Here is a 72,089-nt window from a genome sequence, read left to right as displayed (position 1 = left end):
TATGACTGACAGCCCACTGGGTTGGTAAATCGCCTACAGCAGCAGGAACAACAGCATCTAACAAACAACACCAGATCTTTCAGAGGCAGGCTACTCTGTGTATCATCTGCTTCACTAAGAGGCATACCGCTGACAACCTGTTTGTGGGCAGCATGGTGGCTTAGTGGTTAACACTTCTGCCTCACAGCACTGGGGTCATGAGTTGGATTCTCAACCATGGCCTTATCTATGTGGAGTTTGTATGTTCTCCCCGTGTTTGCGTGGGTTTCCTCCAGGTGCTCCGGTTTCCTCCCACACTCCAAAAACATACTGATAGGTTAATTGGCTGCTTTTAAATTGCCCTTAGTCTCTCTCGATCTGTGTGTGTATGTGTATGTTAGGGGATTTAGATAGTAAGCTCCAATTGGGCAGGGACTGATGTGAATGAGTTCTCTGTACAGCACTGCGGAATTAGTGGCGCTATATAAATAAATAGATGATGAAAAACTAAGGGATGTCATTGCAACGTGGCTAATCCTGCTTGGACTCTCCTGAGGATATGTGATTTCTGATAACGCCACCAATATTGTTAGAGCATTACAGCAGGAGGAATTCCATCACATACCCTGTTTTGCTCACACAATCAACTTGGTGGTACAGAACTTTTTAAAAAATGACAGTGACATTCAGGAAATGCTGTCTGTCTCCGGAAATGTTTCGGTTCATTTTCGGTATTCTGAAACAGCATGTAGGAGAATGCAGCAGCTGCAAGAAGAATAGAATTTGAGGGGGAATGTACTTTAGTCCAGCGAAGTAGTCACCTGTGAAGAGAGTGCAGACACTGTTAGCTTGAGTCAAGTGATTCCCCTAATTAGACTTTTTGAGAAGCAGCTAGAGAAATTGAAGGAGGAAATGAAACAAAGTAAATCCGCTAACTATATTGGAATTGTAGATTAAGTATTAAGATTCTCTTTGCCAGGATCCAAGAGTTATCAACATCTTGAAATCGGATCACTTAATTTTGGCAACTGTGCTTGATCCTAGGTTTAAGAGCTATGTCTTGTCTTTCTTTCCAACTGACCCAGATCTCATGAGATGCAATGAGCTCCTGGTCAGCAGGCTAACAGCTCAAGTGGTACATGACACAACAACGTCTCCTTCAGTTTCTCTGGCAACTGCTTCTAGGAAAAAAACTACGCTTTCCCAAGACACCCAGTGGTGATGCAGATGAGTAAGCACAACATTTTGACATCTGGGGCTATATTTACTAAGCTGCGGGTTTGAAAAAGTGGGGATGTTGCCTATAGCAACCAATCAGATTCTAGCTTTCATTTATTTAGTACCTTCTACAAAATGACAGCTAGAATCTGATTGGTGTAAATCTAGCCCCTGGTCTGGTCTAAAAGAATTGCCCAAAGTATCATCATGACTGAGACTGGAGAGTGACAAGAACAGTGCCACCCATCCTGTTTCTGTATGAGCTATGGCACAGTAGAATGTCACTGGAGACTTTTAAGAACATTGACAGCCCTATTATTACAATTTCTGTTTCAGCACTGAACCCTGCCACCTCTCCTGTTTCTGAGTGAGCTATGGTACAGAAAAATGTAACTTCAGATTTAGACCAAGCCTGCCAGCTCCATTATTTCTATTCCAGAAATGACAATTAGCAATGGAGCTCTCCTCTTTGTGTGTAAAAATAAAGGTAAACTTCACAATAAATCTTGCATTCATGAGTCATTAACTCTTTGAAACCGAGAAAACCACATTCAACCTGAAACAGAGGGCAAAACTGATTGTCATCTTTTGGCTAAGTGACCATTCTTATTTTTCCTTTAACTAGATAATATTTCAGTAATAAATACATTGGTAAAATACTGTATATAGTAGTTTGAATATGTATATAGTTGTTGTTATTATTATTATTTGTCTACATCTAATTAAGTGTACGACCAGGAGACCTTTGGACTACCAGAGTGAATTATCGTGACGGCTCACCCTTGAGTTAAAACAACCCCTAGGGTTGCACATAGCACTTTTCCAGTTGTTCTAACTCACCCCAAAACCTGTCCTTGTATTATTATGCATGCTACTTGTGCTCATACACATAATGTCTAACAGGGATTACTACACATATATTATATCCAACAATGTCCCTGCACATTATGCTCAGGAGTGTCCACACCAAGCATGGAAGCCAAGAAGTTAAATCATGGTCAGACCATAGAATTTTTCTGCACTGCATAGAGTTCATGTGTGTTTTTTTCCAAAATGATTGTCTTTTTGTCTGGTGTGACTTGAAGGTATTTCCTACTTTTTTTAAATTATTTAGGTTGCTTCATTTCTTACAGGATCGTCTGGACAGCAACTTTTGAGACTAAGTTCCTTAAAGCTTTCAGTTCTATCATTCTTTCAGAGAAAACTGGTACTGGTCCCAGAGGTACAACTTTTTTTGCAGGGAGTTATGTCCAACCTCCATATATTCCTTCTGTTGTTCCATGGAATCTTAACTTTGTCTCGACTTCTTTAGAGCAATCTCCATTTGAATTTTTGGAATTTAAGTTTCTAACTTGGAAGACATTTTTTTACTTGGCTATATCCACAGTGAGAAGAGCCTCAAAGTTAGGGACTATCTCTTACAGATTTCCATATATAATTTTTCATAATGCACAAAAGAGAGGTTGGCCTGCGAACAAGCAGAATATTGCTATATTGATTGCCTCTAATTCAGCAGGTATATATTGGAGCATAAAAACATTTTCCTAAATGCATGAGACCACATTTCAGCATGTCAGTGAGTGCCTCTTGGATGGAGCAGTGTGAGTCCTGTAGAATCCTCTCTGAAAAATGAAAGACTGTCCATTGCGATCAATGTGGTCCCAACACACAAAGAGATTTAATTGCAGAATAAAGCAAAGTATAACCAATACATACGCTGCACACTGGATCCAGTAACAGTCATAAATCCTGTAGTCTGTGTATAGAAAGAGAGACTGATACTGTGTCCAGTGGCCTGTTTTATACAGTTTGAGTTGTAAAAAAAAGCAGTGATGATGTCACAATGTACACAAAGATAACCCTAAGACCGCTGTGTATGTGTCTTGCCTCAGGTAACCGCTAAAAATCCAGTTTAAACTAACCTATAAACATATTCAGTACAGAGTATTTTTGACTGTTAATATCAAACTAACCATAACTAGCGATCGCACATTGCAATCGCTTATCTGATGATACAGGATTCCTGCTGGTGAAATGTGGATTAATATAAAACCAACCACTATACATTTCTTATGACCTGAACCCTAAATATCTTTAAAGTAGCATTACCATAGTGTAAAAAAATCTCTAAGGGGTATATTTACTAAACTGCAGGTTTGAAAAAGTGGAGATGTTGCCTATAGCAACCAATCAGATTCTAGCTTTCAATTTTTTAGTGCATTCTGCAAAATGACAGCTAGAATCTGATTGGTTGCTATAGGCAACATCTCCACTTTTTCAAACTCACAGTTTAGTAAATATACCCCAAGTCTAAATAATTAAAGAATGGAAGTTGAAAAGTCCATTAAAAGTGAACTATTTACAAATGTAAGTGTGAATGCAAGTGTATTTACTGTGTTTTCCTATGTGATTGCATAATTAACCTTTGTACGCTGTTGTGTACTAATCACATAGAAAACTATAACAACTGGTATTTATTCATTTAAAATGACTTCACTCAATTATTTGACTTCAACTGACCCACCCTTTGATAGTGCACAAAACTATAACCTAATTACATTTTCTATCGCAGGACTGTAATATCATTTTCTGTGGTACCTGTACCTCTCACAATGTTATTTTCTGTGGTCACCTCAGTCGAATGTTTACCACACTTCAACACAGTTGGAACAGATCTGATACATAAGCCAATTACTATAAAGGCACCAACTATAAGGATAAGGAGTTTACCTATAAGAGCAATCAGTTTTTGTACCCATTCCCCTAAACCTGAGAACCATTTTACTGGGTTCAACCATGTAAACCGTCCTACTCCTTTCTCTCCTATTTCATTTAAAGAGGAATTGTGGACCTTATGAAATTTCCATTTTAACTGTAGGATCTCATCCATTTTGTGGTCAATTACTTCTTTAGTGTCATCTGTATGTATGTAAGTGCAACACTTAACACCAAATTGGGTAGCTATTGTCACTAGAGATGAGTGCACTCGGATTTTTTGAAATCCGAGCCCACCCGAACGTTGCAGATCCGAGACAGATCTGGGTATTCCCGCCAATTGCAAAACTGAAACCGAGGCTCTGAGTCATAATCCCGCTGTCGGATCTTGCGATACTTGGATCCTATAAATTCCCCACTAGTCGCCGCCATCTTCACTCGGGCATTGATCAGGGTAGAGGGAGGGTGTGTTAGGTGGTCCTCTGTCCTGCTATATCTCGTGCTGTTCAGTTCTGTGCTGTGCTGTGCTCTGTTCAGTCCAGTGGTGCTGTGTCCTGTGCTCTGTCCTTCTGAGTTCAGTGGTGCTGCTGGGTCCTGTTCTGTGTCCTGTTCAGTCCAGTGGTGCTGTGTCCTGTGCTCTGTCCTTCTGAGTTCAGTGGTGCTGCTGGGTCCTGTGCTGTGTCCTGTTCAGTCCAGTGGTGCTGTGTCCTGTGCTCTGTCCTTCTAAGTGCATTGTTATTTCCCCATTATTCCCAAATTCTAAAAAATTTCAAAAAAAGTTATAAAAAAATTACAAAAAAAGTAATTATAAAAAAAAAAAAATATCCCAAAACAATCCTGCAGTATAAGTCCATTGGTATTGCTATATTACAAAGTTCACTGATTCAGCAGTATAAGTCTAGTGGTACTGCTATATTACAAAGTTCACTGATTTTGCAGTATAAGTCCATTGGTACTGCAATATTACAAAGTTCACTCATTCTGCAGTATAAGTCCAGTGGTACTGCAATATTACAAAGTTCACTCATTCTGCAGTATAAGTCCATTGTTGTTACTGCCATATTACAAATTTCACTGATTCTGCAGTATAAGTCCAGTGGTACTGCTGTATAACTCCAGTCCAGTGGTACTCTCCTGTGCCGCATATAATTTTTAAAGGCTTTGCCGAGTGTGTGTGGCTTCGGGGTACACTCTCTTGTGCTACATATAATGCAGAACATAAATTTGGAGGATAAAGTAGGGAAAGATCAAGACCCACTTGCTCCTAATGCTGAAGCTGCTGCCACTAGTCATGACATAGACGATGAAATGCCATCAAAGTCGTCTGCAAGCCCAATGCCCAATCTCCTAGTACAGGGCATGTAAAATCCAAAAAGCTCAAGTTCAGTAAAAGTAGCAAAAAGAGAAACTTAAAATCATCTGAGGAGAAACGTAAAGTTGCCAATATGCCATTTACGACACGCAGTGGCAAGGAACGGATTAGGCCCTGGCCCGTGTTCATGACTAGTGGTTCAGCTTCACCCAAGGAACTAAGCCCTCCTCCACCCCCCTACAAAAAAATTTAAGAGAGGTTATGCTGTCAGCAACAACACAGCAACCAACTCTGCCTTCTAAAGAGAAATTATCACAAATCCCCAAGGCGAGTCCAAGGGTGTTGGTGGTTGCGAAGCCTGACCTTCCCATCACTGTACGGGAAGAGGTGGCTCCTTCCACCATTTGCAGCACGCCCTCTGCATATGCTGGAAGGATCACCCACAGTCATTGCCATTTACGACACGGAGTGGCAAGGAACGGCTTAGGCCCTGGCCCGTGTTCATGACTAGTGGTTCAGCTTCACCCACGGATCTTAGCCCTCCTCCTCCCCCCCCTACAAAAAATTTAAGAGAGTTATGCTGTCAGCAACAACAACAAAACAGCAAAGAACTCTGCCTTCTAAACAGATGACATCACAAATCCCCAAGGCGAGTCCAAGGGTGTTGTTGGTTGTGAACCCTGACCTTCCCATCACTGTACGAGAAGAGGTGACTCCATCCAGCATTTGCAGCACGCCCTCTGCATATGCTGGAAGGATCACCCCCGGTCCAGTTACAGATTTGGCAAATGAAGGTGTGAATGTTGTACACCGGGAGGAGGATATTGATGTAGCTGGCGCTGAGGAGGATGTTGATGATTATGATGCAGACAGATACCAAATTGCCTTTCTCAATTTCTATTTATATTCTAGATTATATAACGGCTGAATAGTTTTCTATTTTACTCCTAGTGGAGAGGGGATCTGATGCAGACAGATACCAAACTGCCTTTGTCCATTTCTTTGTATATTTGAATTTCTAGTTCTACAGTCTATGCAGGCTGCTTTTTTAATATTCAACTACAAGTGTAGGGGGGGGGGGGCATAGATAGCCACCAAAGTAACGTGGTCCATTTAATTTCACTTTCTAGCTCCACAGTCTGTGCAGCCTGCTTTTTTTTATCTTCAAAGTATTTACAAGCCTTGCAATCTAAATTAACAAGAGGTAGTGACGTGCTAGAACTCCACCCTCTATATGCTGCAGAGGATGGAGGAGCATCAAAAGGCCATTCAAGCCTACACAGCCACCTACGACATAGGAAAAGGAGTGGGGATGCGCCTGAGTCAAGCGCACTGGAGAATGATTTCCGTGTTGTGCAAGGTTCTGCAGCCATTTGAACTTGCCACACGAGAAGTCAGTTCCGACACTGCCAGCTTGAGTCAGGTGATTCCCTTGATCAGGCTTTTGCAGAAGCAGCTGGAGAAAGTGAGGGAGGAGCTGGTACACCATTGCGATTCCACCAAGCATGTAGCTCTTGTGGATGAAGCCCTTCGTACGCTTTGCCAGGATCCGAGGGTGGTCAGTCTTTTAAAGTCAGAGGAATACATTCTGGCCACCGTTCTCGATCCTCGGTTTTAAGCGTAGGTTGTGTCTCTGTTTCCGGCAGACACAAGTCTACAGCGGTGCAAAGACCTGCTGGTCAGGAGATTGTCCTCTGAAGAGGACCGTGACATGCCACCAGCTCCACCTTCATTTTCATCACTGTTTGTGCAGTTCCAAAAAAGAGGAACTGCCATATCTATTGCTACCTTCTTTCTTTCTGTATTTCCTGTGTCCTGTGGTCTGTTCTGCTAAGGGCATTGTTATTTCCACGTTATCCAAAAGTTCTAAAAAAACAAATTTAAATGTATAAAAATTTTTATAAAAAATTAATTTAAAAATTAAATAAAAAAATAAAATAAAAAAATTTCCCAAAATAATTGGAAAAAAATATTACAAAATTTTAAAAAATCTAGCTTGTACTGCTATTTAAAAGTCTAACTACAATCATTCACTGTTGCTGTACCCAAAAATAATAGGTACTGCTATTAAAGTACAGTCCAGTGGTACTCTCCTGTGCCGCAGATAATTTGTAAAAGCTTTGCCGAGTGTGTGTAGTTATGTATCACAGGTTTTAAGAAGAGGCACAACACTGACAATCTGTTAGAGAAACTGAGGGAAATAATCTCTCTGTGGCTCACCCCACTTAGACTCTCCTGGGGATTCGAATAACTGTCATTTCTATTACTACCTTCTTTCTTTCTCTATTTAAAAAAAAACAAAAAAAAAAACTGTCATTCCTATTACTACGTTAATTGTTTGTGCAGTCACAAAAAGAGGAACTGCGCCCTTAACTGCTATGTTGGTTTTAGACGTCCATCCGGTGTCCGCCATCTGTGCACTGGAATTCAGACCAGTTGAGGGTTTTATTATTATATTGTGGCCCCGGTACCAAATTGGGTACCGGGGCCACTCCACTACGCAGTCCAGATACTTGTTTGGTGGAATTCAGAACAATTGTTTTTTTTTATTATATTGTGGGGACCATTCCACTATGCAGTCCAGATACTTGTTTGGTGGAATTCAGACCAGTTGAGGGATTTTTTATTATATTGTGGGGACCACTCCACTACGCAGTCCAGATACTTTTTTGGTGGAATTCAGACCAGTTGAGGGATTTTTTATTATATTGTGGGGACCACTTCACTACGCAGTCCAGATACTTGTTTGGTGGAATTCAGAACAATTACGGTTTTTTTATTATATTGTGGCCCCGGTATCAAATTGGGTACCGGGGCCACTCCACTAAGCAGTCCAGATACTTGTTTGGTGGAATTCAGAACAATTGTTTTTTTTTTATTATATTGTGGGGACCACTCCACTACGCAGTCCAGATACTTTTTTGGTGGAATTCAGACCAGTTGAGGGTTTTTTTATTATATTGTGGGGACCACTCCACTACGCAGTCCAGATACTTTTTTGGTGGAATTCAGAACAATTAAGGTTTTTTTTATTATATTGTGGGGACCACTCCACTACGCAGTCCAGATACTTGTTTGGTGGAATTCAGAACAATTAAGTTTTTTTTATTATATTGTGGCCCCGGTATCAAATTGGGTACCGGGGCCACTCCACTACGCAGTCCAGATACTTGTTTGGTGGAATTCAGAACAATTGTTTTTTTTTTATTATATTGTGGGGACCACTCCACTACGCAGTCCAGATACTTGTTTGGTGGAATTCAGAACAATTGGTTTTTTTTTTATTATATTGTGGGGACCACTCCACTCCACTACGCAGTCCAGTGTCAAAGTCGTATAATTGGATGAACGAAAGTATATTGGTTTAATACTGGTTTGCCGTGCGTATTGCGAAGCGTATGCCACGTGTTACGTGACGTGGTGCGTTCGCACGGTAAAATACGCACGCACACACTCACATTACAACAGTTAGTTATTTATATAATTTCATATTGGTTCTGTTACACTGTAATTCAGGAGCAGATAGTATTCGGTTTATTATTAGTCTATATATAATATATATATATATATATATATATATATATATATATATATATATATATATGTTGATTATATGTACATTGTAGTGTTATTAAAGGTTTAGGTAATAGGAAAGGTGTCATGCCTGATATCATATTGAAGCCCTAATCATCAGCAGCTGTCCGGTGCAGTCGGCGAAGAGCTCGCACATTGCATACTTTAGTTATTGATATTAGAGAGTAAACCTTTGTATGATACTGGCTATGAAAAGGAGCAGACCCCCTGGAGAGAAGACCCCAACCTTTGGATTCCTTAGATTGAATTAACCTATTACCTGTCTGGCCTGGACCCACCCAACGTCTGGACCTATAGAAACAATCTACGTCATCTCTATTGTTCACAATGAAACACTGACTGTATATATATTAGCTGCATCTCACTGGGGCCTCAGTCAACTCTGACACAATATTCTATACAGAATATTGTCCATCGGGTCCCGTGGGTGCGCAGCGAGCGCATGCGATTGCAGCGGTATGTATGTATTTATCTTTTGGTATTGGCTGTGCTGTACTGTACTTTATCATTATATAATAATGTATTAAATTGTTGACTATTTACATCTGCTAAAATAAATTACTTTGTGCTTTGGACACACATACAATTGATTGGGCAATGCTTATTTTAAAACGATAGAATTACTTTAATACCAGATACTTTTTTGGTGGAATTCAGACCAGTTGAGGGATTTTTTATTATATTGTGGGGACCACTCCACTACGCAGTCCAGATACTTGTTTGGTGGAATTCAGAACAATTGAGGTTTTTTTTATTATATTGTGGGGACCACTCCACTACGCAGTCCAGATACTTTTTTGGTGGAATTCAGACCAGTTGAGGGATTTTTTATTATATTGTGGGGACCACTCCACTACGCAGTCCAGATACTTGTTTGGTGGAATTCAGAACAATTGTTTTTTTTTTATTATATTGTGGGGACCACTCCACTACGCAGTCCAGATACTTTTTTGGTGGAATTCAGACCAGTTGAGGGATTTTTTATTATATTGTGGGGACCACTCCACTACGCAGTCCAGATACTTTTTTGGTGGAATTCAGACCAGTTGAATGTGTTTTTATATTGTGTGGACCACTCCACTACGCAGTCCAGATACTTTTTTGGTGGAATTGAGACCAGTTGAGGGTGATATATTGTGGCCCCGGTCAGGGCCTGATTAAGGGTTCTGGCCGCCCTAGGCTAATACGGCCGCAGCGCCCCCCCCCCCCCCTCCTCCTCCGAATATATAGGTGTATAGGAACACTCCTGAATATGAATGTTCAGGTGTATTCTCCAGCATTCAAATTTAGACAGATTGTGCCATTGTCTCTTACCTGTTCTTGCTCTTCTCTCTTGCAACTTTGTTATCCTCTCACTGGCTTCTGGAAAGTTGGCGTCCTGTTTTGAAAATGCAAAAATGTATTATAATGCAAACCCTGAATGATTAGGCCCTTTAGTTAAAACACTCCATTATGGCCAGCTAAAAGTACCCCATTGGACAGGCATATATAAGCAATATCTGAATATTTGTTGTCAATCAAATACAAACCTCTACCAGCCCCATCTCACTAATATTTAGTATTCTAGTGAGTGCTGAGACCACCCATGTGACCACCACACAATCATGAGATTCTGCCCCCCAAAGCTGCTCTATTTTTTTAAATACCCCCTGCAGCCATTTTCCTTAACCACAACTCCCCCCCCCACACAGCCATTTTCTTTACCTCCCACCCTGCATCAATCCCCCTTGCAGCTATTTTCCTTACCTCCACTCTGTAGCTATCCCCCCCGTCACATCAAAACTCACCCATTCATATATATCAGCCCCCCTCCTCTGCCCTCCCTTATACATATCAACCTCTTTCCCTCCCTATAGATTTTCATGGCAGCCCCCCCTCCCACCCTATAGATTTGTATGACAGTCCCCCTCTCCCTCCCTATACATATGCATGACAGTCCCCCCTCTCCCTCCCTATAAATATGCAGGGTAGTCCCCCCCCCCTCCCTATAGATATGCAGGGTAGTTCCCTCCCTCCCTATAGATATGCAGGGCAGTTCCCCCCTTCACCTACCTGTAGTTGTGCCAGCATCGCTGCTCTCCTCAGATCAGCAGATAGGAAGTGAAGACGTCCTGCTTCCTGTCTGCTGCACAGCAACAGGCAGCCTGGCGATAGGCTGTGTGTTGCTAACCACTGACCACCAATGCTTTTGATCGTCGAGCCCTCCACCCCCCCGCAGCGACCCCCCCTCCCCCACCTCGAAAAAAAAAATGAATGAAGAAAAATAAATATAAATAAATAAATACCCGCAGCGCCGCGCCCCCCGGGACCCAGCGCCCCATACTGCAGCCTGGTCAGCCTAGTGGTTGATCAGGCCCTGGCCCCGGTACCAAATTGGGTACCGGGACCACTCCACTATGCAGTCCAGAAAGCTACCTCGGTGAAACGTTTTGGACTAAAAACAATATTGTGAGGTGTGAGGGTGTTCAGAATAGACTGGAAATTAGTGGAAATGATTGTTATTGAAGTTAATAATAGCGTAGGAGTGAAAATAAGCCCAAAAGCTTGATTTTGGAACTTTTTATGCTTTTTTCAAAATAAATCCAAATCCAAAACCTTAAATCCGAACCAAAACCTTTCGACGGGTGTTTTGCAAAACAAATCCGAACCCAAAACACAAAACACGAGACACCAAAAGTGGCCGGTGCACATCCCTAATTGTCACACAATATCCACCAGTAATTGCTGTGAGATAATTTAGCTCCAACCTATGCTCAACTAATTCCTTTTTATAAGCCTGTAGCTCCTTACCCGTATACCTGAATGTGTCATTTTACATCTTTGTATTGTCAATTAATTTTGCTAGATCTTCTATATATTTATAATTTAGGGTTCCCTGAGTAATTTTGGTGGGTTCTAATGTGACCATAATCTCGAACCCTGTGGATTCGGTAATTTTGCAGCTACAGGTTCTTAACCTGGAATCATATTTCTTTTGTCACAGTGTTCATACTGTGTGTGTACATATGGAGGTGACGTTGTTCTGTGGATGTCAGTCATAATCTCAGAAATCTCCCTACATAGAAAACACAAAACTTTTTTTTAACTCAGAGTTTGATCATTTGTATGTCCTTCGCCCGTGTATATAGTACACATCAACTTGAAGGATAAAAGGCGCAGTACGATTTGTTATAGTGTTGCACAATATCTTCATAAAGTTCCCCATGCCTAGCTTCTCAATTTGTTCAAAACAAGTCTCGGCTTGTATAACATTTAAACAGTAACCTAGAGAAACTTTACCAATCAATACTATTTTATGTCTGTTAGCATGACCTCGTTTATTTTACCCTTCAGCCTTTTTGGTTAATTGTACTCTACCGAGTCTTTCATCAGCACTTGTGGGGTGGGCTAATGTCTGAGCATTATGTTCAGCTTCCCATGTGAAAAGTTCAGGCATAGTAGTGACTGGTATTGGGGAAATTTCAAACTAGGGGACTTAGTAATATTATATCTCTCTTCTATTGGTCCCCACCCCCCTGTAATTCAAAATACCCAGGGATATTTAGCGGGATCACTACTACATTAATTTGTGCCTGAGGCATGTGAGAACATACCCAGCAATCAGTTTGATTTAATACCTTACCCACCAATGAATGTTAATCATCTTATAGATGCCCGCCCAAGTTCAAATTATTACTGGACTGGCATCGCTGGATGCACTTCTATTCAACTATGGGGTCACAGTACTTACAGACACAATATTCTTCAGACAGTAGCCCCTCACACTGTATTTGAGCAGATCTTTTTTTTTACCCCTGGATTGAATAATGTGTTAGGTCAGTGTTGGCTAACCTGTGACACTCCACGTGTTGTGAAACTACAAGTCCCAGCATGCTTTGCCAATATATAGCAGCTTATTGCTGGAAGGGTATGCTGGGACTTGTAGTTTCACAACACCTGGAGTGTCACAGGTTAGCTAACACTTAGTCAGATTCTCTTAAAGTTAAAGAATGCTTGCTCTGACTCTTCGGTTATATAAAGTATAACCAATGCATTATTATTATTATTATTAATATTTATTTATAAGGCACCACAAGACATCCGCAGCGCCGTACAGAGACAAACAAAATCACAATACAATGGGAAACAGCACAGTACAGAAAACACAGCAACTCAGTACGCTCAATGCACAGCTAGAGAGGGCGGGGAAGGGGGAGGGAGGATCCGCAAACGACGGGGCCCAAGAAGGAGGGCGCGGAAGACAGGGAGACCCCCAGGGGGGAGGAGGGAGCGAGAGTGGACGTGGGGTGGAGGACCCTCGAGGAGGAGGGCTAAGTAGCTGGAGAGCAGAGTTAGAAGTGGTGGAAACAGGAGGAGAGATGGCCCTGCTCAGAGGAGCGTACAATCTAAGGGGAGGGGTGGACAGACAGAGAGACGCAGGGGAGAGAGGGAGAGTAGGGGGACAGAGGCAGAAGATAAGGTAGGAAGTTAAGTGGGAGACAGAAAGGCTTTAAGAAAAGAAAAGCATACGCTGAGCATTGAATCCAGTAACAATCATCAAGCCTGAAGTCTGTGTAGAGAGTGAGACTGATATTGTGTCCAGTGGCCTGTTTTATACAGTTTGAGTTGTAAAAAAAAAGTGATGATGTCACAATGTACACAAAGATAACACCAAGATCATTCTTCATTGGCTCCAGAGAGTTCAGTACAATGGTCAATGGTCAGTTCAAATGATGCTTCTCCAAAGGTGGGGGAAACTCACTCCAACAACTGTGTTTATGCCTTGCCTCAGGGAACCGTCAAAAATTCAGTTTAAACCAACCTATTAACATATTCATGACTAGCGATCACAATGTGCGATCGCTAAGCCGCTGATATTGGATTCCTGCTGCTGAAATGTGGATTAATATAAGACCAAATACATTTCTTAGCCCTGGAACCATAAATATCTTTAATGTCGGTTTAATAGATCTCTAAGTCTTTTTTATATTAATAAAAGAATAAAGTTGAAAAGGCCATTAAAAGTGAACTATTTACAAATGTAAGTGTAAACGTATTTGTATATGTATTCACAGTGTTTTCCTATGCAATTGCGTCATTTACCTTTGTACCTCGTGTGCTAATCGCAATCGCACAGAAAACTATAACAACTGGTATTTATTAATTTAAAACGTCTTCATCCAATTCATCACCGGGCGGCCATCTAGTCATCCGTCCATATATTCACAAAATTCTAGAAGTTCAACGTTTTTTGCATCCAAAGATGCTCATTTTGGACAGAAGGTTTTGCCCACAGCAACCTCAGAGTATGCCCTCCAATAGGGCAGCTTTGGGAAGTCCCTGTGGTTCCCCCAATGGATGCAAGAGAAAAAAGGGATTTTGTACTTGTATTAAATCCTCTTCTTGGAGTCCACTAGACACCAACCCATTGTACACTTTGTCCTCCAACAACAAATAAAAAACTTAACAACAGGACCAAAGTGTTTGTTTGTTTGTTCGTCTCCCTCTCCTCTATACTGCAGCTTAAAAACCAAAAGTGACATTCTGCTGGCTAGACGAAAAGCTTAGAGTGAGATTTTGTTAAAGTGCTGAACCTCCTGCAGTCCATACCCTATGGTTTCAGCATCACCTTTGAGAAAAGGATTTCATGCAAGTACAAAAATCCCTTTATAATATGTAAGGTTCGCCCAGAGTTTTGCCAAGCTATACATGGGCAAGTTCTGCCCCTACTTGCATTTTTTTATTTTATTTTTATTAACACACATACAATGCCAGTGACTAACAGGCCAGTCAGAGTTGCCATAAGCCTTTTGGGGGGCCTCCATAGCATGTGCTCTTTTTGCACAGATGCTCACTTTTGTAAGACAGACTATTACAGACAAATTTATAATATGCACCTGACAGTATTCCTGAAGGATATTAAAAGTCTTTGAAATCTTTAATTGTACACAAGTGGACGCCAATCAATTCATTTTGTGACTCCTAAGGAACATGGATTGCACATGAGCAGAGGACCCAAGATACAGAATACACTTGCAGTTTCAATATTGATTTATTCAGGAAATATACAGAATAAGCAGGTATAGAAAATAAAAGGAATAGTTGTATATTAGCAAAAGAGATGAATACTTGTGTAACTGTCTGTTTTTAATTTGTAATTGAGGGCCATTTTATTTTTCTGCTTCATGTCATTATCATTTATTTGTATCATAGTCACTTTAATATACAGCACTACGTCATATGTTGGTGCTTTAGAAATACATGCTAATAATCAAAACTTACAAACATTACATAGTATTTTGTATTGATCAGTGGTACAGATTCCCAAATAAATACATCTTGATTCATAATGTAAGAAATTAAACTTTGAAATATGACAAAGATATTGAACACTTTTTATAGTCACTATAGTAATAACGTACTGCAGCCATCCAACCCGGTGGAGTATTCATTAGATACTCCCCCATGACTTTGTTTAACTCTTTCCATGCCTCCAGTCTCAAAGGTCTCTGGTTGTAACATTACGCTAATGACAGGGGTCCCATAGCGGTACTTTCATATGGGGAACACCATATAGAGGGGCGCTATGTACAATATTATTAACCCATATGATTGTATGTAAGTATAAGGAGGTTAACACTCATCACTTAATCTGACATTCACCTTTCAACAAAGCTGTAAAAATTATTGGACTCACACTTAAAATAGTGCACACGCTCTACCTGTTGCTTCTACTATCAAGAGTTAATTCTAAAGTTGTCAACCTGTATGTTTGAAACATAGCTGAAAGAAAGCTGTAAGTTGGGAATTGGAAAATGCAATTTTATTATGGATGTAACATTTATATGTTGTCTCTATATTTTATGTGTGCTAAAGATAACTTGATATATTTTATTCCAATGCCTGCTAGCTTGAATTCTTTGAAGAAGTTAAAGCGAGATGAATTTAAACTCAAAGAACAAGACTTTATTTGCCACAGTAACATTACAAACATATTTCTGTATTCATGTTGCAGATTTCCAGAATAACTTGTGCATTGCTAATTTAAGCTTTCATGTACAATATGATTAGATCAGTGCAGAGCCTTTTCAGAATGTTTAAATTGACATTTAAAAAAAACAACAACATGAGGATCATTTGTACTTTAAAATCTAGTATAACTTTATCAGCAGCAAAGGGGGCCCAGGATACATAATAAAACATCAGTTTGTCACATTGATTTATTCAGTAAATATACAGATTAAGCAACTACAGACAATAAAACTAATGTATACATTGTTCATATAACATCCAGATGGCTATAAGTGGTGATTGTGCTTTGGAACGGAGAAGGTTTATCCCAGGTTGCTATTTCATTTTAGTCACACACGGTACCTATCTATTTGTCAGCATCACAGGATTACTTTCTCTCTTTAATGCACTTGTTGGATCACAAAAAAAGCTGACCTAGGTTCTAACCTCAAGCAGAAAAAAATGCTTTCCAGTGAAGGTGGCAATATGTGTGATATGTTATACGTCCTACACTTTGAGCCGTATGTGAAATTTACAAAAAAACTGTTTTGTCAGTAAGTATAGTGCAAATAGCCTTTCAAATTTGGACTTAAGCCTGCATTCCAGACAAAACCACATTGCGTGGTACAGTTAAGCTGACCAGCCACAAAAGTTCCAGTTTCCAGTAGTAGCTCGGCCTCCATTTGCACCTATTTTGCATTCAGTTTACATCTTATTTAGTAAACAAAAAATAAATCAGTTTTCCATGTTCAGTTTGCATCACAAATGGGTGAAATCTTTATGCCAAACAGGGGCAAAGGTACTTACTGCTGAAAACATTTGGTCTTTGATATGGCAAACTAGAATGGCAGAGGCTGATTTGAACCTTAGATTAAAAACTAAGTGAGAACCAAACATGCTATGTTGAAATATATGCTACATTATTTAGGGTTAACAAACCTTGCATTTATTTAAATCATTACAGTTTAAATTTATACATTTAATTGCATCATTTGTTATTTAGATTAGTGTGATTCAGTATGTTTACAGTCCAAATGTAAATAAACTCAACAGAAAATACCATACCAAATACTAACCCATGACTTAAAGCTGCATTAACATCTAAAACAATATGGCTGCAGAATGGGATGTGAGCGGGAGGACCAATTAGAAACTGCTTCTGATTGGCTTTCCCTCACACACCCATACACAATGTCACACAGTCTGGCTTTAAGCCGGGGCTGTGACATGAACCACAGAGCCCTAGGAAAAATAGCTGATTGGAGCAGCCACTGTGGATTCTGGGAAGAGGGACTAATTAGCTTGAGATGGTAATGCAACTTTAAAATAGGTGAAGAGTCACATTTAATTAAAAAAATCATAGAAGTCACTCTGGGTGACAAAGTTGGAAGACTCTGACAGGCCTCAAATCACTTGTTTGATATTCCTGATTTAGGGCACCACGGTGAATGTCTACACATATTTCTTTCCTTTTTTACCCTTGGGTAATAGATTGTATAGAAAAACATCATATGATATAGGGCAACAAGTAGTATTTAATAGTTAAAAAAGTGAGAGCAAAGCTAATGTATTTATTCTCAGCAACATTAGTTGGTCAATGGCATTTCAGTGGCACTGAAGCAACACAGTCATTATTGAAAACAAATGTGACTGTTCAGTCCATACAATTTTCATATTGAAATAGAAAAATTGAGTGGCACATTCATTTATTCATATTTATTTTAAGTTTTTAGCTATATATGACTAGGCTATTTTTAACCCCTTCAATTATTGGGCTACCATTGGGCTATTTATATACAACCATTCTGGAGATCCCATTTCTTTGAATGTACGATTGTAAATACCATTATTGGGGAGACTAACTGGAGTCCTTTGTCATTCCTGGAGGTCTTGCTTGGTTACAACAGAAATAAACTAGTATAGATAGTATCACTCTACTTGGTAAAACGAGATAATGAAATATTGTCATAAATTGAGATTGGGCTGTTTTCATGAGCACAACCTTTGTGGTAATCTCAAAAAAGTGCTTGATTTTCCTGTTTTTGTCTACATTTTTTTTTAAAAGTTATTCATTCTGTTATGCTAAGAAAAGTTAACCCTGTTTATTTGGAAAAAATATATAAAATTAACTTAAGTGGAGTGAAAAATGTTATTTCTATGTAACCCACAGGCTTTCAGGTACATTGAAATTAGTCTGCTCATTGTATTCATGAAGATGATTACTAGTTATTATTTTAATTAAATTAGGGCTGCATAGTGTAACTTCTATCTAACAACAATAACTGTATATCATAGCTTTGGTTCCTATATTATTCACTTAATCATAACATCCAAATTTAAAGGAGAATGGCATGTGCTTGATTGGAAAGCTGCTGCTGTTTAATGGAGTAATGTTAGAAAAGTAATTACGGAGTTAAAGGTTATTGGAACAAACATTCAGAAGATATATTTAGATAGACAGATAAACTATTTCTAATAAACCGATGATAAGCAAAAAGGACAGCAGCTGTGTTTTATATGAAATGTATTCGGTTGATAACAATAGAAAACGTGACATCAAAATTATAGTCTGCGAACCTTTTCTAAATGTAATCATTTCAATAAGACATTAACAATGGGAGCATTTTTAACCTTGTTTTTTGTTTGCAATATATTCTTTTTCAATTATTAATTATATTAAGTCGTTTAGTATATTAAATATGGTTTGCAAAATCAAACTTACTACCAAAAAATAATAATACTACGATCGTATTCATCAGGATGTAGTTAAATCTACAGAGAAAATAGCTTGTACGAGATATGTCAGAGCCACCCTATTATGTCTTTTAGCAGGCGTTCATTTAAGGACAAGAAGGTAAGTGGTCCATCCAGCCACCAAAAGAGCCCCGATCAGTACCGTGTAACTGATGAGCACGAACGCCAGCATCTCTTTCAGCACCGTCAGAAAGTGGACAGCGAAGGAGTCCCTGGGTGCCATACAGACTGTAGAGCTGATGAAATGCAAACCCCTCGTCGTCCTAAACAAACAAACCAGAGTCACTATAGGAAGCTCTGCACCTTCACTGGCTCTTTTCAACAACATCCAAAAGTAATGATTACACGAAGTTTAACTAAAGTTACCCTCCGCACTGTAAGTAAAATTATGGGAAAAGTAAGTACAATGATAAGGATATCAAACAGTGCAATCTGTCACTGACATCAATGTAACATCCATAGTGAGTTACTTAAATATAAATATATATAAATATATATATATATATATATATATATATATATATATATATATATATATATATATATATATGCGCACACATACATACTATATTTGCATTACGATAGAACGATGTAAATTAATTATTTCTTGATCCTAGGGTGGAGTGCTAGCAATCACTAAGGAACGGAAAAGTACACAGCCGTTTTAAGGCAATGTTCTTTGTTGTAGACTAGTGGAGGTTTTTATTGACATCAGCAAGCAGTGAACACGAAATGAAGGGCGCGGGTATTAATATTTAATGTTATAATTGCTTATAATGTACTTGCTGGACAGTAATCGTAAAATGCTGCATGAAGTTCAATAATTCTTATTCTGAATTGTACTACTATATATTCTTCCAAAATACAAGTTTGTTACTCATATTCTACTAGTTTCTGCATAATTTTTTTACAGAACACCAAACAAATAAATTACTGTCATTTTTTATTTTTCAATTGTATGAAATGTCATTAACAGTAATATAGAATGCATGGGTAGAAAATGCAGGGACTTATACTGGCAAATCCGGTATAATCCTTATCTTATTTAAAAATAAAAGTGTCAGTAGGTCCACCGACACTTCTTACTACTGTAGTTTGTGTACGTGTGTAACACAGTAACGGTCACCGGCATGTCAGACGTTTCTGAAACTGCAAGTTAATTCGAACACTCCTTGTTACGTACAGAACAAATGTTTCTTACCTTGCACTGTGCTTTTGACTGTAACGTTTGTCTATCGGATTGATCTGCTCGTCTTTATTTTTTCTAGCTGCTTTTGTGTCCTGTAAAACTCTGTAATGCAGTCAGATGCTCTTCCTGCCTGTTACTCTCCAGATCCCATAGTAATGATCTTGTATTCGGTCTGTACAATTACTAATGGACTAGGTGTGGTCAGAGACCAAACATTAAAAGATGACATAGGCAGTTCTATCTTTGAAGCTTTCAAGAAAGCCATGCGTGTCTATTTTTTAAAAATAGATTACATTTTAATTATTTTCTTTTAAATTATGCATATGATATTTGTATACTACACATTAATTAATACATTAGGACAAATATGCATCTTTTATTATAGGTACTGAATATACCTGTACATTCCTTTTATCCAGAGCCTCACAATTTTTCCTTAGAACACACTTTTTACACTTACAATTTGCAGATTATTTGTGTACTAAACTTTGTAGACATCTGTAAAACATTGGCATGATGTTTTAATTATGCTGTGACCAATAATTTTATATTAGTACAACTCTTAGAATCCCATTTATATCAGGAGACCAATACTGAACAGTGTTGCCCTAGGCACAAACCTAATTGGTCTATATAATAAATGCAATGCCCTCTGAATATCATTATTAAAAAAATTGAAAAGTCACATCCAGTTTTTAGAAGCAGAATTTAACATATTTGGAGGTACATTAATACCACTTTCATACTGCCGCCCCGGCAATATCCCGGGTTGTTAAATATTGCCGGGGCACAGGGCAGTATAGATAAGAAGATTCCAAGGTCGGGCGGGTTCATACTGCACCTGCCCGACCCGGGTTTTAGAAAAAAAAAAGTGTAAAAAAAGATTTAAAAAAACAACAAAAAACATAACAAATGTTTACTTAACTTATTTTCAGCCAGCGGTGTCTCCGGTGCGTTGCCGGCTGTCAGGGGGACCTCTGGGTACTAAAATGACGTCATTTCTAGTCCATTAGAAATGACGTCATTTTAGTACCCAGAGGTCCCCCTGACAGCTGGCAACGCACCGGAGACACCGCTGGCTGAAAATAAGTTAAGTAAACATTTGTTATGTATTTTTTATTAATTAAAATATTTTTTTTTTACTTCCCCATTTATTTATTTTTACAGTATGAATGGTGAGACCCGGGAATTACACGGGTTGCACCATTATTACTCCAACCCGGGAATTACCCCTCGCAAAATCCCGGGTCTAAGTCCCAGAATTTTAGACCCGGGATTTTGTGGTTGGACTATTCATACTGCACCAAGACCCGGGTTTTTCAGCGTGCCTCTGCAAAAACCCGGGTTTTTGGTGCAGTATGAATGGGGTATTACTAAACTGCGGGTTTGAAAAAGTGGAGATGTTGCCTATAGTTATCATTTATTTAGTACATTCTACAAAATGATAGCTAGAAGCTGATTGGTTGCTATAGACAACATCTCCACTTTTTCAAACCCGCAGTTTCTATAATATAAATGTCTAGTGGCGTGTGTTAGTCTGTCTGTGTGTGTGTGGAAAAAATAAAACCAAGCTGCAGCGCCACCTGCTGGGCAGAGTTATACACTGACCTACTAAATTCTTAGTGTGTGTGGAAAAAAAATCAGAAAAGGGCTGAAATTTGGTATACTAAGATGTTCTTAATTTGTTAATTTAATTTGTTAATTGTTAAAAGTGTTTATAAAGATTTAAAAAATATATATATATATATTTCTTTAAGGAGAAGTGACAGTTGGGAGTGGTTGGTGGTTGCCGGGGGTGACAGTGGGGAGTGGTTGGTGGTTGAGGCCTGGGCTATGGCCAAATGCATGACAAGAACCTTTTTAACACCTTAAGTAGCTTGATTTGACTAGAATGCATGAGTATCATGCACGGGTTAACTTGTAGTAAATATACTCCTTGGTCTTTTAATATCTGAGACATTGCTAAAGTTGATACCATGTGCCCAGTCACCAAGCCTTGAACAGAATACTCTTTAAAAAAAAAATACATATTCTTTTTTATTTTAAAATTTGTTAATAGCAACATTTCTGGAATTCTTAAAGTAACTTCAGTATAGTTATATAAAATGTCTACTTTTACAGGTGTTGGTTGTCATTGTATGCTGACAGAGAGTGGTGAGAGCAAATATGAATATGCTGATCCTGGTTGTGCTCCTGTGTCTCTGAAATATTCATTAACAGCTTTATACCAGCTTATGTGGCCATAGGTAACAGCCTCATGTCATTTCATTTGATCCTGCATCCTGACACTGACTAATGTGGTTCAGCAGTTCTGCATTTACATATAAAGAGCTGAGAATAGAACAGAGCCAACTTTCCGCAACATAATTAAACACTCCTGTCCATTGGCAGAAATCCTACCAACATGATGTGTGGTACACTAGTTTCTTGCTCCCTACATATGCACTGCGTTACATTAAATAAAATGGAGTATTACAATCACTTGCTGTCCGCCTGTGGCCAAGCAGCAGAGAGTTCTGTTCAAGGTTCCCTCTAAGTTTCGGTAAAACCAGACAGCCTCTTGGAGCACATTGGTATTGGGAGTCAAACATTATACTTTCCAGATTACCAAAAGAAACAAGCCCTTCATTTAGTTGCAAGCAATCTGCACCAACCAATCCTTTTATAAAGAAAAACAAAACAACAACAACAACAACAACAACGTCTTCTGCATGGTGAAGGGACTGTTTCTAAAGACATACGGCTAGATTTACTAAACTGTGGTTTTGAGGAAGTGGAGATGTTGCCTATAGCATAATCAGATTCTAACTTTCATTTTGTAGAATGCAGTAAATAAATGATAGCTAGAATATGATTGGTTGCTATAGGCAACATCTCCACTTTTTCAAACCCGCCGTTTAGTAAATATACCCCATAGTAGCTATATGAGCTGGAGCTTACTTTTATCAGCTTAGATTCATTGTTCCAAAAATAATAATGACCTGTTAGTCAGTAAAAAATATGGCCAAATGTGTGAAAAATGTTTCTGTTATTTTTTTAAACATATTGTGCATGTGATCACCTTTAAAGTAACTAGAAGGACGGTTTCTAAACAGGTGAGAATAGTGCAATAACACTAAGCATTATTTATGAATGGACATGAATAAAATAAAAATATCCCCACATATGCAACTATTTGTTTCTTCTTTTCAAAGTGCAGAATCAAAATTTTTAGTTCATATCCACTACATAGATGTAAAGTTTTAAGGATACCAAAATATTAATCAAATTTTGCAGTTACGTGCCCTACACTGCCTTTTACTCTGTAAACTGATTTAATTAGGTAGGGTAATAAAGAGTCCTGCAAGACCTGATCTGTATATAAAAGGCAGTGGCGCTGTAACTGTACAGAGAGATTTCTGTATCGTACTCAATCCCAAACTACATAATAAGCCAAATGTCTGGTCATTTTCAGAAATAGATTATAGAACATAATAAAGGGAGACAGTATTTAGGGGAAAGTGTAGTATTCCTTACATATATTGCACATTATTCTTGTTTTTCTGTATAGTGTATTATCGTTATCTTATTTGTCCTGTATTATTAATATGCATAGGGATTTGAGTATGTAAATATGTATATTTTTTACATATATAATTTATTTATATCTTGTGTTGTGTGTTGCTTTGCTGCACCACCTCTAGATCCCGGAAGTTGATTTATTATAGATATTTTTTACATAGCACTACTATAGAATTAATATTGTTATACGCATTATGAAGGTGTTCAATGTCACAGTGCTCTGTTGAAGAGGGTCACAAGGGAATGGACAGTGTATTGTCACATATCCCATTGGATGCCATGAGGCCAAACCACAGCCTTGAATAGAGACATGTTTTTTTTTCTGCTTATAGCAACCTAGTTCCAAAAATATATACAGGACATCTAATAATGTTTGTGTTACAGGCAAAAGTCATGCCGGGTAGATTCATTTACCCCAAATCAAATCTCTTAGTTAAGAAAAAAACATTACCTTGTGGCAACTGGTAGCAAATGGCATCTTAATATAATCAGCAGCTCTGATTATTAAATTATTGCCTCTCTGGCAGACAGGCAACACAAGGGAGCATAGCATCATCAAGCTGTTCAGGAAGCTTGTTAGTGATAATTGCTACTCCTGAGAGATGCATCATGTGCGAGGGGCTGGGCTCTGAGAATATGAAGCAGTGCAGGCACTGACCACAGAAAGTGAGTCTCTACTGCGCTTCCCTGTTTACACTAAATGATGTTAAAGACAGATTTAAACATCAACAAAATGAAAGTGAAAGAAGAGTGAGCAGTGAGAGTATGGTATACAGCACCAATGTGGCATCAACAGAAAATACATTTGGATGTAAAGTCTGTCATTTATGTAGAATAAATAATATAATATACAGAGCACTATGCATTATCTATGTTACAACAATAACATTTCAGTTTGATTTGGGATCACTTTGTAAGGGAATCCATTGCGTTGTCACCAGCCAGGTATTTTTTTTACCCTTTGGGCTAGATATACTAAACTGCGGGTTTGAAACGTAGAGATGTTGCCTATAGCAACCAATCGGCTTCTAGCTGTCATTTTGTAGAATGTACTAAATAAATAACTAGAATCTGATTGGTTGAGATAGGCAACATCTCCACTTTTCCAAACCCGCAGTTTAGTAAATATACCCCTTTGTCTTTATCCATTCAATCAAGTATCCTGGTTCATGCTCCCTAGGTCACAGTCAACATTATCAAGTAATTAATAGTAACTGATTATTGTCTGCAGCAAAGTGACAAGTGACAAGCCAACAGTAAGTATCACATATAACAAAAAAAGGTAAAACATTTCCAAATAATAAGAGGTGGGAGGAATACAGATATATGCAAGAGACAAAGGGGATGTGCTAAAGACATGCAGGGGTTGAGAAACCAATTTTCCAGCTGATCGATGGGTCAATCACATGACTACAAGTAAAGATGTTTAAATGATCATAATAAAGACATGCCCTGAGGTTTCAAATTGACACCTCAACTTCTGGTTTAATAAAACTTCTCTTGGAAGCATCAGAAAGCAGTGGGCATGGGGCATTACCAGCAGCCAAAACTTTGTAATACTACTTGAAGGATTCAGTTATCAAATGGATTATTAAACCTTACATCGACTACTCTTGCTAGTTCAACACTTATTAAAATGTTAAATGTAAATGTTAAACTCTAATATATGTAAAATACTCACCAGTGTTGACATTTACTACATTAAAAGCTGTCAATGAGTAAATAAATTTTCATAAGGATCAATTGTTTAACAACTGCATTTTACTAGTGGGATTAAGGAGCTTTGGTCCTTGGTAACACTTCTGTGATTAACACTATGATATAAATGAACCCTGCAAATAGTTTAATCTCCAACAATAAAACAGTAAAAATTGAAGACTTTGGGCCTTACATAGAGCGAGGACAAAAAAACGAAAAAGGTTACAGATTTGTACCTGGATAATCCATGTTGTGATACAAGGGGTGAAAGATTTAAGCTAAAGTATTTTGATAATAATCTCATTTAAACATTATTAGATGACAGGATTTCACCTTTCCATGGCCAAATGTAACTTCTTTTTGAATGTATATCAGATTAAACAAGAATACCTTTTTTTTTTTGTTAATTATTTGGCTAGTTTTTCCAAGTATAGAAATACCAATATGTGAGCTTTATTCAAGGTCAGATACAGCTATAAGGTGCAAGAACAAAAATCTTTTTATCTTTCCCGGTATGTCACATTTGGATGGGTATAGAGAGACAAAGGACCAAGTGTAGATAGACAAGAATTGAGGTCTGGATCATTTTATACGGGTTTGGGGATGGCACCTATGCAAAATGTGTCTGTGTTACATAGAATAAGTTGACCCAATTTTGAAGAGTTAAATGGGAGACAGGGACTTTTAATTTGCATGCTACCTATCACTAGGTCACTATTAACAGTGATACAAAATTTCTGAAGGGCAGGGGGAGACATGGATCACATCTCTCCTGCCCTAATATGGCTAGAACCCCCTATAAGAACTCTCTGTGATGTCATTGCTTTGCATTGGGGGAGACGGCACTCAGAAAGAGCACAGCATTTTTACTATCTTGTGCCTGGAGTAAGCTACTCCCTGTTGTTAGTGACAACCTGGTTCCAGCAACAGTGCACTCTATGGCCTCCATGGGGTATAAGCTTGACAGAATACATTGGGATATAACAGGAAGTACATAAACATTTGGTGGCAGGAAGTAGCTAAATCAATAGGGCCAGAGTACCTTTTTTTGCAATCAGTCATTATCTCCTGCATATCTTTGTTTCACCAGATTTGGATGGGCATAAAACACTGCAGTGAATTAGATCATTGGAATGGTCACAAGACCAGGATATTTCTGTTGATGATGTAGTGACCTTGTGGGGGCAGTGAGTGGTTCACTGTGTGAACAAGTTAGGGCAGGGCTGCATGTGATGGGGGAAGTATCGTTATGTGAAGCCACAGCCTGAGAATTAAATAGTGGAAGGAGCATGGTTCTCTAATAGCAGAGGGGGGTGATTTTTAGACTCCTGTCAAAGTTAGGCAGTGGTGTTTTGTTTCTTTTTAGACTTTTAACCTATTTCACCAAAATTCATCCAGCCTATCACTGCTAGAAGATAACATGCTAGCAAAGTACTGGGCAACACAGTGGATTAGTGGTTAGCACTTCTGCTTCACAGCACTGGGGTCATGACTTCAATACCCAACCATGGCCTTATCTGTGTGGAGTTTGTATGTTCTCCCTGTGTTTGCATTGGTTTCCTCCAGGTGCTCCAGTTTCCTCTCACACTACAAAAACATACTAGTAGGTTAATTGGCTGCTATTAAATCGACCTTAGTCTCCCTTGGTTTATGTGTGTATTAGGCAATTTAGACTGTAAGCTCCAATTGGCAGGGACTGATGTTCTCTGTACAGCGCTGCAGAATTAGTGGTGCTATATAAATAGATGATGATAGTAAAGCAGTACTGTATTATTTTAGCAGACTCTTAATTTTCCTTGCTGTTATATTCACACTCATTAATCCTTTCTCCTTCATGATGAGATTTAACATCTATAATCCAGGTTGCAGTGGGAATAGACAGGTCTGTAGATGCCTCAGACACTTCATTATTTATACTAGTGCACCTTTGTTAGGTTATATTTAAAACACTGTTTTTATGTTAATGAACAGCTAAATATATAAAATTTATCACATAACAAGCAAGTCATAAAATGTAAACATTTGGTTGAAATCTCTACTAGAAAAAAACCATAAACACATTTGTGTGAAACAGGTTTTTCAGTTAAAAATGACAATACATGTCCAATCTAATCATGAAAAACAGATTTGTATGGTATGCGTAATGTACTCAAAATTGTACACGAGTTGGCCTTAATGCCAATTTTTATTTTACGAGATTGTGATGTTTCTATACTCCATCACACACAGCTGTTTTTATTTGTTTCTCCTTTGTTCCGTTTTTCCCAGAATAGAGAGATGGATGCCCATGGAGATCATTGATCTCTATGGAGTACCAGACTAAGGGGTATATTTACTAAACTGCGGGTTTGAAAAAGTGGAGATGTTGCCTATAGCAACCAATCATATTCTAGCTGTCATTTTGTAGAATGCACTAAATAAATGACAGCTAGAATCTGATTGGTTGCCATAGGCAACATCTCCACTTTTTTAAACCCGCCGCTTAGTAAATCTAGCCCTAAGACTGTCCACGGTTACTTTACTGAAGCAGATGTCCCTGCTCCATCACCCGTCTCTATACTGTGCCTATGTGTACTATTAGTCCATTGCTCCTTCAAGGCTCAATGGCCCAAATGCTTTAAACTCCCTTATTGAATGTAACGAGACCATTACACGTTGTTGATGCATTTAAGGTCTCCTTACCACTAGCAAGTTAGGTAAGCCCACCGCTAAACACTGTTTCTAGCATGTTTCAAACTATTTGGAGAGTTGCAAAAGATGCTATATAATGAGTCCATTTGATGAACTTGTCTTATACTGTTGACAATTGAAGGAAGGGATGGTAGGTCTGGATTTTTCCAGCATAATGCAGTTTGAAATTTTGTTGCACTCAAAATATGTTTGATTAGGCTAAGAGTATTCCTTGGAGTATCTAAGATATTCAATGGCAACTGGGAGTTAGAGACTGAATCGGGCATTTGGATTTTGGTTATAACTTCTATAAGGGGTTATACCTCTTTTCACAGATGAGTCAGTTTAGAGTGCCACAGGATCTCCAACACGGGGGAAAAGCGAAGTTTGTGTGGAGTCTTTTTGGTAGGAAATACCAATGATATTATACATTATAAAAGTGTTCTCCCTAATCTGAAAGCATATTGAACCTTTTCAAAAGTTTGTTTCTGATTGAGATCCACTCCTCAAGGTCTACAGTCTTCCCTATGTCCTCCTCCAATTAAGGATGTATTTCAACATTAGTTAATACAAGGTGGAAAATAAACATTTAGAAGAGATTCTGCAGAACACCTACACAGGTGATGAGTAGTGCAACCCAAATTTGGTCTTCTGGACAGAATTGTAAAAACGTCTATGTTGCAGGTATTAGAAGAATTATTTGGAAATGGAGGTCGAGCTTGAATTTTCAAATATAGAGAAGGAACAAAGGGGGTCTGCATAATATTAAACTGTGTACATTAGTTTGATGTAGTGGTGCTGAACCTGTGGAAATATTGGTCCATAATGTGGTCATTTGAAGTAGGTTGGATAGTAGCTCATAGGGACAAGTCGTGTAATTCCATATATTGCTCTCCACCTAAACGGATCGTTAATAGGCGCTGACCAACTCCAACTCTTAATCTGTACTTTTTATTAAGAGTTAAACAAATTATACCCAATAATTAATAAAGGACCAATTACTTGATTATTTTCTGCTCTTTAGAGGGTTGTTTGTGTGACAACCCATTAATACATAAAAACAATTGTTTTTCCAAATTTAAGAAGCACAATCAATCAACATACCATAAGGGATGCCAACAAATGATAACAATTCACACCTTTTTTCTTAATAAACAAATTTAAGAACCAATAAAACACAGTAAAAACAGACTGATGAAACCACAGATGTGGAGAAACGCGTAATACAAGTGGTCACTCGTTGATGCTATGCTGGCAATTAATTGCAACATTCAATTCCAAAGACCAGTGTCTAAAAAGTGGTGATAAACACACAGAGGAAAAGCCCATAAAAGCTGGATCCCAATCTTTTGACATAACCAACTTTTGCAACAGAACCAAAGTGCACAGAAACTCACCTAATGTTTTTGCTATCCCTCTGACGGGTTTGTTTTGATTTTTCAGCCGAATGATGGCTTGCTTCACTGATAGTGACAGCTCTTTGGATCTCATATTGACAGTCGACAGCAACAGATTCCAAATGCTAATGTCACACCTAGAATCAACTCCAGACCTTTTACCTGCTTAATTGATGATGAAATAACGAGGGAATAGCCCACACGTCCATGAAATAGCTTTTGAGTCGATTGTCCCATTACTTTTGGTCCCTTAAAAAGTGGGAGACACATATATAAACAGTTGTAATTCCTACACTGTTCACCTGATTTGGATGTAGATACCCTCAAATTAACGCTGAAAGTCTGCAGTTAAAGCACATCTTGTTAGTTTCATTTCAAATACACTGCAGTGGTGCATAGAGCCCAAAATATGAGAATTGTGTCGATGTCCCAATATTTATGGACTTGACTATCTCTCAGGTTAAAAGGCATTTGAATTGGATAATGATGAATGCAGGACCAACATTCTGGAGCCTGTAGACACAATCACTAAATATTGGTGCCCTAAATCCTAGTGTTTGCATAGAAATTTAAGTACCTTCTGACTAGACTACTACTACTACTACAATGACCATTTTTATTAAAACACTGCACATCCTGCAAAATTCTGGAAGGTCATTAATAACTTTTTTGAGCCATCTAGCTTTCAGCTACCTACTAGTACAGGCCTGGACAACCTGTAACTCTCCAGGTGTTTTAAAACTACAAGTCCCAGCATGCCCTGCCAGCTATCAGATGGCAAAGCATGCTGAGGATTGTAGTTTTACAGCATCTGGAGAGGCACCGGTTGACCAGGTTTGTAGTTGCATAATAAAGAATGATTTGATACCGACTAATAACACTACTATTGCTAATGCATTTAATGAATAAGCTGTGGGATGTTAAGTTACCTTAATTCAGATGGAAGGACTGAGAGCACCCTGTCCAGAACATACTCAGTATGAGAATAGAAGATTGCCTATGAACTACTCAAACTAAGCAACAAATGTGGGCTGTTTCTGTGCCTTAGAGAATCTGTAGTTCTTAACCCTATTTCCTACTTTCTAAACTCAATTATGTCACCTGGTCAATGTGTCCATTCCTAGCTCACCAACTTGTATTAGACTACATATTTCCTCAGTTCATTTCAATCTTTCAGCCCAAATCTATTCCACAGTAGTAACTCTACTACAATCTGCAATGAAACCCAAGGTGGTATGGATCATGGACAGTTGACTGATGCATTATCTGTAGATTTAGCAAAGGCTTTTAATGCGGAGACTGTACTGCTAAGTAAACTTAAGTGGTCAAGTATACTCGTACACTACAATGGTTTCACATCTACTTACCTGGTAGATCTCAGGTTGTGTCCATCTCTGGATCCAAGTTAATATAACCTCTAATGTAAGTTAGAAGCATTTTAGAATTTCCAAAAGGATTTGGTCACCATATAAAAAGTTGTGAGACTCTAGGTTGCACACTTTGTCATGTACCATTTCTTAAACTATACAAGGGCCCCTAATGAATATTTAATTAAGCACCATTTATAAAAATAATTAAGAGATTATAAATACATGAAGTGCTACTATGACACAGCCTGTTCCCATTTCTGATCTTATACAGCAAATTGCTTAATTTACAAGAATACTTATTTATCAAGATACAAATAGTGTAGTTTTACATGGGAAAATTATTACAAATTACCAGGTCATTTTATGGCTTTACTTGTGTTCTATCTAGTTAACAAAAAATAATGCTAAAATGGGGTCAATAGAGGTGCCCAGTTCGCTCTTTGTGCACTATGCCAGTGGTTACCAAACTTTAGCAGTTTGCGGCACCCTTAGAGTCTCCATAATTTTTTCAAGGCACCCCTCCAAAATAATTACAGAGCAGTCACATTTTATAAGTAGTCAAAAAAACGTAATTTAAAGTATTTAGGTCAGGACAGAATTACTTATTTAGTTGTATGCAAAAATAATACACATAAATCCAAGGGAAAAGAATATTTTTATATTTCTGTCAAAGAATAATTTACAGCTAACTCACTCTGTGCCCTCCTTCATCTCCACACGCTCTGTGCCCTCCTTCATCTCCACACGCTCTGCCCCCTCCTTCATCTCCACACGCTCTGCCCCCTCCTTCATCTCCACACGCTCTGCCCCCTCCTTCATTCTTTTGCCCCTCCATTGCCGTTTCCTTTCACCATTCCCCTCCGTTTCTTTACTTCCCATACTTGATCTTCTCTCTTCTATTTCTTCTGTCTTTTCTTCCGTTTTCTTACCAATTCGGCGGTGCCTGGGACCCAACATCCTCTACTGCCGCTTGTCACTGAATGTCGGGCATGACGACGTCACGCCTGACATTCAGTGAGAAGCGAGGAGATACTGAGTCCCAGGCGCTGCCGGATTGGTAAGTTCTTTTTTTTTTCTTCGCTTCCTGGCCACGGGACCCCGGTGACAGCGCCACGGTGCACACTTTGGGAACCATGGCACTATTCTCTTTCCCAGGTTGGCTTCTTTCAGATGTCATAGCACAAAGCTAAATGTTAGCTGTGAGGTCAATGCTCTGTTCTGGGGTCACAATGGTGTCTGGTGTTTATCAATATTTTATCCAGTTTGTAAACGGCTTCCATTCACATGTGTTTTTTGTATGCAAACAAAAAAAAATACCTGTAAGAGATGGAGAAAGCTAGCATAGTGAAATCTGACAGCAAGGCATGCTAACAGTGTAGACTCCTCACTCCTGGGGGTAAATTTATCAAGCTGCGGGTTTGAAAAAGTGGAGATGTTGCCTATAGCAACCATTCAGATTCTAGCTATCATTTGGTAGAATGTACTAAATAAATGATAACTAGAATCTGAATGGTTGCCATAGGCAACATCTCCACTTTTTTAAACCCGCAGCTTGATAAATGTACCCCCTGCAGCATCCTCTGTATCTCAGCTCTCTTATTGTGAGGTCTGGAGGAATCAGATAACATAAGATCTCCCAAACAGACACACAAAGGTTCCCTACTAACTGCATTATACACAAGGAATTATGAAGTAATAAAAAGGACACCAGAGGACTTATGCTGGGTACACACTACATTGTTTTCAGCCGATTTTCGGGCCAATCACCAGATAAACAACTGTTCGGCCCGATATTGCATTAGTGTGTATACCGCAACAATGAGCGATTATTGTTCCAAAGCATATCGTATCATTTGATTTTTAAACTGAACTAAAAAGCTCATTCAGCGATGAAGCGATGTCCCAATTCTGCAGTGTGTATGCACTCACTATCATGGTTATGACAGATTTTATGCACAAATCTGAGGGTAAATCTTGTAAAACGTGTACAAAGTGTATACATGAACTGACATGGTGACCGGGACTTTTTTTTATTTTGTTATCAGTCGTTGGAAAAATAGTTATGGATAACACATCGGGAAAAAACTTTTTTTTTTCCTGATACAGAGATGTTACCATAAACCTGTTTTAGGTTTAATTGCATTAGAAGAGACTCTGCTTGTTGAGGAACCGCGATGTACATACAAGAAGTCAATGTCTGGAATACAATTAGCAGAATGTGGCCTTATTTCCTTTACTCTGCTGTCTTCTCAAAACAGCTCCTCAAATCCACGTCGGGATCCATTAGCACACTGCTCATATTTCCTCCAAAAAAACTAATACCCAACACAACCACAGATAACTGTACATATTTTAAAACAATGAGATCCAGCGACGTTAATCCATAACTTGCAGTATGAGAAAAGAACAACTGATTACTTGGTATATATCATCAGGCACTCTCAAAAGTATAACTGGGTCTCTAAATCACAAGTATTTCACTTGTTTATTAACAGAGAAACAAATTGAATATACAGAAAGCTGTAGCCTTTCTTTCTGTAATCGATGTGTTCTAAAAGAACCAATGAAGATAAGAGGCAGAGGGTCCCAATACACTTGGCATGTTGCAGTATTTGAACAATTTCACAGTCCCCACTAATCATTGAACACATACTTCTTTATGTCCATCTAGCTTTACTGAAATACACAGGGGGCACAGAACTGTTTTTTATGGATTCCAAATCACTTTCATGTGCTCGCAAAACAATTTTGTGATGAAACAGGCACTTGACAATTTTCAAATTCCTTGGGGAGTAAGAGGCTTCCTGCCAACATAGATAAACATCAATTTCTGGGTTCTCTTTTTCTCAAAATAAACATACAGAAGTTGGAATGTCACCATCTACTTGCAATTAAAATGCCATTGTTAGAAGAATATAAATTCTAGGCCTTTTAGTCTTTTACAGGACCTTGTGAGCAGCATGTAGAGCAACAGATTACAGCAATCTACTGTGTTTACCCCTAGAATGCTCATAACAGCACAGGCAATAGTATGTATAAACTATTTCAGTTGTTGATGTCTTGAAAACCTCTTTTGAAAATGAATGTCTTGAATTTCCTGGTTTAAGAGGATTTCCAACTCTAGAACGGTGGTGCCTCAAGCTTTTCCATCAGAGATTTAATCCATGTTGTGCCGCTGATCAGTTTGGTAGTGGCAATAATGTATTCTGTTCCCCCGTCCTCCAATTGAGAAAGGAAACGGAGTGCAGCAATCTCTGCAAAGGTCACTCCACCAAGGAAAAAAACTAACATTACCTTGTTCTCTCCTTGCTGGCCTGGAATATAAAAAAAAAATAAAAAAATCATATTTGTTAAAGTACATATGACTTCATTGCAAATAAAACACATATATCACTAGGATATATCTCACACACACATACTTCCTGCAGGTGTGTATACCTGAAAAGGGATGACCGTTTACAACCCGGATGGCTATTAAGGTACTTTTTCCCCCAGAAGCACCAAAGGAGAGATGCAGTTTGTGGGTCCTGTCCTTGAGGACCAACGCACGTACATCTTGATCATAGGCAGCAAGAGTGACAAATACAATGCTCAGCCAAAGCTTCCCCACCTCAACTGTAAAAAGAAAACCTGTAGCATATAGGACACGATTTGTGCAGCCAGGCTGGGGAGACGTTTGGTCCAGTACACTCTTCTGATTGGCTAGCCTACATCATCTTATTTCTCTGGAAAAAAGACAGGACCAGTGACTACTGGAGTATGAGACTGCAGTCTCTTCCTTCTAGCAACACTATCACTATCATTGTTTTTATCCTTTTAAGTGTTTTAAATATTGTATACTGTACACATAAGTGATTTCCAAATAATGGAATTACAAAATTATGTGCAAGTAACACTGAGTAAATGTCCTCTACATCTAATGTTTGTTTTTCTCTATAGAGTATTGAAATCACATTTGTTTCAATGAATGCCTATTTGTCTTCCTAAAAAGCAATATACAATTATCTTGGGTGGAAAATGATGCTCAAATGGGTCTGGTCATTGAGATAAAAACACCTTTGCTAAGTAAGCAGTTATAATTTTAAACTATGATTAAATAGTGTCTCTTTGACCAATTGAGATATTAAGAATCACTTACGTTTCTTCATAAGACCAGCAGGTAGGGACTGTCGCTCTTCAAACTGCGGCCCGGGAAGCAGTTTGAGAACCTCCTCGATGCTCCTCCAACCTGGACGCACCAGCACCTGTGCTAGGCGGACACTGAGAGGAGCATAACCACTGTACACATAGGAGATGTCATTAGGATTCTAGATAGAAGAAAAAAGTTCTGATTTGTATTCTATTAAATCATTAAATACTGCAAGTTAATTAGTCATTCTAAAAGATGGTATTCTTGTTTTTTTGCGTAGCACACAACAAAAGGTTATACACAAACTTGTTCTAGGAAAATAGGACCTATAAAATCTAATTACTGATTTTAGAGACTTCACAAAACCAAAACATACCCCTTCCCAATAAAAACAACAACTTCTACTTTAATGACTTTAAAAAAATAATTACTCAAAGGGTCTACTACAGAGAATAAAACCGCTTGTCTTATGTCTAATTATTTGCTAAATAATCCATCTAGTAGATTGCATTTAGAACTTGTCTATCCTGTAGCCTCTTCCTTTATAGTGGGCCACGTGTATGCAGTTCTAGATCTACACATCCAGGCCCCACCAGCGCATCACACACCCAAAGTACTGGGCTTGAAAAAAGTATATTAATGGATTTTCACTACTTGGCTTAAACCACTGACAAACCAGAAGAAGCAGCGGTGCGCTCTAGGAGAGCCAGCAAAACAATCACACATAGAATTGGGAATATATAAAAAAAGATCTGTTTTGCAGAAGGATGGAGAAGAGAGGGATACCTGCATATCACTAATCCCTTTGGAGAGATGGATAGAGAGTGCATATAGGTGCTTTACAGAGGCAGAAGACAAAGCACGGAAGAGAAAAGTAGAACAAAACCTACTTTACCCATCCCTGCTCCAACATCTCTCTCTGTAAAGTGCCTGTGTGCACTGTCTCTCCCTCTTTAGTGATCAGTGGTCACTATGTGAGTAACAGTCTCTTCTTTATTCAGCTGTCTAAAACCAGAACAGAGAGAAGAAACCCTTTCCCCCTCCCCCCAAAAACTGTTTAGTGTTGGTCACTAACACTAAACAGAAAGTAGTAGGTCTTACTGCTGTTATACAAATGCTCAGGAATAAAGTTATAGACCTATAAAATATGGTATGGTTATCTTATTTCTCTTTATATTGTAATAACAGACATGGATGAGAGAAAATAGAACGTTTTCACATTCTCTAGTGAAATGGTGATCCTAGTAGCGGAATTATTTTGAAAAACCTGAAAGAAAAAAACCCCAAAGCCAACAGGCCTGGCTATAGAGTTTGAATGTGACGAATTTGAATCATAGATCCAAGTCAGTGAAGGTTCAGAGTAATTTGTTCTAGAAGTCCAGCATCTTTTCATCCAGCTCACCTGCTCATTGACATCATCCATCCAAAGGCGCAGGGTTTTCCTGATTGTCGGGTAATTATTCCTGCTAACTGTCTGGGATTTTAAAAGTCCAGCCTTTTCCAGATTATGCAGCGTCAATATGTGCTCATAGCCATAGGTCTACAAAGCAACAAATGTGTTATACTAGATCAGAGAGCATGTAGTTACAGTAACACATCACAACAAACTGCATAATCATATTTACACCTCATCAGGTTGCTGCCTTTTTAAACCTGCTTATCTTATAGAAACAACTTTAAGTATCTGCCATTTATGGAAGTATTGACAAAAGCTCAATAACCTTTAAATGAATACATGCCTTAAGCATTGTCATTACGTTTGTCAGTGTGCTGTATCTCTATATACCAACAAACTTAGTGACAATACTTAAGGCATGTAAAAGGTAATTTAAAAGTTATTGGGATTTTGTCAATACTCCTATAAATGGTAGAAACTTAAAGTGTATCTATCATCTTAGTAATATTCTATCATGTCTCAATGCTGTGTTGAGTAAGCTCTTTACCACTTGAAAACCTAGGGCCCGATTCATTAAGGATCTTAACTTGAGAAACTTCTCATTTCAGTCTCCTGGACAAAACCATGTTACAATGCAAAGGGTGCAAATTAGTATTCTGTTTTGCACATAAGTTAAATACTGCCTGTTTTTTCATGTAGCACACAAATACTTGATAGCTTATTTGTACACTGAAATTTAAAGTTGATACATGAAAAAACAGGCAGTATTCATGTGCAAAACAGAATACTAATTTGCACCCCTTGCATGGTAACATGGTTTTGTCCAGGAGACTGAAATGAGAAGTTTCTCAAGTTAAGATCCTTAGGTTTTTTAAGGCTTTATTTTTGGCAAAATTTGCTTCTTTACCTTTCACTGTCCCCTTCCTCTTTTGTTCGAGGCCAAAAATGTTCTTCTATCGTTAATAGTATTTAAACATGGTACATGTATAGTGAGATAGTTGATACTTTTATGAACAGGAGTCTGGTCTTCAGTTAAAGTGGTTGTATCACCTATTGTCACTGTTTCCACTGCTATATATGGAGTGTTGACAAAGCTCTCTACACATAGTAAATATCTGCAAGATAAAAACAGGTACTGTACTCTATTAACACTCACTTAATGTCAGGTTTTGCTGCACCATAATGCAACATGATAAAAATGACCAACATATTCATCTGTGCGCATCCCTGTCTATAACAGCCAGAAGGTGCAATGTTGGGCCGAGGAACCGCACAGTTTGGTTCCAGTCCTGTTATCGCTGCAATTACAGTTCAAAGTACACACCAAAAACACACCACTATATAAAAATAGCCTCTGTAGACTTAGACAAGAAAGATATTCCCACAAAAAGCAGTATAGCCACTTAGGTACAAATCAGCTCCTCATAAGAAAATAAATATTGGAGTTGCACAGCAATAATAAGAATTCTTATTTTCTAGTGAAATAGTGATACAAAGTTCAATTAAATAAATTTGCAGAGCTACTTAGCAAACATTATAGCCTTATAAAAATAAAAAAAACACACATTTTAATTGAAGTGCTGCACTGGACAACATTGCACACAACAAACAGATCTCAATCACCTGTAGAATCTCTTTCTTGTAGAAGTCCAGGACCTTTTGTTTGAGTCCGGTGTTGCAAACAGACTGGAGGCAGACCAGTCTTAAGATCTTAATCAGGGGATCTTTTTTAGCAATACAATCCTCTATGTATGGATTTACCTGTAACAAACAACAACAGCAAGTCCAAATTCAATAAACAAGGCTGTATTGCAGAGAAAACATCATTTGTATGTTTAAAAAAAAAAAAAAAAAGTCAGGTAGGGCAATAATGACATTTGCCATTAGCCTTTACCCTTTGGGATCACTTATGTGCCACTAACAATTGTAGGAGATACTGGGCCTGATTCATCAAGGAACGCAAAGTGAACGCAATTTGTGTTTTTTTTAAATTGGATGAAAACTGCATGCACATTCGCCCGTATTCAAGTACAAGAGGATCTCAAGAAACGCTTCAATTTAAATATGGGTATAAGTACAGTCATTGCCAAAAGTTTTGAGAATGACAAAATATTGGTTCTCACAAAGTTTGCTGCTTCAGTGTTTTCAGACCTTTTTGTCAGATGTTGCTATGGTGTACTGAACTAAAATTACAAGCATTTCATAAGTGGCAAAGGCTTTTATTGACAATTACATTAAGTTTATGCAAAGAGTCGATATTTGCAGTATTGACCCTTCTTTTTGAAGACCTCTGAAATTCGCCTTGGCATGCTGTCAATCAACTTCTGGTCCACATACTGACTGATGGCCGCCAATTCTTGCCTAATCAATGCTTGGAGTTTGTCAGAACTTGTGGGTTTTTGTTTGTCCACCCACCTCTTGAGGATTGGCCACAATTTCTCAATGGGATTAAGGTCTGAGGAGTTTCCTGGCCATGGACCCAAAAATTTGATGTTTTGATCCCCGAGCCACTTAGTTATCACTTTTGCCTTATGGAAAGGTGCTCCATCATGCTGGAAAAGGCATTGTTCATCACAAAACTGTTCATGAATGGTTAGGAGAAGTTGCTCTTGGAGGGTGATTTGGTACCATTCTTTATTCATGGCTGTGTTCTTAGGCAAAATTGCAACCCGCACATGAATGGTCTCAGGATGCTTTACTGTTGGCATGACACAGTACTTAAGGAAGCGCTCACCTTTTCTTCTCCAAACAAGCGTTTTTCCAGATGCCCCAAACAATCTGAAAGGGGATTCATCAGAGAAAATGACTTTACCCTAGTCCTCAGCAGTCCGATCCCTGTACTTTTTGCAGAATATCAGTCTATATCTCATGTTTTTCCTGGAGAGAAGTGGCTTCTTTGCTAGTCTTCTTGACACCAGGCCATCCTCTAAAAGTCTTCACCTCACTGTGTGTGCAGATGCATTCACACCTGCCTGCTGCCATTCCTGAGCAAGCTCTGCACTAGTGATGCCCCAATTCCGCAGCTGAATCAACTTTAAGAGACGGTCCTGGCGCTTGCTGGACATTCTTGGGCGACCTGAAGCCTCCTTCACAATGATTGAACCTCTCTCCTTGAAGTTCTTAATGATCCGATAAATGGTTGAATTAGGTGAAATCTTATTTGCAGCAATATCCTTGCCTGTGAAGCCCTTTTTGTGCAAAGCAATGATGAGTGCATGTGTTTCCTTGCAGATAACCATGCTTAACAGAGGAAGAACAATGATTTCAAGCACCACCCTTCTTTTAAAGCTTCTTTTAAAGAGTGTTCTCCAGCCTTGTCCTCGTCAACACTCATCTGTGTTAACGAGAGAATCACTGACCTGATGTCAGCTGGTCCTTTTGTTGCAGGGTTGAAATATAGTGAAAATGTTGTTTTGGGGATAAAGTTAATGGTCATGGCAAAGAGCGACTTTGAAATTAATTGCAATTGATCTGATCACTTTCCATGACATTCTTTGTGAAAAATAATATTTGTGTCATTCTCAAAACTTTTGGCCATGACTGTACACTCTGCATACGGCAAGTACCGTATAGCCAGTCACACAACACACTGCAGAATATGCACAATGCATATGTGCAATATAAAGTTTTATCAGAACGCATGAAGAAAAAAATAAATAAAGCACATTTGTAAATAGTGACCAAGCTTAATAATAATAAAAAAATATATATAGTTAATTTTACATGAAATACATATCAGGATGTTCTTAATTCCTTCTGTACATAAAATGCATTTTTGCAAAACGTTTGCAATTAAGACATGCATGGCATGCATACATGTTCGTCATCACTATGAACTAGCACTTACACCTGCCCTGTAGCTGGTGCAAGTGGTACGGCTACAAACTTGTACCTCAGAGAAGCCCAGAGCTTGAATCTGACGAATGTGCATGCGCTTGACCTTGGCACGCCCTCACTGTAGATTGCCAACGTGCATACATCCCTTCCCTCCTCCATTACGCTCCTCATATCGTAGGCAGTCGGAAAGTCATTTGCGTTTGAACTTTAATTGCATGCTCTTGCATTCACTGGTGTAAAGTCAGTTTCTGAGCATACACAGAGCAATTTCATACAAAATACGGTATACAGCGGGACTTACGCCCGAAGATGAATCAGACCCACTGTGTTTCTACAGTCTCCAAATGGTTGAACTATTTTATTATTTCATAATCCATTAACGCAGCAAGACTAGTGGTCACTGACAATGGTGGTAGTGTCAGGGTTTAGGTTCAGTATATCATTGGAGCAAATGATAAAATACATTTTTATTGCTCTGAGGCTGTGAGTCACTCCCATATTGGTGAAGGAGGAAATTCTTTTCCCGGTGAAAAGGAAGCGTATTTCCTCAGAGAATAAGGCTTACCTACAAGACAGATTAGCAGCTATGTATTTTTCTGGCTGGAAACACATAGCTTTTAGCTGCTCCATGTGCACCTGTTTCACTATAACATCTGCCCTCTAGGAAGTTACAATCTTTATGTGTGGCACATTCAGCTCATTTACACCTACTACAAAGTACATGGAAACTGGAGGAGAAATACAGTAATCACTACTTGTAGTCTAAATGCAGCTAACTAAACAGGTGAAAGAGGGTGTGATGTGTCTATAGTTTATAGCCTTTAAAAAGAAAATAAATCCTAACCTTTTCGGTCTTTTAAATATTAGGAGTGCTGGGAAACAAGGGCCAAAATACATACAATCAGAAGGCAGGATAGAACCATATGGATTAAGCCTGGTCACTATTTACAAATGTGCCTCTTTTTTAGTATGGCTGCTGTTCATTCTAAGTTTAACATTCATAAACCAATTATATGTTCATTTAAGACAGTTGACGACCCACAGATTTTGAAACAGGCCCTGAATAAAAATAAATAAAACCAAGTGGTCATGAAGTAGTAACATTAGCCAGACACTATTGGATAAATGGCCTTTATTAAAGAGTTATTTTTATCCCAAGTTAACTGCAGAAGACGTTTAAGGGGTTCTTCATTTAGCTCCGGGTTACCGAGTTACAATAATTAAAATCATGAATTATTCTGAAGCTTATGTTAAAATTGATTGTATGGTCGACAATTTGTTTATTTTATAAATACAAAACACTTACCCTATTTTAACTAATGTTCTGATATTCTACCTCTAACTGCTGCCTGGTCGAGTTTCAGTATAAAATGGTTGATCCATTGGACCAGTCCAATGTCAGGCAGCATTATTCCTGCAACATCATTGCCCTAAAAAGTCAGCCTTTATTAGATTTCATGTAATTTAAAGATGTTTGGCTATCCTAACACATACACACACTACACCAATTATTTTATGGTCAATAAGGCCTGTAACAATAGCAAAACATTGCAGTTTCTTCACTAAGAAGGGAATGAACTGTGTTAAATTAAGAGGGCTTATACTTTACTATGATGCAATGCATGTACAGTATTATAGTGAGGGAACGGCTTTCTTTTAAACTACCATTGTAATCCAGGGCTTATGATGGCTTGCGCTGCATTAACTTTTCCTACTGAAATATGCAGTGTACATAGGGGAATGTAGAGGTAAGCAGAGCAAACTGGCACCAGATAGCACAATTTTCTTTTAGACAAGCAGTGCGATCTGTAGCAACCAATGAAAGTCAACTGATAAATACATGCACCTTAATATATATGTATCGACACAAATAAAAGTGTAAACAATGCCCAACTGGTAATATAGTTTTAAGCATATTAAATGTGTAATATTTATTTACATTGGTTCTATAGTTTCACAGTTTGTGGACTGGAAGCTGTCATGATCATCTCCTACAGTGAATGCTACAATGTAGCTCATCCACTTAAAACAAGTTGTTTGTCAACACAAGCCTGTACCATACACTGAAAGCACAATTGGTGTACTGACTCATTGGACATGTGACATTGGAGTGGTCAGCTTTGGATGTCACCAGACCATACCCAATGTCTAACTTAAACTTACTCCTACTGTAGCACACTACCCATTTTATCATTTTCTCTCCAGATTAAACCATGGGGCAAAACAGGATGTACAGGTATGGGATCTATGACTGCTTGGAATTTAAGATGCCCAAACACAGACTGATCCTGCTGAGTTGAATGACAGGCTCATCATTCATTCTGACAACATGTGTGGGTGGCCAATTCGGATGAGATCTAGCCTATAGCTCTTGGGTCAGATCACTTATGGCTTTATGGAGACTGTTTGAGTAGTCAGAAATTGACTGCACACACAGACTGATAATAGATGGCATTTCCACCCTTCCGTAGGATATTTATCTGGCATTGCAGTTACACTTGAGGCCACGCATGCAGTGATATTGGGCTAACTGCCCAATGTGATGGTACAATGTGAGGCGCTAGTATAAGCGTTTACAGGTTTAGGTTTTTTTCCTCAGAATTTGGAGCGCAATGCCTAAAAAACTGCCCAATGGCACTTGCACAACATAGGTGCCAGCGACACTGCATGTCAAATATGGACGACTAACATTGATTGCAAAAAAATGTAGCAGGCAGCGTCCAAAATTCACTCATCTCTGCAATAAAAAAAAAAAGAAAACTACCCCTGACTTTCCCACAATGGCTGTGGCATTTCCCATCACATTAAAATGCAACTCAAAGTGATTGGAGAAATAGGTCCAATACCTTTAACAAGTTGACATATTATTTGATAGATTATAAAGGAGCACTGACCTTATCAGTGTCAAACCCAGACATGAATTCTTGCTCCACTGTTAGCTTAGCAAAAAAATCTTCAGAAGCTGAAAAGAAGCAAACAAACAGCATATAGTAAATGTACATCGGGGTTAACATGTAATAGCAACATCAGAAGTGCTCCATCAGTAATGCAAACCACCCACTCTTATTCTAATCTAGAATAAACCTGCACCTGCAGTTATCGCTATAAAGAGCAAGTATATCTACTATGTTTAATCCTTTGGAATGGAACAGATCTTTTCTATCCTGCATAGCTCTGGAGCACAGTGAAGGTCTGAGGCTTTGAAGTCTCACACATAACATACCAGCCTAAATGAATATGCTGTAGGGCAAGAGGGGAAACCAGCACATCCACCACAGAATACGCCATGGTAGAGTCATCCTGATCCAGCACAATATTGACTGGAAAGAGGCAGCATATTCCACCTAAGGCCCTAGTAAATGACAAATATGGCATCCAATCAACGGAACTCCTGAGTTCTGGACAGACAAAAAACGCACAACGCAGAGCAAAGCTGTTTAGAGATGAAACCTCTCCTTAAGTTGTTCTGCCAAAGTAAAAGTCGCATAGGCCTCCCAAGCGACTGCAAAGGTTGGCCCAAACACCAAACCAGTGGTAGAAAATAGTCTCTTTAGAAGACTGTCTAATCTCATGTACAAGGGGTCCCTGAAGGAACCTCATCCAGAAGAGAAATTGTGGTTTTCCTAGATAGATGTGAAACCATTCCTGCAACTCCAAGTTTTGCTAGGAAAAATGGCAAAGGATTCCAACATGCCATGAGGTGTGAAAGGACATGTCTAAATTATTCTACTCTAGCAAAACCAAGTAAGTGAAAAGCTGGTCTGGTAAAAGCACAACTTAGCAGGGAGATAGCTTTCTAAAAAGGTACCTCAGGGTTGACCTAGCTCCTATTAGACCTCATGTTCAGGTCCAAAACACTTGACAAACCCTGTTGTAGGAAAAGACTTGTCAACTTCAAGTGGGGCTGCTGAATTGTCTATGGTTCCACCTTGTGTGTCTTCCCTAATATTGCTTTCCTCTTCATCAAGAAAATGTCCACCACGACTCATCCAAAATACTACCCAGGAGCCTAATCAGCAGAGAAGCGGGATTTCTGTACAAGACGTCCGCAAGCTTCAACTTTCCCTGAAAGGCCCACGATATACTGATATAGGGATCTAGCCAAGGCAGGCTCCAGAATGCAAGAGATACTTGGGCCTCCCCTTCAGGTTAGGTAGGTGGGAAATGGGGCCCACAGACTCTGCCTCAGACATAGCCAGGACGATGTCACTGACAGGTAGCGTAGAGGGCCAGACTGTCCTGCAGGTAACTTGGTCTGGCATTTGGTGCAAGCACAACTGTGAACCACTAATGTTGGAAGCCAAGTGCAAATTGTCTTAGACATGGATGTCTAAAAATCGGACATGCCCACATACTGGTTCTCTCTAAATGGGAAAAAGCTTCACTGTCAAGTAAGTTAGTTGGAGAGCAAGAGTAGAAATGACAAAAACTTCCCTGAAAACAGGTATATCCTGGGGGGTTAAGAGCTAGACCTTCTTAGCTGGCACCTCTGTCTCCCCTGGTAAGGCTGGACTGATGAGTGGTCTTCTGTACTTGCTGCTGTTATTCCAGTGCTCCTGCCATTGACTGGTCTGGGTCATGTATGCAAGACCTGATTGGTCCGACACACTCCAAGCAGCACTCTCCAGGAGAAGCCATTACATACTCTCACAACAGGCACTTCCTCCGTGACACCTTGAATTGATAAATTAGGTGCTCAGCTGCAACCAAATTAGGAATGCACTTTTGGTGATCACTAGAGGTGAGAGCAGGTGGGCGGAGAGAGTGAAAAAAAAAAATCATCTCACCCACCTTTCTGCTACACTCCAAATAAATAAATAAATAAAAATAAATAAAATGATGTAATTAATGTAAAAAGCCCGGTGCTCAACTGCTATGCAGGGCCCTGGAAATATAATGGAGGAGGAGCAAGGGAACAGGAGGGAGGTTATATGGAGGATGAGTATTCATCACCCAAAGTATGTGTCACCCTTCTGCTATAGAAATACACTTTACAATACAGACAATGATTTACAGTTATATAAACTAAACAGGGACAGACACTAGCACAAACACATAATAATGTAGCTAGGCACACATTTGCAGGGATACCCAATTTCACACATGCACATAAACAAAAACACTCTTGTATGCAAGCATGGAGACATTCTGCCCTCTTCTGCCACCAGAGGCGGCAAATGTATAGTCCCCCAGACGCTATGGTCACCAGCAGCTTACCAATGTAGCACAGTGACTGATACTTCTTCACCGGTCCCTACGACTCTCAAGCTGCAGCCACCACACTGCAGTGATTGCAGAACAGAATGCAGGAGACATGTCACCCTACTCGCAATCTGCAATCAATTCCTGGCGATTAAAGGGTCTTGGGGAGTTGGGAGAGATTATGAAGTCAACAGGGTTCTAATCTTGCTTCATTGGAAGAACTGCCCTGAGGGTCATACACACTCCACTACAATATGCTGAACCCTCAATTTCACAATTAGCAATGCTAAAGTCACTTCATTGTAGTCATTATTTTAGATCATCTCCTTCACCCCTTGCAAGAAGGTGGCCCAATTAATGTATAGTATAGAAGAGCGGTATTCTGTGCAGATAGTCTAAAAGCAATTAGTTGCTCAATGGAACAGCATCTTTAACAGACAGAGACAAATATCTTATTGGAAAACAACAGTCTTACTTGTTATATCCTTTATGAGTTCAGCAATGGATGTATGATTCGCTAAAGATGCTCGCTCTGCTTGCATATGAGGCAATTGGGAAACAAACTGTTTGATCTCGCCCACTGTTTTTGCACTGTGTCTCTCCTTTAAAAGAGAAAAAAAAAAAAAGTTATAGAAAACCTAATGTAGACAATCAATGACCACTGGCTAACATAAAAATATAACTGCTCTAATAAAACAAATACAAAATCAAAGTGTAGGTCTTTAGAACATTTAAATTGGGATGTTCAACATGAACATGTTGCCTTACCACAATCAGTGCTGAAATATCTTTGACACAATAGCAGATTTTCCTAAAGTTGATATAAATGGGCAAAAGTAATCTGCCAGGTTCTCTGTAGATATATAAAGTCTGCACTAGACATCATACAGAGAGATGCCAATGTTCTTAGATGAACAATGGCATAACAATCAGCTTACAGTAGATATTCATTACATAAATTGATGCATCTTTTAAAAATAAATACATAAAATAGAAGAAGCTTGAGGTTGCAAAATCAAAACATTCTACAAAACTGGCAATGAGAGGCATAATGCTTGGTATAACATGTTGGGCAAGTCTTGGCAAGAGGGTGATAATGATGCATAGCTGTTAATTCCCTGATTTCAACAGGCTATTCAATCTCATTATCACCTTTTACAGACATGTCTTTTATTCAATACCAATATTGAAAGCTGGACATAACTAGGAAGATTAGATTAAATTAACCTGTCAGAATAACATACAAAGTCACAGCTCTATTAATATTGTACTATTCACTACTATGAATGTTTAACCTGCCCTAATCAAGTCTCTAACTAAAATATAAAACAGGGTTGAAATTGGAGGATATACAATTGTTTGCAAATGTTTGAGGACCCCTGGTCAAATGCCATCTTTTCGCTTCAAGCCTGCATGGCACAAACCTGACATTTCTGCACATTTTAATGCACAATTGTTATTTTATTTTCTTAAATATATTGAAAACAAGATAAAACTTTAAGGCCTCAAAAATGCTTTAAATTAAGTCAGAAGACAACTGCAGGGGGTAAAATGTATCAAACTGCGATCATGTCAAATCACTGATTTTTGGAGATTTTGCCAAAAATGTTATTAAAGGCAAAACTCTGCATGTTGAAGTTACTAAATATATATTATATTATATAATCCAACATGCTGAGTTTTGCTGTTAACTAAATTGCCGTTTTAAATTCCGACAGAAAATAAAAAATAAATAAATAAATTTAAAAAATAAATAATAAAAAAAAAAAAAAAAAAAATCACAGAAAATAAACGATTTCATTTTACCCCGAGGGGTATATTTACTAAACTGCCGGTTTAAAATAGTGGAGATGTTGCCTTTAGCAACCAGAGCTATCATTTTGTAGACTGTACTAAATAGGTGATAGCTAGAATCTGTTTGGTTGCTATAGGCAACATCTCCACTATTTCAAACCGGCAGTTTAGTAAATATACCCCCAGGAGTTGCATACTCTAGCCCCTCAGGATGCTGTACCTACTCTCAACAACCATGGGCTCCTGTAAACAGCTGACTGAGGACTTGAAAAAGAAGATAATTGAATGTCACAAAGTCATCAGAGTAATGGTCCAGAGTACAACGTTGCTTAGAAAACCATGATCTACATGGAAGAGCTATAGACTGAAACCGTTCCTATGACCACATCACAAAAGTCAAAGTCTACAAAACAATACACTTTTTCTGGCTTATCTACTTTGCTGTGGACTGATGAAAAAAAACATTTTAATTTATTGTCACAGCCACAAAAAGATACGTTAGTAGAAAAACAGGTGAAGCATTTGAAAAATTATTGTCTATGTGAAAGGAATAATGGATTCTGGGGAAACAAAATGCCACAAGACCGCAGCTTCTATGCAACATGCTTCCCTTTTTCCAGAAAGGTTAATTTGTCAGTTATTAAAATGACATTGTCATGCTCAAACAAGTTGTCTCAATTATTAAATTAACAGCTGTGAGCTTTAATTTAAAAGATACCACAACCCATGGCTTCATGTGAAGTAATATTATTTCGATAGGTTGCTCTGGATAAGACATTGCTATGTAGTCTTAGGATTGTATAACCGGCCCTCTCCCACTTAAAACTCTATTTTGTGTTATCTTTCCGCAGGCCATTTCCTCTGTGCAAGGATGATTCAACACTAGTGCGCCAACCATACAACAGAAAGCTTTGCAATGATGTTACAGAGAAGAGAAAGACACTGCACTGCACACGTAGTTCAGAGTTGTGATGTCACTCTGTGCCCCAAGTCCCACAATGGATGTTTCATTATTTATTAGTGCACAATAATGTAAATGCACTTTCAGTTTGAAAATTAGAAACTGTGTTTTAACATGTTGAAGAAATATAATGAATGCTGTGATGCTGGAAGAGGCCCACATACCTGGTGGTCAAGGAGAGGGGCTGCTAGCTGCCACACTACAGACCCAAGCGGCAGCAGCAGAGCAGGGGTGCCAGAAAGGTTTCTAGTGGTGCATCCTGGATTCAAAAGAATACAGAAGAAGTATTGCCTCCTGGGAGTTGATTTTGGCTTGGAGGGAGCACAAGACCTGGAAGTTACTGTGGAAAGGATATTTAAAGGTAAAGTGCCCAGACTTACTGGAGCCAGGGTGAAAGGGGACGAAGCACTTCTGACTGTGGCAGTGCATTGACTGATGGGAAAACACACACACACACTCGTGCCACTGATTACAATGTTATAAGTGAGAATATGGTCCGAGCAAGATAAGGGAATCAAGCTGGACTGGATTACCTGCCAAAAAAAATCATAAATGAACCAGCACAATCAATTACAAGCAGTCCTCTGTACCTAGGCTCTCCTGACCGTATATAAATCTAAAGATTAACCAATGTTACAACAAAAAATAGGGACAGAGATGGCCATTTACTGATTGACCTTATACATATTACACCTTAAAAAGGTCTTCTATAACATCGTATTTTTGCCTTACTAATAGCCACTTGAAGCGCCACCGAAAGTTTTTCAATGATGACAATATTTGCTGTGCATGATAGTTCTTAAGTCTTTACAATCCTGTTGGTGGACTTCCAATACTGGAATATCTGTGCCAAAATCCAAAATGCAGTGCTTGGGAATTTTCATCCATATACCAATATACCATTAGCACACATCTTGAAAAGCTACTTTCAGTGACGCTGCAAGTGGGTATTCACAAAGCCAAAAATACGATTTTATAGAAGTCTTTTTTAACGTGTAATATATACAAGGTTGATCAGTAGCGCCATTTCAGTCCATACTTTTTGTTTCTAACCTTGTTGTTAAAAACTGTGTGCAAAGGGCTGAAATGCCCCATAAAAAGTGCATGCAACATCTACTGCCTAGGTGTTGTGTGCATCAGTTCACAAAAAAACCCCACATGATTCTATTGAAAAAAATCCTGCTCTATTCCTGTGACATACAGATAAGAGCTAACACTCTCAACCATCCCATAGCTGTCCTGTGTTGGACCCAGCTTATGGATGTAACGCTCTACCCACTTCTCCGCAGTCCTGAACCAAAATAAGCAGTTAGGAGGACACAGCCACAGTCTCCAGCAAAGAGGCATCTACACGCACTACCCAACCGCAAGCTGTTACAGATGCCAGTGAAGGAACCTGGTGGTGGCAGCAACTTTAATCTTACAACTAGGGGCACCGCGGTGGCGCACAGTTGTCACAGTCAGCAAGTGTCTAGGGCAGAGTTGTACCAGTAGGAGTGATTAGTAACAGCAGGTTACCAACCTGTGTTAGGGTTCCTCTTACCAAGGTAAGAGGAACCCTAACACAATCCTGTAACACCAGCCCCCTGTTGGTAAAGTAACCTCATCCTGTCACAGACTGCAGACAGCCCCATCCACAACCAGGACTTCATTTTAAGAAAGATACAAAGCTACAATACAGGTACTAGGATTCACAAAAGCTTCAACAAAAAGGTACTACGCAGGTCAGAATAATAAAACACAACAATAAAAATAAGAACATTTTTATTGGGAATATTTATCGGTGTTAAAAATATGATTTAACAATGGAATTATCCTTTTTAACCTGTCTCCACTCTGCCAGCAGAAATTTGCTGTGGTATGCAATATGATGCCTACCTCTGTTTTTAAGAAGAGAATATAAAACAAAATATTAGTTTTTATCTATTGTTCAACATTATTATATGTTTTAAAAACATTAAATGTATATGTGAATTGGGGTTAAATGTGCATATATTTACCCATCCAATCTCACTAAGAACCACAGGATGGTTGTTAAATCAGTACCACATTATTAGCCAAGGAATCTCAGTGCTTTCACCCCATGTTATTCTGCAAGGTGCGTCACATGACAGTCGATAAGCTTAACATGGTCTGTAGCGCTTACCAAACTGATCTGCTTTTATGTGACAGATACTCTGCCCTTTTACTGAACAACGTAAAAGGTGCACGGTTTCCTTGACCAAAAAATGTTCCACACTAAAGATGAATACAAGTAGGATACAAAAAAGGAAACCTAAAAGACAACCATAGTGCAATAGAAATGAAAAGTACTGTTAATATTAAGATTGTAATAAACCATTCAAAAATGTATCTATACATCAACAAACAGTACAAATAAGACATTTAAGTATATTGGTCTAATTCTAAGAACAGTGGAACATTTCAATATGGATACCTATCTATTTACATAAAAATATATTTATTTTACATTATTATAGACTTTCTAAATTGGTCTATAAGTAATACTATTTTTTTTCTCCCTAAGCTGTATTTTAATGCGATTGTCATCAAACTTTTAGTCAAGTCACATGTCCAAACGTTACCTCAAAAGCCGCAGATATAATTTTGGCCTTTTTACTCAGCACTGAACCCACAGCGTTGAAGTTTTTGTCTCTGATCTCAGCATATAGCTCTTCTGCAGAGTTAAGCAGCAGTTTCTTGGGTTCTGTAGGTAGATCCTTCCCACTCTCACCCTGTTTCTTGGGAGCAAATTTTTCTGGGGGAAGCTTGACATGGCCTGTTGTGAAGACATATATTTCAGCTCAACCTGACCACTGTTAAACACCAACAAACATTCTTACGCAGTGGCGGAACTACCATTGGTGCAGCAGGTGCACTGCACCGGGGCCCATGGAGATAATGGGCCCCGCTGCATGGGGAACTAGCGAGCTGTGGGCTTCAGTTCCCTCCTCACCGCTTCCCTACACTGGAGTCCACAGCTTGCTAGTTCCACCTCTGTTCTTACGTTCTCAACAGAACCTAGCTATCAATTTTCACGTGTTTGCTATTGTCACTTTACCAGAAGGAAAGAAGTAACCAATGTTGCTAGATAAGTACAATAATTTGTGCCTCTACATGAATACTTTTGCTAATAATTTATCTAGTTAAGTTTTTTTCTACTAGAATCCCTTTGTTACTACACTTATTAAATATAAGGACATTAGCAGAAGACAAAAAAAACAAAACTTTAACCCTTGCAACATAATCCTCCTACAAAAGGAAATATATAATCATGCCTACAAAATACACAAGTAGCTAAGTGCAGAAAAAGCCCCCCAACAAAAACAAACAAACAAAAAAAAAAAGAGAAACACACGCGTCTACACATGGGGTTTTCAGAGCATTGCTGTGTACCACTTACCATTCTGAATGCCATACACCTCATCGATAAGTCCTTCATAAGTGAGTTGAGTTGCCAAAGGTGTCATTAAGTCAACATTACGATCCAGTAACAAAAGGGTGTCGAACACTGGAGATACCTGGTTTTGGCTGCCACCCAGCTCTCGCTTCATCCTGATCATCATATTTGCAACATGCTAGAAAAATACTCAAAATTATGCAAACAGATTTTATTTTTGCACTGCAGGTCTTTGACATTTTTGTAAAGAAATAAAGCTACAATCATGGCCAAAAGTTTTAAGAATGACACAAATATTGGTTTTCACAAAGCTTGCTGCTTCAGTGTTTTTAGACCTTTTTGTTAGATGTTGCTATGGTATACTTTAGTAAAAGTACAAGCATTTCATAAGTGTCAAAGGCTTTTGACAATTACATTAAAGTAATTAATTGGGGTTGCTTCTCACAATTTTGCCTAAGAACACAGCCATGAATAAAGAATGGTACCAAAACATCCTCCAAGAGCAACTTCTCCCAACCATCCAAGAACAGTTTGGTGACGAACAATGCCTTTTTCAGCATGATGAAGCACATTGCCATAAGGCAAAAGTGATACTAAGTGGCTTGTGGATCAAAACATCGAAATTTTGGGTCCATGACCAGGAAAGTCCCCAGACCTTAATCCCATTGAGAACTTGTGGTCAATCCTCAAGAGGCGGGTGGACAAACAAAAACCCACAAATTCTGACAAACTTCAAGCATTGATTAGGCAAGAATGGGTCGCAAACAGTCAGTATGTGGCCCAGACGATGATTGACAGCATGCCAGGGCGAATTGCAGGTCTTCAAAAAGAAGGGTCAACACTGCAAATATTGACTCTTTGCATAAACATAATGTAATTGTCAATAAATGCCTTTGACACTTAAGAAATGCTTGTAATTTTACTGCAGTATACCATAGCTGCTATGGTATACTGCAGTAAAATTACAAGCATTTAATGCTATGGCATAGCAATATCCGACAAAAAGGTCTAAAAACACTGAAGCAGCAAACTTTGTGAAAAACAATATCTGTGTCACTCTCAAAACTTTTGGCCTTGACTGTACAAAAGCACTGTAAAAATAACTTTATAAAACAAAACATGTCAAGCACAATTTCCACATGAGTAATGAAGTGATACAATAGAAATATCAGCAGACATGCGATTTCATCTTAACCAAGAGTGATATAACAGGCAAGATATAGCCTTAGTTTTAACGATTTTTCTTCCATCCTTAAACCAACCATGTATACATATAGAGAAAAAAATATGTCATTTAACTGAGATGCACTTAACCAACCACCCAAAAGGAAGTTATTTTTAAACAATCCCACTGAAAATCAAACTAGTGCCTTAATATATAAAATATGCACTTATCAACTTGGAGATAAAGATAGATGTCAAAGCTAGATAGCTTTCTTGCACTGCCCCATCAATTGTTGAGTGGCAGCCTAATCCGCATACCTATATGGTGTAATACATTTCATCTACATAGAGTGTGTGAGCATGCTTAGATAGATACTCCAATAGTATGTTATGGCCAACAGACATGTCCTGCAAGGAACGGATTCTCTCTAAAGCCATAGGATCAAAAATAAATCAGTCCACTATTTCAATATTTGGTGCATCACCTATCCATTTAATAATACGGACCTCTCTTGTTACCAACATGGTTGACCCAACTATGGTCAGGAAGTAGTTTATCATTTACTTTCCATGTAAATTTGCTATGAGCTTTGAGAAGCGAATAGGAGAGATACTGAGCCCGGCCACCCAAGAAGTAAAATATATGTGAAAACCTTTCATCTACTTACCTTGCCAGAAACAGTCATTAAAAGCAACACTAGAAATGGAATATTTATTACAATACCAGATTGGTAAACTAACCTATCAGTTTATGATTTTGAATTTGCTGTAGGGATATTTTCACCTATCTCTCCATTCTGTCTGCTATAAAGCCCGAGTCTTCTAAAACAGTTAGGCATCAGAGGAGTATCTAACATAGAGAGGATTAACCTAACTAGACTGACAAAGTCCCGGTCTACGAATTTCCATGCAGCTCTGTACTAACATAAGCTCTTATGTGAAAGTGCATAAGTCTGTTAGCCAATACACAACTTATCCTAACCAAAGCATACAAGTCGATCTGGACAATAGGAATTATTTGAAGGTTGAGATCAAAAATTAAACAGAATAATAGGACAGCATTTAAACCCAGATGCTGGAGGTCAGAGTGCACCAAACAATGAAGTTACAAAGACCACTTCTACTCAGCAGAAACCGGGATCACACAGACACACAACTTGAGGGAAGACAATGGCTACTCAATTAAATAAATATCTTTACTTGGAGTCTCGTGCGTGACCATTGCTTCCATTTCTGTGTAACATAGTGGCTAAGTAAGTAAATAAGCCCTTGTTAATATTTGAAGGTGCTGTCCAGACTTACCCTGGCACACTCTCCTTTCCCACAAATCTGAGGAATGGTTCCATATAATGCCTGCAAGGTGGTGAGTCCTTTAGCTGCATGATAAAGAGTGGTCTGATCATTCTCCAAGTAGCATTCCTGGTAAAACAAATAAAACATCATATTTTATTATTTTAGCAGTTGTTTCCAATAGGAACAGTAGTCAGATACTGAACCCATCTCACAGTGGTACAGGTGTAGCCACCAATACCTAACATCTAAATAAAAACACAAATGACTAGATAGGACACAATCATTTCCCAGGCAGCAAGTGTTTTATAGTGCAGGAGGTATGAGGTGCATACATTCATATTATAGTCTTATATTCCATAATACATTGGCTCTTGCTAGGACTAAATTAATTGTTGCTGTCACTCCATATATGCCCTTATAAAGATAACCATTAAACACAGGGAGAAAAAAAAATACTTGAGTGTATAAGATTGCATTTATTTTTAAATTCTAATCCTGCTTGACTCATGCCTACTAAAATCATGTGTAATTTGTGTTGACAATTTTTTAATTACCTTAAATGCATGTTCAGATTCCATAGACAACAAATCTCCATCAAAAGGAATCAAATTCAGACGGTATTCCTCACACTTATGGAATGATCCAAGAACTCCCAGATCCTTGAGTCGCTGCTCACACAGCAAGCTATGACGGGGGACAAACAAGATGTGGAAGTCCCTTTGTGGGAATCGCCCCTTATCTTCTCTATGGAAAAAGAAGATGACTTATGGATCAAAAGAATAGATGACTTGCATGAATAATTACAAATATCATAGCTTAAAAAAAGAAAACCACACTCAAACCAAAGACGGACACAAAAGATATGACTTCAGCGAGAATTATTTAAATTTCTGACTTTTACCAATTTTGAGAAATATAAGTGTAAAAATGAAAACAGCAATTTCCCCTTAAATAGAGAGTTAAGAACGTTTTAAACATACAGTTGTCTACTTACAAATCATTTCCTTTTCAAAATCTCTCAGGGGGACACAACATATGGCTGTCAGTCACACACACATACAAGCTCACAGCACTTGGCATGTCATGTGAAGGCAAGGGAGGGAGGGTAGAAAGAGATGAAGGATTTTACAGTACAAATATCAGACAGAGCTCACAGGAGCATTCCAAACCCTATACAGCTTGTGGTATATCCACAAGAAAAGGTTGGTCTTCGGAGCACGCCATCCAAGTACAATTATAAAATCACTTTTGCAATCATATTAAAATATTCAATTGCATATATTGGTTTTCAAAGGCGAAAATATAAAATTAATGATGATTAAGTAAAGAAAAAAAGTGATATATTATATTTTAATATAATAAAAGTGATTTTATAATTGTACTTGAACTGGAGTGCTGAAATCGGAGGTAAAATTAGGGCAATTCAAAAAAGTAGGTGTTGGAGAAAAAAAATTCAAAACAAATAAAAATTTACATTTCTCCCATGGTTATTTTTATTAGTGCCACCCAAGAAAATTACCCCAAAATATTATTGCTCATAACTCTCATAGTCAAGAACCATAATTCTGCAGTGTGTAACGGTTAAAAAGGAGGTCCTTGAAGCATATTAAGCACCAGGTTATGATGCCAGGGGGCCGTATGTGGAACATATGGAGGTTGGATATGCAGGACTCCTTGCAAGAATATCCTGACATCTGGAATATCTGCCAAGCACAGGTGAAACTATACCGAAAAGTCCAATATCTGTACTTTCAATGAACCTAGGCGAAGGCCCGCATCCAAGCCATCCTGGAAAAAAGCCAAAACAGAAACCGTGGAAGACAAAAGGCAGTGGTGTGGCATGGTCGGCTCTCACACCATCTAGTGTAGGTTCGCCAGATGCTGTGGTAAATATGAGCCGAAACTGGTTTCTAGCCCAAAGGAGAATGTTCACTACACGTAGAGAGAAACCTCTGGACCGCCACATGTTGGCCTCAATAGCTATGCCGTTAAATTGAGCCGCGGCAAGCCTTGATGTGCAAATGGTGAAGGTGGTCTTCTCAAAGAGGTCATTTCAGACCCAGACCTACCGCTAGCCCCAGAATTTCTGCGTACCAAACTCGCTTTGGCCAAGCTGAATCCACTAGTATGGCCACCGTCACGGAGCCAAGAGCAAAACTGAGGTACCTGCCTGTTGTGATGCGATGAGATTAAGTCCAGGTCGCTGCATCGTAGGACCAGAGACTGGAAGACCTCCGGATGGAGCAACCACTCGGCTGTCAAAATTGCATGCCGGCTGAGAAAGTCTGCTTCCCAGTTTTGGATTCTTGGAATAAAAATTGCTGAAATAGCGAGAACGTGGTCTCTGTCCAGTTCAAGATCTGAGCTGCCACCCTCATTGCTCCTGCGCTTCTGGTGCCCCCATCTGTTGACATAAGACACTGCCGTTGCATTGTCGGACTGCAGACGGACTGGGTGTCCGTGAAGTATCACCTGGGCCCTCTCTAAGGCCATTAGCATGACTTTTAGTTCCAGAATGTTGATGGGGAGAGAAGTATCCCAAACGGTCCAATGTCCCTGGAGCCGTAAATGAAGTACCACAGCCCCCCATCCTGTGAGGCTGGCGTCTTTGGTCACCAAGATCCAGGACCATGGGGCAAAGGACCTTCCCACTGTCAGATTGTCCTGGACTGTCCACCATCTGAGGGAAGCCTTCGCCTCTGGTGACAATTGTATCAGTTGTCCCTCTAATTTCAAATGGAATCCTGAACACTTCCTTAAGAGGTCCGATTGAAGGCAGCGCGAGTGAAGCTGACCATAAGGAATGGTCTCGAAAGTCGATACCATCTTTCCTAATAGACGCATGCACAAGTGTACCGACGGTCTGCGGCAGGTCATAACCCAAGGTGTCAGGTACCTCAGGGATTGAGATTTCTGCGGCAGGTCATAACCCAAGGTGTCAGGTTCCTCAGGGATTGAGATTTGTACTCCGGAAGGAAAACCTTTTGTTTACTGGTGGCCATGATTAGTACAAGCAAGGTCATTTTCTGACACAGAATCAATTGTGATTTTTCTCGATTTATTAGCCATCCATGCGTCTCCAGGATCCTAATAGTGAGGATCAGGTGCCGATTAAGCAGGAGAGCTGAAGAGGCTTTTAAGAGCAGATCATCCAGATAGTGCCCTATTTCCTCTGGAATGAAGACAGTACGCCATTACTGCCATTTTTGTAAACACTCTTGGTGCTGTCGAAAGGCCAAATGGGAGAGCTCTGAATTGGTAGCGAGATGGTCCCATTGTGAATCTGAGAAGGGCCTGATGAGCCTTCCAGATAGGTATGTGAAGGTAGGCGTCCTCGATGTCTATAGACGCCATCAATTGATCTGGTTCCAGTCCACTTGATGACGAACCTGAAGGATTCCATTCGAAACCTGACCATCCTTAGGTGCAGGTTTAACGGTTTTAGTTTTAGAACGGGTCGGAAAGCCGCCCGGCTTCGAGACCACAAAGAGATTGGAGTAGAACCCATCTTTTTTGGTGTTACGGAACCTGGCGGATGACTCCGGCGGAAAGAAGAGAGCCAACCCATGTAAGCAGTGCCTCTTTCTTTCTAGAGTCATGGGGCAAGCTGGTTTAGAAAAACCGACAAGGTGCCGGACCCGATAGGCTTATCATGTATCCTCTCGTCATGATCCCCCGAATCCAACGGTCTTCTGAGGACACTGCCCACTGATCTCTGAACAGTAGCAGAAGTTTACCCACTCCCGCGAAAGTGGTGAGGGAGACTATAAAACTGAATGTTTTTCTAGAAGCTTGGGAGATGGACGTTTCATGAAGAAGGACAACCTACCTCTATACGATTTTCCTACAGAGGCCGAATTTCTCTGTCTATGTGTCTGGCCCCGGCCAGAGAAGACCCCACGTAAGGACTGTCTAAATGAACCAATCCTTGTGACCTAGGTTTTGGGACATTTACTGAGAGGAAGCTGCTTTTGCCTCCTGTGGCCTGGCAAATTATGTTGTCCAGTTCATGGCCGAATAACACTCTCCCTAAATAAGGGAATGATTCTAAAGACTTTTTTGATTCCGTGTCTGCTTCCCAGGACCTGAGCCATAAAGATTGTCCTGTCGGCTACTGCGGTTGCAAAAAATAGATGAAGAAATGGAGGCTGCATTCTGGGTGGCCTCATATAAGTAAAGTTTTCACCCTTAATAAGCGCTTCTCATAAATGCAGTCACAGTAAGACAACTAGAGTGCAACTTCACTCAATGCACAATCAAAGACAAAATAACAAAAAAATATTGTGTCAACTACAGGCGCAATGACAGAAACAAATAGAGGTAATTCATTCAAATATAATTACGCGTTTTGACCCCACGCACTGGAGTCTTTTTCAAGGTGTATATAATCCTGGCAGTCTTAATCTATTTATACATCATCTGGCCAATCATATATGGAATACTATTGGTCCATATCAATAAACCATTAGCGGATTAATATTCCACAAAATCCAACTTTAACATAGTGAAATAAACACATATATTGTATTGTATAAACATATTCCAAAGTGCATTGTGACTAATTTCCATATTTTGGGGACTTTAGATTTTTATCGTACACCTTCGGTATATATACAAAAAATGATCAAAGCACCTGAAAACATTATATCTATATGTTTTTTTCTCAAATTCTATTAAAAGTTTCTATCAGCCCATTTATTATTACACCATTCCTTTTAGGGATGTCCACCGGCCACTTTTGGTGTCTCGTGTTTTGTGTTTTGGATTCGGATTTGTTTCGCAAAACACCTGATGAAAGGTTTTGGTTCGGATTTAAGGTTTTGGATTCGGATTTATTTTGAAAAAAACATAAAAAGTGTTAAAATCAAGGGTTTTTTTGTTTATTTTCACTCCTACACTATTATAAACCTCAATAACATTCAATAACAATCATTTCCACTAATTCCCAGTCTATTCTGAACACCTTACACCTCACAATATTGTTTTTAGTCCAAAACGTTTCACCGAGGTAGCTTTCTGGACTGCATAGTGCAGTGGTCCCGGTACACAATTTGGTACCGGGGCCACAATACCTCCGCCTTCAAATGGTCTGAATTCCACTGCACAGCTGCCTGCTCCTACATCCTCTGCAGCATATACAGGGTGTAGTTCGAGCGTGTCAATACCTCTTGTTTTTGACGATGACAGGTCATTTTCATTAATTTATGATTTGGCAGCAACAGTCAACGTTGTTTAATATCTGACACGCCTCTATCTGGACTGCATAGTGGAGTGGCCCCGGTACCAAATTTGGTACCGGGGCCACAATACCTCCTCCAACTTTCAAGTGTAGTGTTTATAATTTATAAAAACTACAGTAGTTATAGCACGTCAATAACTCTTGTTTTAGACGACCATGGTACAGAGCATTCATCATTGAGATCCCATCAAGTATGTGAAAGACAGACAGCGTCGAAGTGTTATTTGTTGACTTTGTTAACCAAAAAATTGTCCCTGTTGCAAATATTCGTGCAATGAAGAGTGACTTTTTCATTTAAAGGCTCACGCTTTCAAGTGTAGTGTTTCTAAGTTAAAAACACTACAGTAGTTCAAGCACGTCAATACCTCTTGTTTTTGATTATGACAGGGCATTTTACTTTTGGTTTAATTTGTTGAATTTGTTTTAATTTTGTTTTACTTTGTGCTCATGGCAAACGACTGTTGAATGGTCACATAATGGCAAAAAAAGAGTTGCAAGATGGAATTGTCCTTGGGCCCTCCCACCCACCCTTATGTTGTTGAAATAGGACATGCACACTTTAACAAACCAATCATTTCAGCGACAGGGCCTACCAAACAACTGTGGCTGAAATGATTGGTTTGTTTGGGCCCCCACACCAAAAAAGCTATTAATCTCTCCCTGTACAAACTAAACAGGCTCTACTGAGGCAAGATGTCGTCCTCATCCTCAACCTCTGATTCCTCTCCCCCTACAGTGTGTACTTCCTCCTCCTCACACATTATCAATTTGTCCCCGCTGGACTCCACAACCACAGGTCCCTCTGTACTATCTGGAGGGCAGTGCTGTACTTGATTGAGGAATTGATAGTTCATAAAAATGAATATCATTTTTGCACTAAAAACTCTTTCCGAGTACACACTGGAGGGGGGGTCAACTCAGGTAAAATAGAGAGTTTGTACAGGGGCTTCCAAACTGCCTTTTTTCCTGCCAGTAACATAGCAGTACCACTGGACTTATACTGCTAAATCAGTGAACTTTGTAATATTGCAGTACCACTGGATTTATACTGCTGAATCAGTGAACTTTGTAATATAGCAGTACCACTGGACTTATACTGCAGAATGAGTGAACTTTGTAATATAGCAGTACCAATGGACTTATACTGCAGAATGAGTGAACTTTGTAATATAGCAGTACCAATGGACTTATACTGCAGAATGAGTGAACTTTGTAATATAGCAGTACCAATGGACTTATAGTGCAAAATCAGTGAACTTTGTAATATAGCAGTACCAATGGACTTATACTGCAGGATTGTTTTGGGATATTTTTTTTTTTTTTTATAATTACTTTTTTTTGTTGTTTTTTTTTATAACTTTTTTTGAAATTTTTCATAATTTGGGAATAATGGGGAAAAACAATACCCTTAGAAGGACAGAGCACAGGACACAGCACCACTGGACTGAACAGGACACAGCACAGGACCCAGCAGCACCACTGAACTCAGAAGGACAGAGCACAGGACACAGCACCACTGGACTTAGCAGAACACAGAGCACAGCACAGCACAGCACTGAACAGCACGAGATATAGCAGGACAGAGGACCACCTAACACACCCTCCCTCTACCCTGATCAATGCCCGAGTGAAGATGGCGGCGACTAGCGGGGAATTTATAGGATCCGAGTATCGCGAGATCCGACAGCGGGATTATGAGTCAGAGCCTCAGTTTCAGATTTGCAATTGGCGGGAATACCCGGATCTGTCTCGGATCCGGCTCGGATCCGCAACGTTCGGGTGGGCTCGGATTTCAGAAATCCGAGTGCGCTCATCTCTAATTCCTTTATAGACAATAGATTAAGATTATAGTATATCATTGGTTGGGTATGATATTTTGAATTTGCATATTCATTGAAGTGGGATGATAGAAACTTTTAATAGAATTTGAGAAACAGCATTTTCTATTATCATCATTTTTTGATAATGAAAAGACATAGATTTAATAATTTTTTCAGGTGGAACATCAACTTCGTTATTTTTTAGCCTGCTGATCTTTTTTGTGGTAGTAATGTATACCTTTTGTAAGCACCCCAAAAAAGATGGGATCCCTAATGTCAAACGTTTTTGCCATAACGCAAAACATGAGGCAGATAAAGTAATTTGGTTTGGATTCGGGGGGGGGAGTGGAATAGTTACCTTAGGGGTCCAAATTTTGTGGCGATTCCTTAATAAACACCTGTGATACTTCAAATAAACTGGATAAAGAAGCCGCGATTAGTAAATTATTTAAGAATTGAAAAATCAGTATTTAATCAACTAATTGTCAGGCAGTCGAGATATTTGGCAGAAATAGTTGTTTTGACATTCTCTCTTAACTAAAAAATATTTGTAGAAATATGAGATGGGTGGTGGACAACCCTGGTTGAACTGACATGGAATGACCCTATTGCAACAACAATTTAATTTCAATATACCCCTTTCTATGATAAAGAGATATAAGAAAAGTGGTACTTAGCCTTCCAATCAAGCTAAGATGACTTATCAAGCAGGAGAGGACAACTCGATGTCCCAGAGAATGTCTGCTGATCTTTTTCCAGTGCGCCCTTGGAATAGTTCACTTGCTTCAGACGCAGAGAGTGACTCCGTTTTTTTAGTACCCTCCGACTGCACCCTTTTCTTGCTCCTCCTCGAGTTTTCTGCTGGTAAAAGGTGATCTGCAGTCGCTTGTAGCAGACTCCTGGTGGTCGTTTTTCTGGTGGCACAAGTACACCCCCTCCTTTGCCCCGGCGTTCCGATTACCGGAACTTTTTGCAGTTTTAGGCAGCGCTGGTATATCTGTCCTGGATCAGCGTGGCAGCAGCTGTAAGCCACTTGTCAGCGCTGACTGCTTTAAAAGAGTAAAAGAAAAAAAGAAAATAACTTCCAATGGTAGCAGTGTCCTCCAGATAGGATGAAAGAAATACAGGCAGATACTTATCCATCATGCAATACCATTAGGGAGATGTCCGATTGGTGCCAAATTTATTCTGCTGCAGGACAAGGACCCCAAACATACAGCCAATGTCATTAAGAGCTATCTTCAGCACAAAGAAGAACAAGGAGTCCTGAGAGTGATGATATGGCCCCCACAGAGCCCTGATCTCAACATCATGAAGTCTATCTGGGATTCCAGGAAGAGACAGAAGGATTTGAGCAAGCCTACATCCACAGAAGATCTGTGGTTAGTTCTCCAAAATGTTCCGAACAACCTCCCTGTTGAGTTCCTTCAAATACTGTGTGCAAGTGTATCTAGAAGAATTGATGCATTGATGCTGTTTTGAAGGCAAAGGGTGGTTACACCAAATATTGATTTGATTTCTTTTCTGTTCATTCACTTTGCATTTTGTTAATTGATAAAAATAAACTAATAATACTTCTATTTTTGAAAGCATTCTTACTTTGCAGCATTTTTTTCCACACCTGCATCAAACTTTTGCACAGTATTGTATATCACCCCAATGAATTGATTATAACTGATGGATTGATTATGTAAGCAGATTAAAATGTGTTCATTTACATTTGAAAATAGTATGAAGAGTTTCACATACTACCCCCCCCCCCCCTCCTCCTACCCCTTCCTTCTTTCCCCTTGTTTCTTCCCCTATTCCTACCGTGTGTTAACCCCCCTTCTTTTTCTCTTGTTTCCTGTGTCAATTCTGTTCATTTGGATTCATTAGAAAAAAAAAAAAAAAGAGAAAGAGGAAACAGCTGTTTGCTTGCTTTATTGTAATTGTCGACAGATAGACTTCTATCATATATACTTTGCATATTTCTCTCTGTTAACATATAATATTATTGTACTAAATGTAACAATATGCATATCTACCACGCTTCATTGATAATCTGCATTGTTGTACTTTCTCTTTCTAATAAATAAAGAATTTATAAAAAAAAAAATGTGTTCATTTACTTTCAATTACATGTGTACCATAATTGCCTTCTATGGTGTGTATGTGGTTGAACACATCATCATCTTTGTTTAGATGCGATGATCATAATATTTCTTTTAAGCACACACTGATCCTTGATTGCAGCAGTATGGTTTACTCCATGTTACATTACAGATAATAGATAATAAAGTTAAACAATCCAATAAACACAAATAAATACCTCAGAATGTTCTCAGCAATTATATCCATTAGTTCAAGCTTGGGTCGGACAAAAAATATGATGTTTTTAACATCGGACGGCGGTAACGGGCCCACCTTAAGTGTAAACATTTTGTCAACTTCATGCTCCTGAAATCATATTGAACAAAATGTATTTATCAAATCTGTGTATGCAATAAGAATTACTGCTATGTAACCAAAAAGTACCATACCTTTAACAGGGAATACTGTGCAATTAATCCAAAAGGACCTGTCAGATATTCATCCCACACAATAGCCTGCATAAAATAAACAGAATAATTTTTGTCCAACACTTCAAAAATATTTAGTATTTAATGTATTAGAAATTAGGTTGTGTAAAAAATAGTAACAGTCCAACGTAAAAAATTGTGAAATACCAGTAAACTTAGAATGCCTTACAAAACCAGATATATTAAATATATACAAATAAAGAAATATTTTAGCTGTTTTGTGCACATATTACCATGGTGGTCAACATCTACTACAGAAAACATTTTTAACATCAGTTAAAAAGTAATAGTGATCAGTAGCACAATGATATATGCATGAAGAAGAATCTGAAACACTGATTTTGAATGTATTAACTGGTTGTTCTCTAAATTGCTCATCATGTAGCATTTAATATTAGATTAATAATACATTGAAAGGAAATTGTGGTTCACTAGACTTGCATAAAACGAATAGTAAAAAGTGTAATAGTTGTCACTTCCTACATATAAAAGTGTGTGATTAAAATGCTTTGTATGAAAAGGAAGAAATGCCTGATATGGCAATAGGTTATAGAAGGAAATCACTGGACTTATCATAACAAACAGACACTGACAATTGTAGAATCCCCACTGCGGTCTTATTGACCTGCCATCTGCCCCCACCTTACTGCCAGCACATTTATCTAAAAACTCTCGCAGCTCTATCCTCATCGCCTCCCTTAGGACGTTCAGGTTCACCCGGCCACAGGACAGATGCGACGCCATCTTGAAACTCCTATTGACAGCGAAATTCATGAGGCAGATCACGTGTGTATCATGTGATGGGGAAACAATAACGACGAATGCACTAGTAGTGTGGCCGAACGTTACTTCTGCAGTGGCTTCAATACACTGTAGCAATATGGCGATTAAAGGGTCACGTGATCCTCTGGGGGCGGCCCACACAGACATAAGCGGGTATACTTGAATACCGTTATTGTTATCAGAATGTAGAACTGTTGCAGTTCTGTACAGTCCGTCGCTGTCACTGTCACCCTGTAATAGCACACGTGTGACGAGTGCCCCATTCACTTCCATGTGTCAGGACCGGAATGTTTCAGTCATATCAACCCAAAAAGGTGCCACGAGGCTGAAGTTAGCTTCTTATTCGTTTCTTTTTCATGATCCAGCTTCTTATTCAGAAAAGGTTATTTTTAAAGGATTAAATCAATTTGGATCACTGATTTCACACCAAATTAACACTAAAGGGGGTCCCTTATACAAAATGCATTAGTATTTTGCCTGACCCAACAAGGTTATGGGCATGAAATCAGGGGGCAAAGTCACCATATTTTATCATTTTGAATAAGTAGCTGCAGTTTTTAAACGGTTAAATGCCATTGGGCCACAAGCTGACAGTGGGAATCAACACAGGGTGGTCAGTTACATATAAAACATTTTGCCTGGCCCAACGCTGTTTTGGGCATGAAACCAGGTGGCAAAGTGGGCATAGATAGTACTTTAAGCATTTTGAATAAGTAGCTGCAGATTTGCAAGGGTTGATGTTTTTATTAAAAATTGCAACAAAAATAAGTTGCATATCACTTTGTCCAAGATAAAATAGACTATATACATTATCAACGGATAAAAAGGACCAATATGAACAAAACTTCAAACACCAAATTCTACTACAATCCCACCACAAAACAACTAATACACCACTTCACAAATATAAAAAAAAAGACAGATGCACTCTATATTGCCTCTTCACTCACTTGCATGGAATCCTATGAGCAGAGATTTGATTCAAAACATTAAGGCAGTGTGTCTCATTGAACTGTTCTAGAGACACAAAAGGGGCACCTCAGACATAAAGGATTGTCTCTACACTCCTGGATGAGATATATGTATGTGTGGGAAGGAGTGTGTTTTGATGCCTGTCTTAAACCGAACATATTGCCAGGTTTTTTTTATTTCTCTTTTCAAAAATAGGGTGGTAGATGGGTGCTTTCTGCACCCAGGGTATAACTTCCCCAGAAACTCTGCAGACAATGTAAACACAAGTTCCTATCACTTTACAGTCATGGAGCACCCGACAAATAGGTGCTGGGAAGAACACTGCCAAGTTATCGCACTGCCTCACATCTATAGACATAAGTAGAGATTAAACTGGGTTCCTGGAGCATGTATATTGCTGGGTACAGAAAACACTACCAATCATCATCATCATTTATTTATATAGCGCCACTAATTCCGCAGCGCTGTACAGAGAACTCATTCACATCAGTCCCTGCCCAATTGGAGCTTACAGTCTAAATTCCCTAATATAGACACACAGTCAGACAGACAGAGAGGGAGAGACTAGGGTCAATTTTGATAGCAGCCAATTAACCTACCAGTATGTTTTTGGCGTGTGGGAGGAAACCGGAGGAAACCCACGCAAACACAGAGACAACATACAAACTCCACACAGATAAGGCCATGGTCGGGAATCAAACTCATGACCCCAGTGCTGTGAGGCAAAAGTGCTAAAAACTAGGCCACTGTGCTGCCTTAATACTTACCAATACTTTCATGTTACTGTACACTATGGTGTTTTCTAAAACAAAAACATAGACATATATTAGAGTTTTGATTTTCTTTAGAATACCATTCAAGTGAAAGAAGAGGTGTTTTACTTGTACCTTAAGAGCGGTTCTGTTAAATTGCTTCAGAACACTATATGTGCTCACTGTAAAACTTGAATAATTGGATGAAGTCGTTTCAAATTAAGAAACATCGATTTAATTGGCTTTATATGAAAATATGCGAATAGCACGCTACGGCGTGTTAGGGCGTATTACACAATAACACTAGTGAACACTTCTACATACATACATTCATTTGTAAATAGTTCACCTCTATAAAGTTCCATCACATAGTCTTTTATATTCAAATGTAATAGATTTAATAGTTTAATATAATAATGTTAAAACCACTTTATTGACATCTAAGGTTCAGGATAAAGGAAATGTATCATGTTTGGTGTCATACTTATCCACTTTCTACCATCAGACATCCACTACAATTGGCTAAGCGATCGCACCTTGCGTATGCTAGTTGTGGATGAAAAAGGATTAATGCTCGAAATGATATTGTGTTTGGAATGCTAATAGGCTGTTTTGAACCAGTATTTTGGCAGGCTCCTGAGGGAAGACACGTAGACAGCTGTTGACAACCACACTTGGAGAACATCGTTTGAACCGACCTATGACCTGCATTATACTGGACTGTCCTTAATCCTGAACCAATGGAAAAATGCCATGACATCACCACTGTTTTCTATGTACCACAAACTATATATAAACCAGTCACTGTGACCAACATTCATTCTACTTTGACCACAGGCTTCAGGACTGAATGACTGTTAACTAAATATCCAGTGCTCTGCGTATGTATCGCTGTACCTCATTTTGCTATTATTACATATTATATTAATTATCTAGCTTTACCTAATATTTGTATTTGCTATGATTCTACTGCTTTGCTATTAAATTTCTTTTGTGCATTGGAACCACATAGATCGCATCAGACAATATTTATTGGTAGCGACAGAACGAACATAACAGCACAATAAAATTCCTCTGAGTTTACCATTATAAGGGACAGATATGAAATAATCAGATGCAATGGCTGGCTGTGATGAGACTAGAGGCCCAAGATATGCAATGTTATTAGCTAGGTAATTTTAGACCTAAATTGCAGTGTGTATGGTCCCAAAAATATTTCTGATCCAAAGGTGAACGGTATTGTTCAGAGGTTGAGATGGTAAAGCTCGTAAATCCAATCTAACAGTTTATGAAGTTATTGGCTGCTTTAATTCAGCATTTTAGGACATGGACATTCAACCCTAGTGCCGAATGGTTGGATTTTTCAGATTTGTCCATACATGTGTATATGTTGGGACAATTGTAAGCAAAGTGGTGCTGTTTGAAAACTGGGTCATACCCTGGAGTTTGAGATCCTCTCCAACGGCATTGTAAAAGGGTTTTACCACATTCATCTGGCATTGTTTAGTCCATTTTGCCCATGCTTATTCTGGATGTGAAGCACCTTCTCCTATCATTAAAATAATGTGTTGTGTGTTTTCCTTGACAGAGCTTGTCCTAAAGCTGGAGGTTATCACCTGCGCATCTGCATTAGTTGTAGAGTGTTTGCCAGAGGTGGTGCTTTATCTGTAAGTTAGTTGTAATACTCAACAGTGACAGGTTTTACTGAAGAGTTTCAAGCTACAGTTAAAAATAAAAAAATTAACCTTTTAGGTTGGGACCAATAAATTGTTGCAGTATATTTGTGCACCACAATACTTGGGGCCCTGGGTAATTTCCTTTTCTGTCCTACCCTAATGCCAGCCCTGTATGCACTTCAGAAAAATAACAGGCACACAGGTACTGCGACTGGTGGAGAGCCATAAGGGTAGGACAAATTGAAACCCTTCTCCAGACGCAGAAGAGGATGCGGGTACAGTTGAGATAAATGGTTAAAGACAATCATGGTGCTAGCAGCTGTCTTAAGATGTCTATAATGACTAGTTCATCTTTCATGAACCCACCTTCCAGTGTCTCCTCATTCCAAACATAGCGCATCACTGGAAGCTGTGCAGAAGTGTCAGTCGCCACAGGCGGATTTTATATTGGTGGTTGATAATGGTTCTGCTTTACAGTAGCCATATACATGTTCCCCACCAGCAGTTATAACTGTTATTCCACTACCTTATTTATCAGATCAGATCAGTGTCTGTCTGTTCCTGTGTGTGAATGTGTGTCTATATTAGGGAATTTAGACTAAGCTCCAATGGGACAGGGACTGAAGTGAATGAGTTCTCTGTACAGCGCTGCGGATTTAGTGGCGCTATATAAATAAATGATGATGATGGGGGTGTATCCGATGGTATGCCATACCGTCACTTCTACTACTGCCTTCATTGTAAAACTATCAAATCCCATTCACTTACACTCCCATTACATTTTTTTATACCACCACTTTTAAATTTCCACTTCAACCACTGGGCAGGGCTATATTTACATTATGTGTCTTGTCATTGTATGTAATTTATTTGTATTATGATCCTCTCTCAATGTACAGCATTGAACAATATGTTGGAACTTTATAAATAATGTATAATAATCCATCTGAACCCATGTGTGCAGACCCTGTTCTATTAAACAGATATCATGGCCTCTATGCAAGCATCCATCTCCCTTAAGTTACCTTCATTTACAGTTACAGGTTGTCCTTTGAAATGTTCATCCCCTAAAATGGCTTAAAAATGCCCAACTACAATGTACTTCCAATTTTAAAAAGAAAACATCTAGGTTGTAATAGTTTCCATCTCTGTTTCTGTTACACTCCCTGAATCTACCCCAGCATACTTTTTTATTTAACATTACATGTTTAATCTATCCTTATTGACAAATGCGCACACACACCTTGATAACTAATATTTTACCATACTGTAAGTTTGCAATAACAAATATATATACAAATATAAGGACCAGTTACTTCTGATTGGTAATTATTAACATGGCAAAACAATAGGTCCTGTAATCAGATAATATAGGCTTTAAAGCTCAGAAATACTATGCATTATTTATTTTATTTAAGTTGTTCTTGTAGAACTTTCTACAAAGATCAAAATTGGTTAAAAAAAAACTTTGCAATAAAAATAACAAGCTTATTCTCAGAAAACGGAATGCAAAATACTAGTCTCCCTCAGCTATTTTCCATTTTTAAATTTGCATTGAAAACCAAAGTGCAAATGTATTTGCAAGAAGGCACCTTTTACAGATACATTTCGATATCATAGTTGATCTGTATGATTAACTGCTAAAAATGATCTGTCTAGTATTTAAAAACAAAATACACGGACATTGGATCCGCCATACAGAACAGGAGAAGTGAAGCTGAGTAGATATTCCATTTACACAATTTTATGTACAAATCTATACAGAGTGGTGCTGTTGGACCAATAAAAGGATAGTTTAGATATATGAAACTTCCTGGAAATTAAGGTCCTGTTGACAAATATGTGAAGGCAGCTAAGTTGGTAGCACAATGATGTAGATACCACATCTCTTTGGTTAGTTGTTCATTATCCATTCATATTCTGGTACGTGGGTTGTAGATATTTTGAAGGTACCCATGAAACTTGTAAAACATAAGACTATTACTTGTTAAAATAATGTAACAATATTCTCAAATGTCCCATACATAATTTTCCAATTTAAGTTTTAGTTACATATTTGTGTATTTAATCTTCATTGAGGCAAGTGGGAATCCACATGCTGAGAGTTTGTACTGTCGGGAGATTCTGCTCCTTCCACTATCAGAATAGTGTTCGATTGTGGTGCCAAATGCACCTCTATATGCTCACCTGATACCACCTTCCAACTTAAGGTGCATCAGAATATCAAAAAGTCAAAGTTTTCAATCTCAGCTATTTATTTCTTCCGAGACAAGCAACAGCAAAGCATGTATCAAATGGAGTCAGAATTAGTTGCTCATCAGATCTGATATATTTCTGATCACATGATAATTCTAAAGTATATTTATACATTTCTAACAGAAAAAAAATCTAAAAAATTAACACTCACAGTATGAGTTAAATTTAAGTAACAGAGGACAAGAGTGTGCAAACTTAGGTAACAAAGTCTATGGTTTACTGACTGACAATGTTTTCCATTGAACTATCTGGCTGATGGCATCTCTGTGGTTATCCATCATACTTACATTTAGGGCTAGATTTACTAAGCTGCGGGTTTGAAAAAGTGGAGATGTTGCCTATAGCAACCAATCAGATTCTAGCTGTCATTTATTTAGTACTTTCTACAAAATGACAGCTAGAATCTGATTGGTTGCTATAGGCAACATCCCCACTTTTTCAAACCCGCAGCTTAGTAAATCTGGCCCTTAGTCTATTTTGTAGACATGGCTTCACCACTTATCCTGTTTTATACTAACCCTCTTTGTCTCACTCTGTCACAAGAATCCTGAACAGTAATAATAATTGTTGTTCATTTAAATTTACTTTCAACAGTATGATTTCCTTTTCAATATGTCTGAAGTTTGATCATGTTTTACCTATTCTCCATCAAATGGCCACCTGTTTCAAGAGCTTTCTTTCAAAAAAGTTTTTTTCAATTGCAATATATTCCTGGACTGATTCTGAGTTTATGAATGTTTGTTAGTGAGCGTTATTACTTTGAGTCTGTGAATGACAATGACAAGATAAAAGCGGATTCTGACATATTTTGCCATCACACTGTTGTAGTGTCCATACGGATATAGGTGATCAAGAAATTGCTACAGTTTAAGAACTAGACAAGCGCTCTTACTCAGGTCATGGAGCATATGATTATGGGGCATTTTTGGATATCTCTACCTACCGATTTACAGAAGTGGGTGACCCACGATGATGCTGTGACAGCTGTTGAGATGATCGATTAGTGTACTGCTGCAGCACCTATTTTTAAATTAAATTCCAGGATATTTGGCTTGTTCAGGCAAGAAAAGGTGTCTTCACTGAATAGAGAAATCACAGACTAACAACTGATAATAGAAATGGGCAATTGCTTATAGGTTGGTTATCCACTGTTGTTGATGCAAACGGCATATATATATATATATATATATATATATATATATATATATATATATATATTTCTGCAAATGGATATAAGTGCATGTGAAATGCATTTGAACATTAGGTATACCCCAGGTGGGCACTTTTCTGTAGGTTTGCAAGAACATCCAAACCACCAACAATGATGTGCATTTCCCAATTATTTCAAGTGCCCTTTCATTTCATTACGATTACAGCAGATTGAAACCCCATTGAAAAGAATGTCAAAATACCACTAGTAAACAATAAAATCGGGTAGCATGGTCATCCAAAATTCCTGATCCTGCCTGGACTGGTTCCCACTACTAACAGGGAAGCTCACAGTGTGCGATTCCTCTGTCATAGAGGAGCGAGACCCAGGGTGGTCATTGTGTAACTGGAACCTGTATGGGGACACAAAAAAATCAGCCTCTCCCATAAAGAATATTGGTGTCACTGAGGTGGCTCTAAGGCCTGTGCCCATTATACAAATTTGGTATAAATAGTTAATAAAACTCAAAGACAGATTTGTAAAAAGTTCAATTAATTAACACTCCACAATACCTTCTTTCACCACTTTATTATAAATAAAACTTGTCCCACCATAAGACAATGGAAATTCTTGCATTTTTAAACTAATTGAATGATTGCATCTTTCAACCCAAAGGGAAATCCGAGATATTTTTCTTTTAATCCAAAGGTAAATATTTTTAATACAGTATGAATTGTTCTTAATTTGAAATAAATGGAAATGTCATCTTAATGTGCAATCCAAAGGGAAACCCAAACCTGATTTTTTAATCCCAAGGGAAAAAAATGTAATCCAGTGGAAACTGCCCTTCACTAGAAAGAAAAATAAAAAACATTTAAAATGCAATGTACTCTGGACGGAGCCCCTCTGCAGAATAATAGCTGCTCAGCCAGGCAGTTTTCTCAGGCTAGCCGCAGTATGATAGGTTAACAGTGAAGAGGAGACCCTGATTTGGTCACAATAGAGATTAACTAAATAGCTATTAATTTTGGATGTTGGGAAATACCAGTGCTCCATTCATGCTTATGGCCATTTATATCAATATCTTATTAATTTTAAAGGAGTTTCTACATATTGCACACAACCCTATTGAAATGAATGGGCTATCTGATTGAATTGACAACATAAAACAATGGGAAAAATAACACACAATGCTGATTAAAGGGCTTGTGACAACCCCTAGTGGGCATGTACACAATGTACAATGTCTATGAACAC

General features: G+C 38.7%; 2 protein-coding genes across 2 annotated transcripts; both read right to left on the bottom strand.

The window, feature by feature from the left end:
* Positions 1-18,515: 18,515 nt before the first annotated feature.
* On the bottom strand, positions 18,516-19,994 carry LOC142108878 (uncharacterized). The gene is made up of 2 exons (XM_075192833.1): positions 19,764-19,994; positions 18,516-18,825 (listed from the first exon to the last, which is right to left on the bottom strand). Exon 2 carries the CDS (start codon positions 18,783-18,785, stop codon positions 18,645-18,647), a length of 141 nt encoding a protein of 46 aa, XP_075048934.1. The 5' UTR covers positions 18,786-18,825; positions 19,764-19,994; the 3' UTR covers positions 18,516-18,644.
* Positions 19,995-32,913: 12,919 nt separating this feature from the next.
* On the bottom strand, positions 32,914-64,028 carry VPS33A (VPS33A core subunit of CORVET and HOPS complexes). Its single transcript, XM_075177931.1, has 13 exons — positions 63,886-64,028; positions 63,205-63,270; positions 62,994-63,121; positions 54,178-54,367; positions 53,633-53,749; positions 51,170-51,344; positions 50,352-50,545; positions 45,487-45,613; positions 42,704-42,771; positions 37,596-37,733; positions 35,979-36,116; positions 34,586-34,754; positions 32,914-33,761 (listed from the first exon to the last, which is right to left on the bottom strand). Exons 1-13 carry the CDS (start codon positions 64,015-64,017, stop codon positions 33,568-33,570), a joined length of 1,836 nt encoding a protein of 611 aa, XP_075034032.1. The 5' UTR covers positions 64,018-64,028; the 3' UTR covers positions 32,914-33,567.
* Positions 64,029-72,089: the final 8,061 nt, after the last annotated feature.

Source organism: Mixophyes fleayi, chromosome 1 (genome assembly GCF_038048845.1).
Source record: "Mixophyes fleayi isolate aMixFle1 chromosome 1, aMixFle1.hap1, whole genome shotgun sequence".
Taxonomy (NCBI): domain Eukaryota; kingdom Metazoa; phylum Chordata; class Amphibia; order Anura; family Limnodynastidae; genus Mixophyes; species Mixophyes fleayi.
The sequence above is the reverse complement of the archived record's forward strand: the minus strand, read 5'-3'. Positions and strand labels throughout refer to the sequence as shown.

Excerpts from the sequence above, each read along its gene's own strand:
- LOC142108878 (XM_075192833.1), bottom strand. The coding sequence starts at position 18,785 with ATGGCACCCAGGGACTCCTTCGCTGTCCACTTTCTGACGGTGCTGAAA.
- VPS33A (XM_075177931.1), bottom strand. The coding sequence starts at position 64,017 with ATGAATTTCGCTGTCAATAGGAGTTTCAAGATGGCGTCGCATCTGTCC. Across the intron at positions 45,614-50,351 it reads TTATATCTGCGGCTTTTGAG|GAGAGACACAGTGCAAAAAC; the intron begins GTAACGTTTGGA and ends TCTCTTTTAAAG. Across the intron at positions 34,755-35,978 it reads TGGATGATGTCAATGAGCAG|AATCCTAATGACATCTCCTA; the intron begins GTGAGCTGGATG and ends TCTTCTATCTAG.